This window comes from Monodon monoceros, unplaced genomic scaffold (assembly GCF_005190385.1).
Source record: "Monodon monoceros isolate NGI ecotype Baffin Bay Population unplaced genomic scaffold, NGI_Narwhal_1 Super_Scaffold_12, whole genome shotgun sequence".
NCBI classification, from domain to species: Eukaryota; Metazoa; Chordata; class Mammalia; order Artiodactyla; family Monodontidae; genus Monodon; species Monodon monoceros.
Window position 1 is genome coordinate 74,867,433 of NW_021703768.1, and position 72,089 is coordinate 74,939,521.

The 72,089-nt window shown below is 37.3% G+C and overlaps 1 protein-coding gene across 1 annotated transcript; it reads left to right on the forward strand.

Moving 5' to 3' along the window:
- Nucleotides 1–25,568: 25,568 nt before the first annotated feature.
- Nucleotides 25,569–26,261, forward strand: LOC114892588 (ubiquitin carboxyl-terminal hydrolase isozyme L3-like). Its single transcript, XM_029217708.1, has one exon. It carries the CDS (start codon nucleotides 25,569–25,571, stop codon nucleotides 26,259–26,261), a length of 693 nt encoding a protein of 230 aa, XP_029073541.1.
- The last annotated feature ends 45,828 nt before the right edge of the window (nucleotides 26,262–72,089 follow it).

Consider the following 72,089-nt stretch of genomic DNA (forward strand, 5'->3'; position numbering starts at 1 on the left):
CAGCTCACACTTAATTGTTATCTGCAAATAATATCACCTTCTACTTAAGTGAGATCAAGACTAATGACAATGAGCTTCCTTAATGCCCTTCCTGTTTCACTTCAAAACCCTCAGCTTCTCCTTCCAACTTCTCTTCTCTCCCTCCCATCACAGAAGAAGTCATTTCAGGGCTTATTCAATTGCGACCTCATTCCATTCTTTCCACATCCTCTGAGAGCTTGTCCCAGTAATCACATGCCTTTTCTCTTCTCTCACACATCTTTCTCTTTCTCACTCTCTCCCCTGGATCCTCCCCTTCAGGCTGTAAGACTACAAACATACCAACATTTGTGCTCCCATTCACACCCCTTTCTTGCCCATGTGCTCTCTTTTACTGCTAGTTTTCTCAAAGATCATTCTCAGAAGAAGAACCTCCATCTCTTCATTTTTTCTTTTCCCATTTGCACAATTGATCTAGTGAATCGCTCTCTCAGAGGTGTAATGATAATCTTCCAGATCTAAGATTTTTTTCTTCCATCCTCATCTTTAACTGCTATGTAGCATCTTCAGAGCTCTCTGCCAGTACCTTCTGCAAAGCTGCTCTCTCCAACTGCTCCTTCTAGGACTTCTTTTCAGACTGTTATTTCTTGTTCTGCTCCCTACACAAAAGTTTCCAAAGTTTCCATCCTTCATCCCTCCCTGACCTAACCTCTCTCTTTTTTTCCCTGAAAAACTACCTGTAGCAGCCTGGCTTTCACTATCATTTCTAAGCAAATATATATGTTGACTATAACACATCACAAACTTTGTCTCGCTTCAAAACTCCCTCCTGATCAACTCCACCTCAGACTGAACCCAACACCCTTCTCAGATCTTCCAGTTTCACAACTCTGGGCCTCTCTGATTATAAGATCTCCTCTTTTCCTCAAATTCAAATAGATGCTAAATCATATGGATTCAACATCACTAATATCTCAGTCACTTCTCTGTTTCTGTCAGTACTCTCTTCATCATCTTTCATCTGGTGGCAAACAACACCTTTTAAACAATACCTTTAAAAGTTGGAATGTAAATCTAAAAGTTTGGAATCTAACGAATAAATATGGCAAACAAATCTACAAAGCTGGGGTTTCCTCACTGCGGCGTCCACTTTGAACCCCTTTTCAGTCTCTCACTGTAGCCTGACATAAACATCACACTTTCAGAAATATTTCGAAAGAGAGAACATTCTTGAGATTCCTGGGACCTTTTATTCTTCACCCTTTTGTTCACATTCAGAGACTTTTAGATTTTAGGTTATGAGCTGACTTCCCAGAATCTCCCAGCCAGGCCGGCTCTCTCTTGACATCATCCCTTGCTGCTTCTCTAGTCCCTCATTAAAATTCATCCGTTTTTTGCATCATGGTCTTATGAAAGAAGTTTGAGATTTGGAGTCAGAATAGAAAAATATCAAATCCCACCTCTGCAACCTACTGACTCTGAGACTTTGGAGAAATATTATGTGATATTTATTTGTTTGATGTCTGGCAATGTTTGATGGTATCCGTTCAAGAGTAACAATACGGTTTTGTAGGCAATACCAGAGAGAAGGTGCATTTCTGGTGAACAGAGTGGCAGGTAAGAAGATTCTTCCTATCGCCCTTTAAAATAATTCCTACTTTGCTTCATTCTACATCATTCCCATGACAATGAGGACAGCTACTGTTAAGTTCTAATTTGTTTATTAAAATGCTTTAAAAAGTCATTTTTTTAGCCTGATGAAATCAGAAGTGGAAGAGGCTTTGAAAGAAAGGCCATGCTGGTGAGGTTGCCTGAAAGCTGGAGGGGGTGGGTATTGTGTGAGAGGTGGCAGTGTTGTCGGACAGATGGCAGGGGACAAACTGAGAGGCACAAAGGATGGGCTGGCAGCCTCAGGTACCCTTTTTGCTTAGCCAAGATTCAGAGAGATTTAGGGGTGTGAAGAGGAGGGAAAACCCAGGTGGACAGTCTTTCTTAACTAGCACTAATTAATTAATCTTTGCTGAGAGAAACCCCACTTCTACATAAAAGAACCCCGCAGTTCCTACAGTGTTGTTTGTTCATAGATTTTGGATTAAGTTTGGCCATTACAGACTGCAATGGGCATCCTATGTGCCACTTTTTCATCTCAAGATTTTTGTTTAGGGTGTGAGCATATGGTTCAAAATCTAGGAATTTACTGCCATCAATAAACTTCTCAGTCTAACGTTGATGTTATTGAAGTCAGGGTAGCTTACGTTTCTGTGATTCTATCTTCACCACTCAGTATTTTTTTCATCCTCAGGGTCATGTTCTAAATGTGATCTAAAATAGAGTCTTTGGCACAATGGTCAGGATCATAGTCTGTGAAGCCAGAGGGCCTAGTTTCTAATACTCACTCTACCACATACCAGCTACATAACCTCGGACACTTTATTTAACTTCTTTCTACTTCAGTTTTCTCATATGTAAAATGGGAATAATAATATCAACCTCATAGTACTATCAAGAGGAATAAATAAATTAATACATGTAGATCCTTAAATCATGCCTGGCAAGTGCTTTTAAGTTAGCTACTAGCCTGGCACGTAGTAAATGCTATATAAGTGTTAGCTGTTGCTGCTGCTAGAAGCTGTTCGACTGAATTCCACACGCTCTATTATTACTTTAAAAACAGTACACTGATCTATCATCTCAGAATTTATTCAAGTGTGCCAGATAAATGTCTGAATACACTTACTCATCAAACCAAACGTGAATTTACTCTGTAAGTTGAAGAGACGCACAGTGAAAACAACCATTTTATTTTTTTAACAGAATATTGTTTAAGTTTTAGTCACTCAATATAGAACTAAAATAGCTTATAAAAGCACTTGGCAGACGCTGGTGTTGATCAGTCTCAGAAGTAACGTGAGAACAAAATAATCATTCAATGGATTATTGATTCATTCAATAAACAATTACTATATACCTTGCCCTTACAGAAGTTTGAAGAAGACGCAATGAAAAATAAGACCAATTTCCTACCTTTTTGGAGTTATAATCCAGTAAAGAAAACTCAGATAAGTAAATAATTTTAAGTAATGGCGCTCAGCACAATGATAATCAAGTGTGAAATGATATGGGAACATACAGAAGGAAGTGATTTGCATAAAGGCCGAGGCGAAGGGGTTGGGGGATGTGATGATGGTTTGGGGATGGTTATTGGAAGGCAAGTATTCATCCCACCCTTAACTGGGATCTCTGTGTGTAGGGAGAAAAGAAATTCATGGTATCAGTATTCTTTTGCCCTCATACTTAAACTTTTTTTCAGCTAAGCCTGTAAAAAAATATAACAAGCATGTTGACTTGACCCCAAAACACAAAGCATTCAAAGTCTTCAAGCTTAGTAGGAAAACAATAATTACACAGAGCAATATCAGTGAATTATGTTAATGTAAAATTGCAGCTAATATTATATTTTGAATCCTAGGAGAAAAAGCGTCCCAAAATTTTACCTGCAAACAAACCATAGGTAGAACTTATGGAGAATCACAGGAGAAAGTTTCTCGTTGACTCTTATGTTCTCCCTGGACTAATGTGATCTGTCAGGGCTCCCCCTTGGTAATTAGTCCCATGGAAATACACAGGTTGACATTCAGCAAGATAGGAAGATAGATCATTCCTGAGAATTGTTCCCACCATAACAGTCACTCAACCCCCTTCATATAGTCATTCACAACCTCCCTGGTCAAGTGTGGAGTCAGAAAGCAGAGAGAGCATCCCAGTCTCATTCAACATTATCCAGTCATAATAGTCAACTTTCTCTTCTTCTTTAAATGAAAATCTGTAAGAAAATAACTTCAAAAACTGTAATGCAACTTGAGAAATATTAAATGGGCTTTTAGAATGTATAAATACTTTTTTAAAGTTTCTTAAACTTGACTACATGCAATACACAAAAATTAAGGTGTTTTTGATAAATAGCAAATTTCATAGTATAACTTAAAGACATAAACTACCAATAGACATAAATACTTTTTAAAAGGCTAAACTTTTTGGTCATCGTCAGGTTCTCTAACTCTGATACTTCTACACTGAGTGTGAGCTCAGGAAGTTAGGGGGAGAGAGTTTGAGGGGCTCAATCACAGGAAATTTTGAGTAGCATCTGCGGTAATTGGCTCACTCTGATGCTAACACTGGCACTGTAGTTCAAATTACAGACATCACAATTAAACTGTTAGTCACCTGCTATAGCCAGTTAGGAAACATTATGGATGGGATCTCTCTTTGCATTATAACAACAAAAATGTAAAATACAAAGGAAGAAATTTGGCAAGAAGTGGACAAGACCTAAATAAGGAAAACTATAAAGTGATATATGTTTTTAAAATAAAGATTTGAGAAACTGGAGGACCTTATCATGCTCTGAACAAATTAGCTAAGGCATCACTCTTCTCTAATCATGCTCTGAACACATTAGCTAAGGCATCACTCTTCTCTACTCCACCACCCCTATTGCTATCTAAAAGATCAGAGACAAAGAAATATCTTTGACTGAAACAAACAAATATCTTGTTTCCTTGTCTGCTTATTTATTTTCTGTCTTGGAGTGCTAAAATAAGCTTGTGAAAGTAAGTTCTTTGTTTTTCATCTTTAATCATGTCTGGCACACTCATTTTAAGAACTTTTAATATATAAAGAGTTATTATATCCCAATACATAAGATAAATTTTTGCTGTAGAAAAATAGTAAAGGACATTAAGATATAAATAATAAATACAAATTGATAATAAATTTTAAAAGTTAAATTTCAATAAATAGTCAAAAACATAAATTGAAAATACGTGGGATAGCATTTTGACGTCCAGTTTTTATAAATTTGGTAATAAGTGTCAAAGGAATTTTAATTGTGTATGCCCTTCGACCCAGTAATTCTACTACTTAAGAAGGAATAGGAGATACACAAAAAAGAGTATATGTATATACGGATCCTCAGTCCAGAGTTCTCTCTAATAGAAAAATGGACAAAAGCACCTAAATATCTACCAATGAACTAATAAGTAAATAAGGTATGCTACAGCCATGTGAAGTAATGCTATGAAGAAGCCACTAAAAATTGTTTTCTCAAAGATTATGAAAAGATTTGGAGAAATACACGGAAAATTGATGACAGAAATCCCCCAAAACAATGCAATACTGCCTACACAGTATTATCTTAATTTGGAAGTATATGTTTGTGTAAATATATATTTTAAAATATTAGGGCACAAATACACCCAAATTAGCAATGACTCTCCCTGGGTGTTGCAAACTGTTTCCCTTAATCTGCTTTTCTTTATACTTATAACGTTTACAGTGAAAATTACATTACTTTTATAATTTTCAAAGCCAGTTACACTTATTTTTAATTGCCAACAGATTTATTCAAAACTTAACCCAGAACTTAGCTGTTAAGTCTACTGAGGACATATTACAAAAGGGAATATTGTCTGATATGTGTAGTCTAATTGTTTCACTGGAGAAAATTCACCCTCATACGTATTTCTACTTAGTTTTAGGTTAAGCCGTGTAATTTTATATTGTTTTCTTTCTTGTTTTTCTTTCTTTTTTTGGCACATTTGGTAGTTGACTTAATTTTTTCATAGATTAAAATGCAAGCATTTTATTAGTGTGCTTGAATAGCGTTGGCCCAATTCTCACTTTAGAAAGAAACAGTAAACTATGATCCATGAGTATGGATGGAAACTGAATGGTCAGTTAGTCACATTAGAGCTGTTACATTTCCTTAGCATAGAACCCAGATATCATAATTGTTTTAGATCTTTCTGGATATCAAAATATATTTACTCTCAGATTCTTGATGATAACAAAAGGTAATCCTTGAGCATTTAGAACACAAGAAAGGCTCAGAAGAATTTATTCTCAATGTCATATATCTTTCACTATTATTAATAGTAGATGAACATGGATATTGTTTTAAATATGGATTCAATTAAGCCACACTTACATCAGTAGCAACGTTTACATATCCTTTCCATTTTAACACCTCATAGGCACTTTTACCCACCAAATTATAGACTTTCTTCCAAATCTCATGGTCAATGTCTATTCTCATTTCTGAATTTGGTATAAAAAGCAAAGTTCTTGCCACATTCACTTCACTCTACGTAGCCACACTTGAGTCACCATGGTCCTCTCAAATCCATCTATGACAGCTGCTGGGATGAATGCCAAGATTTTCTGACATAAAATAACCCAATCTAGTAGAATCCAGATTATACCCCTAATCACACGGGGCTTGGGTTGTTCACTGAGTTTCAGATAACATATGTAAGATCATCCACTGGGTTAGAAACAACGGTGATGCAATCTGGAATGTGCTACAAGATCTTAAACATTATGCATTGAAGCCAGTAGCTTTTCTCTGGACCAGACTGAGGTAACTCTCTCTCCTTGACAGAGTCTTGGGATTATCACCACAACCTTACACTAGGCTTTGACAGTCGTCTTTTCTATCACAATTTTAGGTGTCTGAATAAATAAGCTCCTAATCTGCAGATACATATATTTTTCCTTTAGTTTATCAAAACAATATCAAGGACAGATTCATTACCAAAATGTTGCCCAGAATGCTGATGGCCCAAGTCTACATATGCTGAAAGAAGTCATCCTAAATGGAAAGTGTCTTAACCGAGTCTCCTAGGAAGCAGAGGATGGGGCAAGGGTTAAGGTGTTAACATTTTTTAGGAGGTGTTAGCCCTGGCGGTGAAGGTGAGAGAAAAGGTGAAGCAAAGCAAAGAAATGTGAAACCAGTGTGCTACGATGTATTACCACACTGGTTTCTGCTTAACAAGGAGCCACAAAGACACATGGTTGGTTGCCTTGTCCTCGTGTTACCTGGCACTCAGAACTGCAAGTTTTGCAAAAAAAGGAAGCAAGCCTTGAGGAGTCCGTGGGGAAGAGAAAGAAAACAGAAGCAATTGATGTACCTGACTCCTTCCCTTTCCCACTGGTCAAGATTCACCTCACAGAGAGCCAGCTCCTCAAACTTCCAGGATTTTCATGTAAGTCAGAAAGTGGAGGGGAAAATAGCACAGGCAGCATGTTGATCAAGAAAGAAAATGAAAGAACATGTGCGAATCTGAAAAGCGATCTGAGATTTGTGTCTCCACAAAGACAGGGACACTGTCGTCTGTGTAGTTTTCTCATGTGCACAAACTGTAAGATTTCATGTTTAAGTATTTGCATTCCAAAACTCTGAATTATTCTTCATGTTAAGCATATTAGAAAGACAGGACTTTAAGGTTTGTGGGAAGTGGAATATGAATCAACTATCAATATGTAAAAATCTCACAAAGAAAAACTATAGATTATATCAGTAAAAATATTTTCTTTTTTCAATTAAAAAAGATTCAAAAATACTTTTTAAGAAACTACAGCAAATCCATCATTTTGTCTATTAAATCCTTCATCTAAAATTGTATTGTTCGTATCAAAGTATAGTTTTAAAATAAGATTTGGAACTTGTGGAATAAAATACATTGAATTTGAAATTTGATCTTCTCTGTTTGTTATACCACCATTATTAATATCATGAGTCATCATCAGGAACACTGAGGAATTGAACAACAGGCGAAAGCTTGCAGAACCGATTTGGCATGTGCTGCGGAGATAGTACAGCAACTTGCTTCCGGATATGAGGCACTTTGGTGCATATCAAATTGAGACTTCTGCTTAAATTCCAAGACAACAGGAAGGGTAACGTTTAACATCCCGATGCATGTGTAGTATTTATTTATAGATATATGATACCCCTGTACCTCTACATTTACATATGAATGTATTCAGAATTTGGTTTATCTATGTATCATAATATAGAGATATATTTGGAGAAAGAGAGGAAGAGCCCAGGACAGAGAAAAGTTATCTAAACTCAAACAATATTTAAAGCCTAGGATATGACTTGGGGGAGCATTAAACCATCAACAAGTGCTAACTTAATTTTAACTTTTACATATAGTCATCGTAAGGTTTTGAAAGTTTATCCTAATGTCTCTACCTGTAACTATTGTCTTTTTGGACCTAACTGAACATGTCAAAGTCCCCATGAATCTGTTCCTCTGCCCTCAGTTCTGATGGCATGCAAAATCACCCTCTAAGGATATTTCTTGAGATGTTGGTTAAAGCTTTGAAACTGGTATGAGATAGCTTGAGGAAGCATCATCCACTAAAATTCCCTCAAGCTCTCCGTAAATCCAGTTCAAATATTTAATGTTTACGAATCCATGTATCAAGAGAAGTATCTCCATGAGGGTCTAGTGCCTATAAGAAAATTTCAGTGCAGGGACATTCTGAAGGTTTGTATCTGACCTTTCTTCAGTTTTAATCACTGAAGTCCTCGACAGCTTAATAATTTGAAGATGCTGGGTCGCCATCTAACTTAATAAGGGCTGCCACAGAGACTTGGTCACCTCTGATTGCTCCCATAAGTCTTAGCACATCTGGTACACTGTCCCTGGGTGAGAAATGTTTTCCATAACACCCCTCTTGTTCACTACCCTGCATATAAATTGTTTTTATTAACCTGAGAATGATACAGCACTGTATATGTGTGTGAGCTTTTGCCATTTTCAGCTTTATCCTAAAGAAAGAGAGTTGATTGTTTTCTTCAAAATGGAATTAAACACTGTTTATCACCAATGTCTTCTTTTCTATTTTCTACCATTTTTTAATATGCGTCAAACTAGCCTTCAATTTGACATGAGATTAAAGAACTAAACATTGTAACAAGACTCTTCGAGACAATTTACAATATGCCAGAGTTGTGGGAAGAGAAGAGCCAGATAAAAACAATAGATCACTTTGAAAGATTTTCCCATTGGACAACATATCTAGATGTAAATATCTTAGGAGTATTCAATTGTATATGGAAATATATATAGTTGGATGATTGGCACATTTCTTTGCCCAGAACGATAAACAAAGTGATAGACAATCTATTCTGTTGTATATCAGTATATTTTACAAATCTAATGAAAGTCATATTTCTGCTTTCTTTGCAATTTCCCATATGGATAATAATAGCATGGAAGTTGATCCAGATGGATAAAACTACAGTTTTATAGTATGGCATTACATCTGTATCCTTCACCTTAACCTTAGTCAAGGAGGAATGTATCTCAGGGCCATTATAGTGAAGTAAAGAAAATTGAGCGTCTTGATAAAGAAAGTGGACCGACCCAAGACAACATGACTGCATTTTTATTAAGAAAAGTCTGCAGGTGGAAGCAGTTTGTGCTGGAATCCATCTTATCTTGATAAAAGCCAAAATATTTGCATACTGAAGTCATCTGCCAACCCATCACTGACATTTATCTTTTGAACAAAAACAGTGTTTAAATTCTCCTCTGATTTAATCCTATCTAACCTGAATTCATACACAAACACCATGTTGTTCACAAAAATATAAAAAAGGAAGAGGGAGTAGCTAGATAATGTGAGAGGAGTAACTATTACTCTTGTATTCTTCCTCTCTTCAATAACATACTATAGTTCCCTCAATCTCCCAAGAGCTTGCAGGTTTTGTTGCTGTATTTACATTTTACTACTCAGCCACCTTTCCAGAATTTCCTTTAACTTCACATCATACAATTCATCTGCAAGGGAAGTTTCATGTGACTCCAATTTAAGATACTTAGATTAAAACCTTAGTTTTATCTACTGACACGAATCTAGCTACCAGATACATCTACATGCAGATATCACCGAAATCTGCTATTCACTTTCCCTCTCTTTCCTGTCCAATGGAAGGTCTCACTGACATCCCTATCTAGACAATATTAAAATGTGACTTCTTATAGTTCTTCCCTATATCCCGTAAGATCATCTTCATCATATTTTTGCCAGCTGGTCATTTAGCTATACGATCATTTGCATGTCCAATCATTTTGTTTTACGTTTTTATACAGCACTGCCCACACCTCCACACCTTGTGAAGCTATCTTTTTGTCAGGCTTTGAGGATTCCTCCCTTGGATAGTCACAGAATCTTAGGGTTCTAATTTGCGATCATAATTGTATAATGTTCAAGCCTGAAAGAGGCTCAAAGACCTATTCCGTCTCTCACATTGCGGCTAAGGGAAAATGCCGTAGGTGGCAAAGACAGGATTAAAACACCAATCACTATATTTCAAGTTCACAGCTCATACTGCAACAGCTTGCGCTTACAACCCATAAGAACTGCTGCAAATTAGTCCTCTTCAAATTAGCAGTCTTAAAATTGTCAGTACTCTCTGCACTCCTGTATTAGTCAGGGTTCTCCAGAGAAACAGAATCAAGAGGGTATACATAAGATCCATGTAAGAGGGTATTTATTGTAGAAATTGGCTTACATGTTTATGGAGGCTGAGAAGCCCCACAATCTGCTGTCTGCGAGCTGGACAACTAGGAAAGCTGGTAGTGTAATACGGTCCAAGTTGGAAGCCCTGAGAACCAGGGGAGCTGATGATGTAACTCCTGGTGTAAAGGGGTTCCTTCACTATTCTAAGTTCCAGGGTCAAGAGGTCTGAGAACCAGGAGCTCCAATGTTCAAGGGCAGGAGAAAACAGACATTCCAGGTGAATTAAAGACAGAGAATTTGCCCCTCCTCTACCTTTTTGTTCTATTTGGTCCCTTAACCAATTGGATGACACCCACTCACATTGGGGAGGGGATCTTCCTTACTCAGGCTACTGATTCAAATGCTCATCTCTTCTGGAAACACTCTCACAGGCACACCCAGAAACAGTATTTTACTGGCTACCTGGGTATCCCTTAGCCTAGTCAATTTGACACATAAAATTACCCAGCCCAACTGCACACGTCTTCCAGAGCATCCCAGGCCAGGTAGATGTTTACACGGTGCTTTAAAACTTGTCAGTTCCCTGCCTCATCTTTTACTCCATTATCCCTCCTTATTCTCTCAGACATACTTGCTCACTCTTACTATATCTCTTAAGTCTGCTTTTGCCTAAAAACCATCCTTTAAGCATTGTCTTGTAAGCTACTACAGCTATTTTAATTCTATCTCCTTCCATTTAAAAGGTTTCTAAGATTCACCTCCCTTAACTTCTCAGAATAGTCACTTTCTTCATCAGTGTTGATGGTTTCATGATTCTGATGATAAATCCACAAATATTTTTAGTACATCCTATGAGTCAGTCACTGTGGAAACACTGAGGATATTTACCAGGCACCTCATATGCACCACTTCAGGTCCTCTCTGCCTCACCTCTGTCTTGTCCCAGTGCCCATTGCATTACTGGCTCTGAGAGGGCTCTGGCCAACTTTAAGCCTGAGCACTTTATTTCATGCTTGTGCCATCACTTCTCCCTCAACTATGGCCCGTTGGAGGGGAAAGGGGGGTCCCTACAACCACATAATGAAGAAAGGAACTTGAGCCTTTTAACATATGTTGGTGGTAGCCAAAAACGGACTACCATTCCATTGTACTCCCACTTAGAACTTGTCTAAAGGACTGTGTTAGGGAAAATCTTACCAGCAGGCAGAGATAAGAGCAGTACACTGCATCATTCACTTAATATGGAGGGAGAAGTGATCTGAAGGATGGTTATACATGAACTCATGGACAGTGGGAAATTCCTTGGCTACTCAGTCATGGGCAGAAGAATGAAGCTGGAGGGTTGTAGATAAGGAAGTCTTGAGTAGAGATCTACAGATGGACTTTTGGGGTAAGTGTAAAGCACATAACTCTTTGTGTCTCCAGTTAATCCTCACAAGAAAAAATGTTCCCCACAGAGTAAGCCCTCAATAACCACATGGATAGGATGACTTGTCTCATAGATATCAACTAGCTTGTTTCCTCTGCTACCCCAGGGCCTAAATGAGCTTGTGCAATGGGACTATGGAAAGAGTGGACATGGTGGAAGGAATGGAAACTATGTATGGGCTCCTTCTCACAAAGCCCAGTCTAGTTACTGCCACTTCTTAATGTCTACCAGCAGCAAGATGGAGCCTGTGTGGGGCACCATTCCTTGAAGCAACCAGCAACTTGAGGGCTGGTGGATTACATTGGAACTCATCTCCTTAAGGATGAACAGTGTCTCCTTACCAGAATCTAAGAGATGAATTAGTCAAAAGAAGATGAGAGAGATATTCCAGATGGTAGTACCAATATGAGAGAATGCCTAAAGGTAAGAGAGATGGTGGTCTGTTCCAGAAGCTGAAAATATTTTGGGTAAAAGTTCAGAAAGGTGGTAAAACATGCAGCTGAAGAGAGAAATGAGGCCAGGTGAAGAAGCCTTAAACACTCCTTCAAACCACAAAGGAATATTTGAGTCTATTATCACACTGGTAACCTGAAAGAGGTAAATCTCAGTTTGTAATGTGCCTTTAACAAAAGCCACATTAAATTTTAAAATAGCAAATGAGATTCCTGCATTTGAAGGCAGATCTGTTTCCAGCCCTCAAGGTATAAACCTCTTCTTTTGCTTGTCTTCTGTATGCCTCTCTCCATAAAAGCATTAGAGACCTGAGGAATGTACTAAATACTTGAGACTTTCATTATGAGTGTCTTCATAGAATCTCACTGTTGGAAGTTTTTTAACAGGCATCTAGTTCAAGTTTCTTCTTGGATCTCCTATTTTTTAATCTCAAAAGTGCATTTTGTTTCTTATGAGAAATATAAAAATAAAATAAGGAAAAATAAATATCAAATTGAAGCTTTCATATAAATTGAGAGTCTGTGAAGACTGAGTTACAAGAATCTATAATTCAGAGATTGGAAACTCAAATGTCTTCGGTTGTGAGACAGGTAGAGAAAATGAGTAAAATGAAATTAGCGTACAATGGTAGAGAGGGATACAGAAATTTTTGCTAACCAGATTGAGTGTGCCCCTTTTAAAGACATTCAAATTCTTTCTTTTAAATTGAATTCTGTGTCTATAGATAGGCTCACCTTGTGGTTTCTAATACATGGTACCCACCTGTATACAGTTGGTGGTTCCCAAAATTAAATGATCATCAAAATCACTGGGCAATCTACTAAAACATTCAAATTTCTGGGTTCAATCTTAAGATTCTTGTTTTTCTGTGATTTGTTTTAGTTTGTTTTGGTTTTACAGCTTTTCTCTTTGGTCAGCGAAATCACTGATTTAGGTGCATTTATTCAGCAAATAGTTTACCTAATGTTTAAAATTTGTCAGCAACTGCTGTAGGTACTAGGAATATAGTAGTAAATAAGCCTGTTTTCCTAATCTCATGAAGCTTATATTCTAAGTAACGTAATAGAAATGGACATGTCTCTCTTCTCAGTGACACCTTAATGAACTAAATTATGTTTACTTTATTAGCCAAGGATTAATTAAGGTTTAGTCATTTAAAGAAAAAACTACTTATTCATCCATGAGCAAAACAAAACCATATAATCACTCTATTCTTGCACCCTTTTATTACTTCTATTATTTAGAAATAGTAATTCTACTTGATAGTCTATTTATAAAGTCAGTTCTATAACTCCAGTTTTATAAAATTATTCAGATAGAATAGCTTACATAAGGTTTACTCAATTAATATTAAATTATTCATTGACTTTTTAGTATTATTCGAAACAGGATATAAAAAACAAATTAAAAATATCTAAGAGACTAGAGTCAACTATTTTCTTTATTCTATGAACTTGACTTTAATACATATCTTCTTCCTACAGCACCTCGGCACTGTCTTCTATTTTGTCTCAATTTTTAAGGGCTGCTCATAGGAGGTAGGTCTATAATCTAGAGTACAAAATAAGGTTAGTTGTTTAAAACAAGTATTTCATGGCCTCCTACCAGAACAGAATCTTCCTCAAGAATCTTGCATTTTCTTCTTTTGAGTCACATCAAATAGTTTCTCCACTTCCACCCACCCTGGTCTCATCCACTGGGTGGTCAGCATACAGTCTACTTAACAACAGCTGGGGGAAAACAACCACCCTGAATAACCTCCATTTTGATATAAAAATTACAACTCCCAAGAGCCATAAAGCACTGTGGTCCTGACTTGCTGACCTCGGCCAACTGTTGTGGCCACTCACAAATGAACTCAGTAAGGAAATTAGAAAAACTCTGGAATGTGTTTTTTGGGCCAGAATAAACTCAATCTAGAGAGAGGAAAAGAGACTCTCCATTTTATTTTTCAGGGTAATGTCTATCACAGGGAAGGCCTAATGAACTCTCAAACACACCAAGATTTTTTTTTTTTTTTTTGGCTACACATCCATTTCAGGTGGACCTTCCTTTACCCAGGGTCCTTTGTGGGCAAGCAGCTGCACTGTGAAATTACTTTGGTAGTTAAACAAAAATAAAATATTTTCCCTTTTGAAGTGGTTAAAACAAGATTCTTCAGCTATCACAGAAGGAACCATGTAGCATGAGCTAGAAATATTATCTTATTAGACTTGTTCTTTCTTCTCAACTATTTCATTCATTTGGACATTTTATTCAGTACTTACTAGGTGAAAGATACTAAGTAAAGGCTTCATTTGTTTGTCTGATGTAGAAAAACAAAATCCTTTGCTAGCTGAGTAATTTACAGTGATTGCATTATCATCAAGCTTCTTCTAGATGACTGAATTTTTATTTAGGGCAGAGGACTTGTTGGATACATTCAAATGCATAATATACTTAAAAACAGGGTACTGTATAATCACATATGGGAGGAAAAAAGGTCTAGTGTTGCCAGAGTTAATAGCTCATACATTTCATGGAACAAGTTTGCTTTTGGATATGGCTGAAGCATAATAATTCCTAATGATCTTTCTTTCAAATCTTTCTTGTAAGCATACATCTGCTCCTTTTGAGATTTAATTGTAGATGCTGCCTATGTTGGCCAAAGGGAAAATATCTGTGTTCCCTTCACAACACCTCTCAGTTTGCATTTAATCAAAGGCCTGACTTCATTTGATCTCAGTTGCTCATCGCTATTTTTCACACTTCACCTTAGAGGCAACGGGGTTACCAAAGAGAAGCATTGCTTTTGGAGTGATGGTGAGGGGCAAATTTCATTGCAAAGTTGAGCAAAGTGTTGGACTGGTGTGCTCATCATCCTTATTGAATTCTTTGCCAAGGAAATCCAACCCATGATAAATAGACAAATGTCTGAAATCATTGTGGCTCAGTCTCTGACGAGGCAGCTGCCTCCATGCTGTGTTCGTTGTTCCGGGATATCGTAAATACTAATATTTTATAAGCTCTGGAGCAGTTGAGAAATGAATCTCATAAACATAATTCAGTATTTCCAAGTTTTCAGAAACACACAGCCTGAAAGAATCTCACTCTTGGTCAGCCTGTGGGTTTGGACGTCAGCTCCGGGAGCTGTGATGGGCAGAGGAAATTTGGGATATGCAAAGTCTCAACTGCTGCCTCTCAGAAAGATAGGAAGTTTGAGTGTAATGACCATATATAATTTCTAGTGGTTTAAAATGATAGATTAGAAAAGAATACCTGCATTTAAAATTTATAAAAAGTGTTGTAGCATAAATTAATAAAACCAGTTTGAAAAGATAGGTTTAAAAAAGCCACAGTGTTGCTTACTAAAAAGGCACCATAATTATTTATTTTCTTTTCCAGCAGAAACAAAGGATGTTATATCATATCGCATGCAAAGCATCAACTGAGGGTATTCTGTTAACACACTAAACTAATTAAGTCACACTCTTTTTGAATTCTCACTCTCTGGCAAATTTCTGGATCTAACCTATATCTGCGGCCCCTTTCTTCCTTATGTGCTTATTTCTATATTCACAGAACCAAGCCTCCTTGCTCTTTCTCAATTCTTTTCTTCTCTCTCATAACTAACTGTGTCTTCTTTGAAGGTGGTGACTCTTCTGCCCACTAACCACTTAGGTTTGCTTTGCAGAGAAGTACCTCTCCATGTAGTATGTGTATCATTCTAGAAGTGCAACAAAAAATAAAGATAACGACTCCCTTTATATACTGGAGATAGACAGCTTAGTGGATAGGCAGACAAATGGATAAGGACTGAAATAACACCTACATCTTAAATCACTACAACCAATAAAAACATATTGATTAATACATGGCTAAAACACTGTGTAAGAGTAATAAAGTAGATGAAAATATTTTGTAAATTATATAGCACTATACACACATTACTGTGATTGTTTTCCCTTTAAGACACTGCACTGAGAGTGAATTAAATAAGATGCCAATTGCCTATCAAAAACGTAGCCTTAATTAGAGTTGGGAACCCCCCTCTTTGTATTAAAGGGCAATAATGATGGAAAGACCTGCTACATGTGGGATCTTTTCTTTATCCTAAGTCGGTGATGCTATTTGGGTAACAACTGATGAAAGGACTAGGGTGCCAACCAATTTGCAGTTAAGTGGCTAATTAAGACCCAAAGCAAAGCTGCCAGGAGGTTGGGTCTTCTAGCTTTAAAGTGACACATAAAACCAATTAGAATGGAGCTGGCTTTGCTAGGACATATTTAAATTTGGACACAAGTTTGGGCCAGTTATTACTTTATGTTAATATATTCTCTCGTAAGACAGCATCAGAGAGAAAAGGGAATCATTTAGGACATAAGAAATAAATTACTTGGATTCACTGAATTTCAGATGCGAATAAAAAGCAAAACTATAAAACCCATTTCTATGTTTGCAGTCCTAACAGGGGTAGTAGAGTAATTAGATTTCCTAGTCTCAGAGGAAAAGAGAATAGTACACGAAGCATACTGTTATCCAAGAGGAGAAAAATCTCTTAATTCTTGCACGTGTTGTCACCTGTCTGTCATATTGTCTGAGTGTGACACCTAGCCCAGAATGGCAAGATTTTTAGAATTGTTATATTTCAACTTGGGACAATCCAGTGTTCCATTTAAATATAGCTGCTCTAATAGCAGAGGGGGAAAGACAGATTCTTTCCGGGTGTAGAGAGAAGGTTTGAAGTTGAGGAAAAGTAAAGAGGATTGGAGAAGATGGAAATTATAACACAAATTATCCACGTGTAAGGGAATACTGGTTGGGGGAGAGTAGACAACTTTTAAAATCACAGCGCCAGAGGCATCTGAGAGTTGTGGGAAAGCACAGTCCATTTATACCTTGCTCTTGTGATTTATGATGTCACCATTAAACCCCTTGATGGCATTATATCCTTGTAATTTGCAGTTGCCTAGCATTTTTTCTATATACAACTCAATAACTCATTGTGTAGCTACTTCACACACACATAAACACACACATTAGTGTGAATGTGTGTGTGCTGAATCTGTCATCAGTGGAAACCATGATTTTTGATGTAATAATAAGTTAGGTTAATAAAAGGCAAGAAATCACAGGCTGGATGTGTAGTCACTGTAATACCAGCTTTGTCATGAGGCATCGCAAGGAGACAGCACTGCATGTTACTATAAACAGATATCATTTAGATGGTGTATATATTCTTTTTAAGAATTAAAGAAGCAAAATTGTTTGCAGGGTCAGCCAAAAGTCGTTATTAACGGAAATATGTGAGATTGCACGAAGATAAAGAAGGAAATATATTCAATTCACCTCAACATTGTAGTAATAGGATTAGAAAATAACAGGATTAGAAATATTAAACCTTCAGGGCTAAATTCTGCTGCCCCCGGAGATGTGTGGTTGGATCTCCTCCCTGCCCGGGGAATTTCTGTTTCCTTCCAGAGAGCCTGGTCCCGGCCAGTAATTGTGACACCGTAAATCTGGGAAAGAGAAGGTTTTGGAACCTTTGCTTTAAGACTATAATACAACTAGTCATTAGCATTTCTGCGGGGGTGAGAGGTTCAACATCTCTTAAGTTAGCTTTTAAACTGACTTCTGTAATTATTCTCCAATGGAAACATGAATGCCAGCGACTTTCCGGAGAGTTATTTTTATTTCTATTTGACTATTTTAGCTGCAATGCTGGATATACACTGCTGGATCTCTGAGAATGGTGTTCTAAAATGCTATATTTATAAAATGACCAAAGAGCACATGCTGCCTGGATTAAATTTATCCCAAGATGAGAGGTTTTATCTCTAATCGTCTGCTTGTTGACTAATCTGGGTGCTTCTTGTGCAGGTTTGATAGCTGAAATGTAACAGGCTAAAGTAATGCAGATCCTAAAGGGGTATCCCTTTGTCTCTGCCTCTGCCTTCCTGAAACCTGGAGATAATGAACGCTGCTGCTTTAAATTCATCATGCCACAGAGTAGCATCCTCATTGAATGAGACTGCTAGTTTGATACAAGAAAAAGTGGGGCGCTCTCTTTAAAGGCGTGTAATATATAAGATCACAAAATGATTTCACTTCTCAGGAAAATATTTTTAAAATACATAGGATGGCTTTTCCACAATGTGTTTAAAGCCCACATGAAGTATAATTCTGGAGTATTTGTTTCTATGGAATTGTATTCTCAGCTATTCCGTGGTCCATGTCACATTATAATGTTATTATTTTCACATGAGTCTCATATATTAGACTGTGAACTCCTTGACCAAAGGGACCTGTACTTGCCATGCTTACATTCTCACCAGAATTTCACACAATTCCAGGCACATTACAAGCATTCACTAAATATACCTTAAGAAAGATTGACTATTCTGTGTTTAAGACACTTAATGGTGAGCAATATACCCCTGTTACCTGCAGTAACTTCTTCCAGGGGCTGCCTTTCTTTGCTTTAGGGTTTAGTTAGAAAAGTCTAAATTGGGATTAGATCCTGTGTCTTACAGATCTGCCTTCCATGAACTGAGGAAATCAGTAAGAAGGATATTCATAACAAGTTCAATATCCCAGCCTCTCTCTTTGGAAGTTTTTAACGCCACCAAAGAAAAATTAATGAATGAGAAACTCTTAAGAAAGAGAGTTTTGGAGTGAGCACACAATCATTTGCCTTTCTGCTGTGCTATACTAGGGCCTATCAAAAATTGTAAGCAGCTTTACTGCTGGCTACATTTTCTCCCATGGGTTATTTCCTTTTCTATTAAGTAATTCCTTAATGCCCAGGGAGTTAAACGTTCTGTTGAAAAGAGACTTCTTAGCATCTTCTATGATTCAAAGCCTTACTGCAAAGTTTTTCTTGATCTTGTAATTTTAAAGTGCTACCGGTATAGTTAAATGTCTCTCTCATGATATATTTATTTTAGTGATATTTTTAAGGTTATGCACGTTTGAAGACAGATGTTGTGTAATAAGGATCTTACTCTGAAGCATTTTCTACCTCATTTTGCTGTTATCTAAAACCTTTTAGAAGCCAGCTACACATTCGGCCTTTTTTTCTTTTTTTTTTTAACTTTATTTTTGGCTGCATTGGGTCTTCGTTGCTGCACGCGGGCTTTCTCTAGCTGCGTCGAGCGGGGGCTGCTCTTCGTTGAGGTGCGCAGGCTTCTCCTTGCGGTGGCTTCTCTTGTTGCGGAGCACGGGCTCTTGGCGCGTCGGCTTCAGCAGTTGCAGCACACAGGCTCAGTAGTTGTGGCTCATGGGCTCTAGAGCACAGGCTCAGTAGTTGTGGCACACGGGGCTTAGCTGCTCCGCGGCATGTGGGATCTTCCGGGACCGGGGCTCGAACCCGTGTCCCCTGCATTGGCAGGCATAGTCTCAACCACTGCGCCACCAGGGAAGCCCTGGCCTTTTCTAATTCTTATCCCACTACAAAAATCAGAGTAGTAGCTAAAGAAAAAGGGAAAATCAAAGATATTTTGATTTCTATTTTGTTTTGTTTTCCCCTGGGGCTGATGAAAGCATCACCTCTGCAATTTCCAGCCAACATTTTAGAGGTGCATGAGAATGTCCACCAAAAAAGGAAATTCTTTTAAACACATTTTGTGAATGTATTTAGCGTTTCTTCCCTAATGAAAAGCATGCATTGCAATTATTGTCAAAGGTGGAAAATTTTATTTTCTTGATTTTTAAATGGAGATATGATTCAATCATAAATAGTCTTCTCTTGAAATTAGTACATCAGCAGAGAGAACTTATTTATTTGCCAATTTTCCCCTCTCCTGCTTTTGATAAAAATCGTAGACTACGGTCTTTGAATTTTTGTTGTTTCCAGTGGTCCAATGTCTTATTGGCCTTGCTCAGGGTAGGAGCAGTTTTGGAAATATGTTGCTCTTCAGTATCATAGTGATGTATTATCTAAGAGCTGACATGGTTTTAGCAGTTTGGCATTTTAAAGGGACTTGCCAGAATGGATACAGCATACTGAGGTGTGAGAGAGAGTGTGTGTGTGTGTGTGTGCATGCACACATGTGAGTGTAATCCTCAAGTGAAGAGACATCTATTCTGGTATTAGCCGTGTACTTGGGCCCATCTACAGTTTGATTGTACATCGGTTATGATGTGTTTCTTTCTAACAGGAAGGATACCGATCTTGATGAATAGCTAAAAGGTAAGATCATTCTTAAAGGTGTGAGTGATTAATAATGGCTATGCATAGATTTTTTCTAAGAGTGTAAATAAAATATATCATTCACTTGAAGGGCAGGAGTTTGGCACAGTGATTCACAGTGCATTTAAAAGCATAAAAAGTCAAACCCAGGGTCTCTTCTAAGCATGTCAAAGAGGAAGCTGGTTTAACCATTTGAAATATCTGAGTAAATGTTGAAATATTTGAGTGGATGTAGAGAAATCATATGCCTTATGGAATACTGAAGATGGAACTAATATTATTAATTGCCACCAATTAAACACAATCAAAATTTTCTCCTTTAGTAGCTAACAAGTAATAGTATGACAGAGATAAGTGGATAAAAAAATGGTATTTGTGTACTATGGCATTTGGACTATACATTTCAATCCAACTAAGATTTACTACATAACCTTTAGATTAGCGGTTCCTGTGGGAAGTTGCTGTATTAGCATAAATCGTGGCTTTGACATGGTCAGTATTCATACCAAAGTACATAGGGCCCTATTAAATTGTTAACTAGAGCAACAAGACTGACAAAACTTGAAGACAGAAGAATTATTCTAGTGGTGGTATCAAAGGACAGTGACAAGCAACCTATATAGCTGGTCTTTGTTAATTTCTTGCCAATGGTCTAGAGCTCATGACGTTTTCACAATGCATACGACAACAAACTTCTTGGTGATACACTACCTGTCATGCTCTCCTATGTTCTAGCATCACAGGGATTGTGCATGTCACAGAAAGAAAGAGTCTCAACCCTGGGGTCAGGGTGGGGTTCACCATTTCTTCCACAAGTCCCAGTTAAATGGAGGAGCATGAATTATGTCTTTCTAGTGAAGGTGGAAAAACAAGTGACTGTCATCATAAACTATGTAAAAAGAAACGTTGGTGACTGTCTAGGATCAAATGCCTATATCCACTGGAGACAAAAACAAGATTCATCATTTATACATATATATAATCTTAAGATATATATATATATATATAAAATCTTAAGAATAAAGATTTACAAGTCACTGGATTTTTAAAAGACTTTATTGACTTAATGTCTCATAAAAGATGCCATGAATATCATTTTCTTCATTTCATGACTCTCCGAGTGAGGACAGAGGGCATACATCCTGGGTATGAGAGAAGGCACAGTGGCATTCTCTCCCTGCTGTTATCATGGCCCTTTTCCCTGTGTTCTTTGGCTGCCCATGTTCCCTGCAAGTCAGGGCTCGTGTAAACAAGCCAAGAAGGAGGCCTACTGATGGATGGAGATCTGACAAATACACTGACACCATCTGAAGCACCACTTTTGAACGTGAAGGGCAAAAACGTAGGAAAGACCAAAGGATCATGTCACAGGTGAGACTTCACTCTACCAAAGTGTTCATAGGATTTTCGGAATCTAAACTCCCTTTGAGAAACTCTAAGGTAATGATACGCTTTTACTGACTTGAATACAGCATGGTATGCAGCCCTCCCCACTCCTCTATACTGTCTCTCTTGAAATACACAATTTGAGAATCTTCTGCCTCTGGGTGTATGGGCGCCAATATGTGTGGACATTATAGGTGTGTCGATCTTCTGAATACCTTGGGCTTCCTGGGGTAGTAGGATTTAAAATTGGTCCAGTTCTACGAAATAATACATGCCAGGATTTGGGAATCTTTGAATAAACATGGAACATGTTTCTCATAACACATATTCAAACACAGAAATCAAAGGTGTGTCTCCAGAATAGAAATATTTAAATGATTGTCTGCATGTGGTAAACATTCTAGTGAAACACTATCATGTGTTGTACTAAGTTCTAACTCCAAGTTGTATGTTTCAGGGTAAGTAAAAATGAAAGCATCAAGTGGCTCAGAGAAATCAGGACTGGGAGGGTGATGCTTGGCGGGTGGATAACTGTAGGTGTACTAAAAGATACGGTAGTATATCGCTCTCCTCCAAATTTCCTTTTTAGGATGTATCTATTTGGGGATTTCGTAAAGATACATTTATACTTTTGTTCACCTAATTTTAATGAGAACACCCTAATCTGAAAAACAAATACTATTTTAATATAATGTGAGTCATATGCAAATAATCACATTGTGGTCCATGGGTAAGTGAAATATACTAACCTACCATCAGGCAGACAATTAAACAACTATGTTTGTTTAACTGAACCTTTGAACCTTTCCCAACAAGTGTGGATTTTTTTTCTCTTGACTTTGCCTCTAGAAGGTGAGGGCGAACAAATCATTTCCACTGTCTCTCCTGTCTGCTACATGGCCATGGGAGTGAAGGAATCTATCTTAGTTTTCCTCCTCCTCTCCTGTTGCCTATCAGGATCCTTCCCAAGCTTCACTTTTCCCTGTCCTTTAAAGAAATCTTCAGGGAGCAAGTGGATGCCACTAACCACACAGTGAGTCCAGAGAAGGCCATGACTTCTTATTCTCACACTGGTTGTTGTCATGGCCAAATGGCAAAATGACACATAGAATAAGAGTGAGATGACAACCAGATCACATCCATATCTGAAACGTAAGGGAGATGAAATAACTGAAGTGCTAAGACACATGGCCATACTTACTTTGGATTTCCCCAAAGGGTACAGTCTCTAAAATCTATCCCTGATTTCATCCCTTCTGTGATGACACAGAGATTCTGTCATGTATTTTTATTTTCTGTTTTTATCTTTTTCTGACCATCATCACCTCTGTCCTCTCCAACTCCTCAACTCCTCAGGATCTGGAAAGACCCCAGGTTTGCTTGGGCAAAAAACTTTCTACGCAGAGGTCCCTGACTATGGAGTCACTAGTGATTTCAAGATTTAAAACATGATTATTATTTTCTTGTTTTATTTCCTTGTACTCTTCCATTCTTCCTTAATCATCATAGAACCATTTGCAGATTATCGCTCATTTAAGAGCCACCTAGCTCCATAACTTAGCAAATCAAGGAGTTGCTCACCAAATGACCAGCAAAGGGACAATCTGGTAGAACAGTAATATAAGGAATGAGTGTCTTTCCACTAGAATCTGCCCAGTTCTGGCCATCAGTACATTATATTGTACAAGGGGGGAAGCTATTCTTTATTGGAGTTGCAATTAGCTCTTCTATCCAGAATGTAGTCACACTTTAATTTTAATTGTTTGTTTTAAATGTGTTCTGCTTGATTCCTTTGACTAAAAATATACACCATCAAACCAAACAGGTGTTTTAGTGAGAAAGGTATTTACAGAACAATGCAGGTGAGGTATTCCCAGATTGATTGGATGCAGTTTTAATGACACAATCATCCACAAGTGTGTGCTAACCCCTACCACATTCCAATGACTTATGTATCAACACCACAGAGTATAGGAAGATTCTCCCCCATTTAAAATAATTTGCAGTGACTATTTGAAATCACTAAGAAGAAGGAAAAGGAGGAGGTGGAGAGAAAAAAGAGGGAGGAGAAGAAGAAGAGAACTACTCCAATGAAAAATAATAAAACCACAGGAATGCATTCTAATGATGCTAAACTCTGCATCAGTTATATTTAGTCCCTTCTACCTCCAACTCACAAGCCTCCTTTGGTGTTACCATGTTTAATAGACTTTTCAGTAAGTTCCAAAGAATCCATTAGGTATTAAAATTCCAGAAACATTATTTGCTGGAGACCAAGTGTACACAGATAATATGTTCAGCATCTGAATGTTACAGAAAACTTCTCCAAAATGGCCCGTATGTTCTTGGAGAAAAAGCAGCAGTCCTGACAGTGAACCATGAAATATTCTGGAGGCAAATGGCAGAGTGCCAGTGTCTTAAGGGACGGCATTTTCCACTTTAAATAACAGACAAAATAATGCTTTAAAATGTTCTTGGTGATGCATGATTCAGTAAACCCTTCAAGGCGTTGTAAGAAAAACCTCTTCTTCTTAAGACTGATGTTGGAAAGAATCAGACAAAAATTAAGAATTGCTCTGCCAGGCAGCATAAAGAATCAATGGGGGTCTTTCTGAAATTCAGGAAATTCAATGAATCGATAGACTGTTAGGAACCAGGCCACACATGCTGCAAGTGATTCTTTATAAGGACTAGATAGAGAGATAACACAAGGCTCTTCAGAAAACCCTGAGCACAAGCATGCATTAAAAGAAGCTAACTTGTGTACTAGCAGGAAATGAAAACAGCTTATTTTTTAACAGGCATCTGCAAATGGGGACATTTGGCAAGGGTAAACCAATGCTTAATTGAAAGATAAGCAATTTACAGGTAAACATCAAAATGTATTTTTTCATTTCTCATTTGATTTTTGTCATTTCTAGTTCACTTACCCTGTCTCTAAAAATGGCAAAATCTCTGTCATTAAATAATTTGGATTTAATTGACATTCCCCAAGGCAAGCAAGCTGGAAGTATAATAATTCCTTTGAAAGCAAACACTCTTTGATGACTACAAGCATCAAGTGTGATCAGAGAATTCTTCTTGGTCACTTTACAAGGGTCTATCCATCTTTATGTGGCCTATGACACCAAAATTAAAATGTATAAAGTGGTTCCTTAAAAATTATAAATAGTCGGTGGGGCAGCTGGGTACCTAAAAAAGATTCTTTTCATTATTATGGAAGAAACACTAGACTAAACCACTTACTCTATCCATGGTTTTATTTTAAATAATTTAATTTACCATTAAGACATGAAATTTACCCAACTGAAATCATCACAATTTCTTATCCTTTCTTTCAAAAAAGAAAAGTTTTTTTAAAAGGGAAGCGAAAGAAAACAAGGAAACTTTTAAAAATTTCATAAGCAAATTGAAAAATTAATTATAATAAGAAATTGATCTTAGAGCTATTACTACTAAGTTTTCAGTTTATTGGCATTATCATAGTGTTCATTCATTGACAATTAAGCCAGGATCAGCAAACATATAGTTTTTGAATCCATTAGGTAATAATACTGTAGACTATGATTTCTCCTTGTGGTGGGATTTTAACTGTGTCTAAATAATCTGGGGGAAAAGACTCTCTTAAAGTATTTAGGACACATAAAATTTAAAATCTAACACTTGCAGTAAAATTAAGTATTAGTTATGGTAATAATGTGACAATTACTCAAAAAATGTTGCACTTTCTATAGTGGATGCTGGCACAGGAACAAGATCAATGCATGTACTTCATTCATTTGAACAATTTTAAAATATGTCTAGAGAGCTGGAGAGGGGCCAGGCGGAGCGGCCATGGAGGGTCAGCGCTGGCTGCCGCTGGAGGCCAATCCCGAGGTCACCAACCAGTTTCTCAAACAATTAGGTCTACATCCTAACTGGCAGTTTGTTGATGTATATGGAATGGATCCTGAACTCCTTAGCATGGTACCAAGACCTGTGTGTGCAGTGTTGCTTCTCTTCCCTATTACAGAAAAGTATGAAGTATTCAGAACAGGAGAAGAGGAAAAAATAAAATCTCAGGGACAACATATTACATCATCAGTATATTTCATGAGGCAAACAATCAACAGGGCCTGTGGAACAACTGGACTAATCCATGCTATTGCCAACAATAAAGACAAGATGCACTTTGAATCTGGATCGACCTTGAAAAAATTCCTGGAGGAGTCTGCATCACTGAGCCCTGAAGAACAAGCCATATACCTGGGGAACTATGACTCCATTCGAGTTACTCATGAGACCAGTGACCATGAAGGTCAGACTGAGGCACAAAATATAGATGAAAAAGTAGATCTTCATTTTATTGCATTAGTTCATGTAGATGGGCATCTCTATGAATTAGATGGATGGAAACCATTTCCAATTAACCATGGGGAAACTAGTGATGAAACTTTATTAGAGGATGCCGTAGAAGTTTTCAAGAAGTTTATGGAATGTGACCCTGATGAACGGAGATTCAATGCCATTGCTATTTCTGCAGCATAGCTTGTCCAGAATGGAAACACCAAATACTGTATTATTTGCAACAAAATTAAATTTCTTCTGTCATACACTAATTCAAAAATTTTGATATTTTTCATTGACTGATTAAGCTTTATATGAACTAAAAAATAAATAAAATATGTAGCATGTAGCACGCAGTGGGTGATCAATTTAGAATGTCTGAATTATATCTCTATAAATAATTACACTTGAAATATATTACAAAATCCATGGGCCCATATGAGGTAGAAATGAAGACTTAGAACAATGGGTAGAGAAGAAGTAGTTACATATTTGTCTATTGTATAATCAGTGCATATGACGATTCTTCTTAGTATCCAGGCTCTATCTCTTCCTGTTCAGGTTCAAGAACAATCTCTCGATGTTATTTATGGTCTAATGTGTCATTTCCTAACTAATATCATACCTCACAATACATGAAAAAGACAGCAGTGTCATTACTATTCATAAAGCCATAGCTCTTCAGAATGCATTTGTATTGAAATAATATAGATCTTCTTGCTACTCCAGTTCCCTAATACCGTTTGTTTAGTTACATCATTACTCATGATGCTGCTCCACCCAATGGCTTCATTGTGCCATCAAAGGTAATAACTGCTTCACTGATGAGAACTACAAATAAATGCAAATCTTACCCAAAGTACGCAGGAAAGTGTGAGTTATTATTTTCTGTTATTTCAATTTTATCAAACAGAATTTTATAAACATAGAATAACATATCTTAATATGTCTTCCCTTGAAATCTTTAGCTAAAGTCACTGCATTCCTAGAATTTAATACCTTTCAATGTTGACCACATATGGCCACCAGTGAGGAAGATTGCTGAGGGTCCCACGAGCTGAGCAAGAAGAACAGTCCTATTCACACAAGGAATGTCCATCCATTTTCAGCAAGGCTTAAGACTACCCAGGAGAGTATGCCTCCACATCAATCATAGGCAAGAGAAAACTTGATCAGAAGGGCTGATGCGGGCTTCCCTGGTGGCGCAGTGGTTGAGGGTCCGCCTGCCGATGCAGGGGACGCGGGTTCGTGTCCCGGTCCGGGAAGATCCCACGTGCTGCGGAGCGGCTGGGCCCGTGAACCATGGCCGCTGAGCCTGCGCGTCCGGAGCCTGTGCTCCGCAACGGGAGAGGCCACAACAGTGAGAGGTGCACAAAAAAAAAAAAAAAAAGAAAAGAAGGGCTGATGGGCATCAAGGAGCAACATCCTGGAAAGCCCTCCAAGGAGACAGGCACAGCCTTTGCCAGAGATCTGCCTGACATGCAGTGCAAAGCCTGTGGAAGGAGCAGGGAAACTGTCCTAGGTTACAACTGGGGGCAGGGGTGGGGTGGGGATGGGCACAAAGTAAAGATCAGAGAAACCATATGACCTGGACACAGAGAGCTGAGAACTGTCCCTGTGGCCCAAGGGTTAGAGGCGGACTATCAGTAGCCTAGGGCCCTAATCTCCACCTGTGTTCAAAGTGAGTGAGATTCACCTGAAATCAACATGTCAGCACTATTCTGGAAGCTTAATCTCATGTGACCCCGTGAAAGAAATGCTTTGGTCTGAACTCAGGTGCCTGACCTGGATGGCCCTCTTGGACCCTGTAGGTCCTAGCCCCCAGAAGGAATCTTTAAAAATTTAGTGGAAGGCGTTCCAAAGTGCAGAGCTCCCTAAGATACAGTGCAGAGCTCCCTAAGATACAGGCCAGAAGCAGGGTCCCTGCTTGCTGGTATTGTGTTTTCCTCAAGTTTCTAAAAAGCCCATAGATACAAACCCTGTCTTCCTATAGCAGCAACACATGTCCCTTTCCATATTACCAGTAATTGCATGTTCAAGTGTATTGCCAGAGAGTAGGCCACTCAATAATATCAGAATACCCTTGCAGGAAAGGATCTTGTCTTGCATTTTTGCTCTGCTCTCTAAAACCTGGCCCAGGGCTGGTCACATAAAAGTCAACAAATACTTCTCGGTTCATAATAGCTAGTTACCAAATACAGTTAACAGGTAAACAATAAAACTGTTAAACAAGAGAAGTCAAGAGTCATTAATACTGTAAAGGTAACTGTTACTGGAAAAAAACTCATAGTAAGTTGTTCTTCATCATTAAGATTTCAACCTAAAGAAACAGTGCTGTACACCAATTCTTCGGCCAGAGTGAAAGGGCCGGGTGGATATTCCATTTACTGAAATTATTCACCACATTGAGTCCTCAATATTGTTTCTCTTCCTTTTTTTCATTTTCATTATGAGAAAATAGATGTCTTCTTTCTTTTCACTAAAATAAGTTTAGTACATCATTTTATGTCAAAGTTAATAATGACCTTTCTCTATGACTAACCCTCAACCTACAGTGACCTGTTACCTAGAATGAATGAAGTACCATTTTTTTATAGTCTCTACCACATTATATGTATGTGTACATGTATACGAATGTGCAAGAGCATTGTGCGTACATATGTATACTGTATATTATTTAGATACATATATATACATGTCTCATCTCCACAGGAAAATTATATCCTTTATGCCAATGAGCATATTTCTTATAGAGCATGAAGCACTTTCCCAGACAGAGAAGGAAGCTGAGAAAAGTTTCTTATATTTGATTAAAGTTTGATCCCACCGTTGGATGTCTACCCTTTGAAATTGTTTGAGAACCTTGATGCTCATTAAAATATAAATGAGATTTAAGAGTGATAGGCATCAGTAATTAAGAAATATCACATTTAGGGCTTCCCTGGTGGCACAGTGGTTGAGAATCTGCCTGCCAATGCAGGGGACACGGGTTCGAGCCCTGGTCCAAGAAGATCCCACATGCCGCGGAGCAACTAGGCCCATGAGCCACAACTACTGAGCCTGCGTGTCTGGAGCCTGTGCTCTGCAATGAGAGGCCGCGATAGTGAGAGGCCCGCACACGGCGATGAAGAGTGGCCCCCGCTCGCCGCAACTAGAGAAAAGCCCTCGCACAGAAATGAAGACCCAACACAGCCATAAATAAATAAGGTTTCATTAAAAAAAAAAAGAAATATCACATTTAAACAATTCTGTGGTAATAAAGGTAGCAGGTAAAAAAGTTAGTGTGGATTTCCCAGGGGATAGATGTACAAGTCCAGGTGATATATCTGCTTCCCAACAGTTCTTTCCCAATACAAACCAAAATCATCACCAGTCATCACCAGTATCTACCACTGCTACTAAGAGTACAACCAAGCATGCTAGGTTATTAAGTTCTTGGAAACTGAAGCCATACATTATTCATAATTCTATTCTCAAGTAAATAGGACATAGTAGTACTCAATAAATATTTATTGAGGGGATAAATGAAAATCAACACTGATTTGCCTTCTTAAACTGATCCAGTCATATCTGGGTCAACATGTGAAAGCTAATAATATAATTTCCTTTCTTTCACAGATTTTACCAGAAGTTGCATAGCAATAATAATTACCTTGCCCAAGTTGTGAACATTATACAGGAAATATGTTCCATGGTTACTAGGCTACACAGCTCGCTTTGCTCATTCTTCTCAAGGGAAACTAAGCAAGAAGATATAGGTGGCTTTTCTTTTCAATCATCACTGTGAGCAAAAAACCCCAATACAGTCATGTGTCATCTTCATTTATGAAGCCAAAACAGGAACAGATGATCTTATTATTTAGAAAAAAAAAAAAAAGAGAGAGAGAGAGAGATGAACATGGCACACTGGAAAATGTGTGGGTGAGGAGTAAAAAAGTCAAGGTGCAAAATTTATAGTTTGTGGTAAAACATTAAGTGGCAATGAAAAGTCCTCAGCATTTTATCAGTAAGGGCTTAGAAAATGGCTGCAAGATAGTCCAGATAATAAGAAATTGTCATATGCTTTTAAAATTTAGATTGTCTTTTGAAATCTGATAACGTATATCATCCTCAAGATTACGCCACATGAACTTGTGGAATATAGAATACTAGGGCTTACAAGCATGTTCTGATTATACTAAAATTGAGTTATTGAAATTAAAAGAGGTTTTTAGTCCTATTTCCAGTTCAAAACAAGATAATCTTCCATAGCATAACCATCAGGTGGATTCTGGAAGATAATTATTTTGCACGCTCAGTTGAGGTTCTTGATTCTATCGCAGGAGGTTACTACAGGTTTTAGAGCAGAAGAGAGCCAAGATACATAAACTTTATCGTTATTGTTGCCCATTTGACAAGGTAGTGTCCCAAATGAATGGACATTGTCCATTCATATGGAAAACAAAAGCCTGTTTATCAGCTGGTTAATTGCGCTCAAACATGAAATAAGATTCCCATCAGTGAAGCTTCCTCACATTTGTATTTCTCACCTAAATTATAAACTATCTGTGAACAGCACCATTTTCAGCATCCAAGTGTTTATCATAATGAAGCACATCTGCCACAGATGACTGCTGACCTTTCAACTTTTGTCAGCACTTTGGCAGCTTGCATACTCATAGGAAAGGGGGATGGATGTGTGTTTCCTGGCACTGTCATCTTCCTTTATTTGTGTGGCTTAACTCTGAAATGAGGAAATAACTAAGTAAAGCCAGAACACTGAAAATATTCCTTACACAAAATGAGTCTGGTGAATGCATTTATTTCCCATCAAATTTTCTGGACTTGGGAAAGGCTGAGTTTTTTGTTTTTGTTAACTCATTTTACTATTTTTTTTTTCAAACTTAGCAGCTGGAAAGAATTATTCATTGTATATATAATTTTTAAAAATTGGTTACTAACAATTAATTCAGCCTGTTTTATATCTGTTAGGTCACCCAGGAACCCCCATAGACTCTTATTTTACCGATGGGAGGAGATTTAAATACAGGGCTTCATCTTTCGTCTGTGTTTTTTGACAAGCTAGATGATCAGTCAAGAGCAAATTGAAAAAAGGCAAAAGTAGATCCCCCCTGCACAAATAGAGTAGAGAATCTTAACTCTGACAATAAATCATTACTAAACATAATCATAATTTATGGAATACCTTTAACAGGTACTGCACTAAGATCAGTATTATATACAATCTCCATTGACATATCCAGGTTGTGCACAACCTCAGCGCACACAAAATGCAAGTCTCACGAGGTAGCCTTCTGGATGGGTGCTGCTTACATGGTTTTGACTCATGTGAGCAACAGAGTAATGACTGCATTCATGAATATGTGTAGCCCTGTCACACAATTTCAATAAATATTATCTCTTTCCATGCCCCTTTTCCTTCCTAGCAGCACATGTCTGGCCATATACTTGTCCAAGGCACTAGTGGGTCCTTTTTACAGATGAAATAGTGTAAAGTCTATTCCCTGTACTTCAGGAGCTAATCATCTAATTTAATTCAGTAAATGGATGGCCTTGCCATTCATGCTCTTCCTAGTGACCCCCCCACCAATTTCCTTTTTGGAAATCCCCTCTTTCTCCTGGTGTGTGAATTTCTAGCCTGGTCCTTCCCTTCTAGAAAGGTGGGGGGGGGGCAAATTATTCTTTTTTCTAGACCATTAGCAGAGTAGGAAGTTCTATCTATGGCCTAAATATGACAATTGGATCTGTCACCATGATGGTATTCTGACCACTCTATTCCACCTGTTGGAAACTTACTGTGCTATTATTTCCTAAAACCTGTTGTTCCTGAATTTTCTTTTTTTTTTTTTTTAACATCTTTATTGGAGTATAATTGCTTTACAATGCTGTGTTAGTTTCTGCTGTATAACAAAGTGAATCAGCTATACATATACATATATCCCCATATCTCCTCCCTCTTGTATCCCCCTACCACCCTCTCTATCCCACCCCTCTAAGTGGTCACAAAGCACCAAGCTGATCTCCCTGTGTTATGCGGCTGCTTCCCACTAGCTATCTATTTTACAGTTGGTAGTGTATACACGTCCATGCCACTCTCTCACTTTGTCCCATCTTACCCTTCCCCCTCCCTGTGTCCTCAAGTCCATTCTTTATATCTGGGTCTTTATTCCTGTCCTTCCCCTAGGCTCTTCAGAACCATTTTTTTTCCCTCAGATTCCATATATGTGTGTTAGCATATGGTATTTGTTTTCCTCTTTCTGACTTACTTCACTCTGTATGATGGTCTCTAGGCCCATCCACCTCACTACAAATAACTCAATTTCATTTCTTTTTATTGCTGAGTAATATTGCATTGTATATATGTGCCACATCTTTATCCATTCATCTGTCGATGGACACTTAGGTTGCTTCCATGTCCTGGCTATTTTAAATAGTAATGCAATGAACATTGTGGTACATGACGCTTTTTGAATTATGGTTTTCTCAGGGCATATGCCCAGTACTGGGATTGCTGGGTCATATGTTAGTTCTATTTTTCGTTTTTTAAGGAACCTCCATACTGTTCTCCATAGTGGCTGTGTCAATTTACATTCCCACCAACAGTGCAAGAGGATTCCCTTTTCTCCACACCCTCTCCAGCATTTATTGTTTGTAGGTTTTTTGATGATGGCCATTCTGACCAGTGTGAGGTGATACTTCATTGTAGTTCTGATTTGCATTTTTCTAATGATTAATGATGTTGAGCATCCTTTCATGAATTCGTTGGCAATCTGTATATCTTCTTTGGAGAAATGTCTATTTAGGGCTTCTGCCCATTTTGGATTGGGTTGTTTGTGCTTTTTTGATATTGACCAGCATGAGCTGCTTGTATATTTTGGAGATTAATCCTTTATCAGTTGCTTCATTTGCAAATATTTTCTCCCATTCTGAGGATTGTCTTGTGGTCTTGTTTATGGTTTCCTTTGCTGTGCAAAAGCTTTTAAGTTTCATTCGGTCCCATTTGTTTATTTTTCTTTTTACTTCCATTTCTCTAGGAGATGGGTCAAAAAGGATCTTGCTGTGATTTATGTCATAGAGTGTTCTGCGTCTGTTTTCCTTTAAGAGTTTTATAGTGTCTGGCCTTATGTTTAGGTCTTTAATCCAGTTTGAGTTTCTTCTTGTGTATGCTGTTAGGGAATGTTCTAATTTCATTCTTTTACATGTAGCTGTCCAGTTTTCCCAGCACCAATGACTGAAGAGGCTGTCTTTTCTCCAGTGTATATTCTTGCCTCCTTTATCAAAGATTAAGTGACCACGTGTGCATGAGTTTATCTCTGGACTTTCTATCCTGTTCCATTGATCTATATTTCTGTTTTTGTGCCAGTACCATACTGTCTTAATTACTGTAGCTTTGTAGTATAGTCTGAAGTCAGGGACCCTGATTCCCACAGCTCTGTTTTTCTGTCTCAAGACTGCTTTGGCTATTCAGGGTCTTTTGTGTTTCCACGCAAATTGTGCAATTTTTTGTTCTAGTTCTGTGAAAAATGCCATTGGCAGTTTGATACGGATTGCACTGAATCTGTAGATTGCTTTGGGTAGTATAGTCATTTTCACAATGTTGATTCTTCCAATCCAAGAACATGGTTTGTCTCTCCGTTTGTATCTTTGATTTCTTTCATCAGTGTCTTATAGTTTTCTGCATACAGGTCTTTTGCCTCCTTAGGCAGGCTTATTCCTAGTATTTTATTCTTTTTGTTGCAATGGTAAATGGGAGTGTTTCCTTAATTTCACTTTCAGATTTTTCATCACTAGTGTATAGGAATGCAAGAGATTTCTGTGTATTAATTTTGTATCCTGCTACTTTACCAAATTCATTGATTAGCTCTAGTAGTTTTCTGGTGGCATCTTTAGGATTCTCTATGTATATTATCATGTCATCTGCAAACAGTGACAGTTTTATTTCTTCTTTTATGATTTGGATTCCTTTTATTTCTTTTTCTTCCCTGATTGCTGTGGATAAAACTTCTAAAACTATGTTGAATACTAGTGGTGAGAGTGGACAAGCTTGTCTTGTCCCTGATCTTAGAGGAAATGGTTTCAGTTTTTCACCATTGAGAATGGTGTTGGCTGTTAGTTAGTTTGTTACATATGGCCTTTATTATGTTGAGGCAGGTTCCCTCAATGCCTACTTTCTCTGGAGAGTTTTTTTTAATCATAAATCAGTATTGAATTTTGTTGAAAGTTTTTCTGCATCTATTGAGATTATCATATGGTTTTTCTCCTTCAATTTGTTAATATGGTGTATTGCATTGATTGATTTGCGTATATTGAAGAAGCCTTGCATTCCTGGGATAAACCCCACTTGATCACAGTGCATGATCCTTTTAATGTGCTGTTGGATTCTGTTTGCTAGTATTTTGTTGAGAATTTTTGCATCTATGTTCATCAGTGATATTGGCCTGTAGTTTTCTCTTTTTCTTGACATCTTTGTCTGGTTTTCGTCATCAGGGTGATGGGGGCCTCATAGAATCAGTTTGGGAGTGTTTCTCCCAAACTGAACCTCAGCTCCCAGCCCCTGCCTGCCCCGGCGGGTGAGCAGACAAGCCTCTCAGGCTGGTGAGTGCTGGTCAGTACCTATCCTCTGTGCGGGAATCTCTCCGCTTTGCCCTCTCTGCACCCTTGTTGCTGCGCTCTCCTCCATGGCTCCAAAGCTTCCCCCACCCCCGTCTCTGCCAGTGAAGGGGCTTCCTAGTATGGGGAAACTTTTTCTCCTTCACAGCTCCCTCCCAGAGGTGCAGGTTCCGTCCCTATTCTTTTGTCTCTGTTTTTTTCTTTTGCCCTACCCAGGTACGTGGGGGAGTTTCTTGCCTTTTGGGAAGTCTGAGGTCTTCTGCCAGCGTTCAGTAGGTGTTCTGTAGGAGTTGTTCCACTTGTAGATGTATTTTTGATGTATTTGTGGGGAGGAAGTGATCTCCACGTCTTACTCCTCTGCCATCTTGCCCTGAATTTTCTTGAATCATGGTCTGAAGCCTGGTCTGCCAGCTCCCTGTTAATTGTGTAAGCCCCCACCTGGATATTCTTCCAGTGAGTTCCCTTTTACTTTTGTTAACCAGAGTTGGTGTCTGTTGCTTACAAGGAAGAACCATTACTAATATATAATGCATGTAATTATGAAAGATCATTTATAATGCAAGATAACATATGCGATATTGGGAGAACAGATAAAAATCTAAATATTTAAAGAAAGGGGAAATGGTAGTAGCCTCAGTTAATCAGGAGAGGATAATAGGGAGAGTGACACTTAGGGAAGAGCAGAGTTTCAGTAGGTACGGTAGGATGGTTGACAAGCTTGTAGGCAGGAAGAAGGAGCAAAATGTACTCAGGAGACAATGTATAATTAACTTCGTTGGAGCGAGGATTGCCTCTAAGTGTTCTTCCTGCCACAAACATTTGTTTAGCATCTTCTACTGTCAGGCACTGCTGGAACACAGAGAGTGTTCATGTTGGGTACCTGCCCCTGCGGAGCACAGGTCAGTCATCTCCAGTAGAGAGGGAAACTCTTACTGTGGGTTAGCAAAAATTTTTGACTACTGCCCCAAACCTATTCTGTGAGAAAAATAGTATCTTTGCCAAAGTAAATTTTTGATGTTACCAATGCATTACTTACAGGTAGAAAAAGGAAAGTAAATGCTAGATTTAAATAAATGCATTTAAAATGGTAACGAGCAGACGTTTGAAGCCTTCAAGGGTAGCGCTCCATGAAAATTGTGAGAATTTCTAGCTTCAATTGATTCTCTTTAGCACTTGGAGTAAGTGTGAAAGCATTCATAAAAAAATATATATAACCTATATGTGAAGAAAAATTTAATTTCACAATTGTGATTGCTTTATATAATTCTCTGAAAAATCATTACTCATACATTTGCTTATTTCTGACAGATGTTAGCTAGTTTTTCATCTTTTTTTTTTTTTAATCTTTAGGGCACAGGTAAAGCAAAGATGATTTCTACAGGCCATCTTATTGTGAACACAGTTGATATCTTCCTTCTATGTCTTGATATACTATTGGTATTTAAAATTCCATTAAGTGTAAAGAGAAACTGCTTACTTGGTAACCAAATTGAACCTTCCCACTGGAGGAACATGGGTGGCAAACAGCCGTATGTAACATAGTGGAAGCATTTGCATATGTTTAAGCATCTCATCAAGCATAAAGTACAGACTGCCCACACAGATACCTGTGCACAGTCCCAAGGGTTGCTGATCCGGAATAACTGCTCCATTTCACCTGAACTTAGAACAATTGTCAATAGTGATGATTTCTCATGGTTGGAATTAAGCAATGATGGACATCTGGATATAACATAGTTTACTTAATCAATCTTTTACAGTTCACATTTAGGTGGATTCCATTTTAATTACCTGGATTATCTGAGTATTTATCTTGGATAAATTCCAAGCAGTAGAATTGTTAGTATATATATACATTTTCAAGGTTTTTGACCTATAAAGCATTTGTTTGTTTTTTTCTTCAGAAAAAAAAAACTGTACCAACTTATACTCAAACAGCACTGTGTAAGTCACTGCTACATAGGCTCTTGAACTTCAGTCCTGGTGCCCAGGGGGAGGAAGAACACGGGGTCGGGAGGTGGGGGTGGGTAGGGCAGGCTGTCAATCAAATTGTTACATGAATGTCTAATCTGAATTTCCATTCTCAGCCAGAAAAGGGATAAAATAGTTTAAGTTGCCAGGTTTTCACATCCCTCTTTCTCTGTTTCTCAGTATTTGTTATATTATTAAGATAAAACTTCTCCTTTATACATTTTAAATTACATTAATAGAAAGTAATAAACTTTCCTAAACTATTATCACAGAATTTCACTTCCCAACATGAGATATCCTCCTGTCGTATCTATCTATGCAAAGGAAAAGTCAGGATTTGGACATTTTCTACCTATCTTCATCATCACATCTGTGTCTTTGCTCATTTCATTCTTTGTCCAGCAAGGCTCTTTCTCCTCTTGCAGACCTCTCCTCAACCTCTCTTCCTTCCATTTAGAGTACAAGCCCCACCTCTGCCACACTGCCTCCCTGGCTACTGGCTCACAGTGGTCACTCGCTCCACTCCTCAGCCCTGGCACTGCAGACGTGCAACCTAGAGGATCGCCATATTGGGTAAACTACAGTTACTGATGTATTTTGGTTGAGCAGATTCCAGAATGAAAGCATTTATCGCCTACTCTTTAAAAATGACTGTCAGCTGGGTATTTCATGCCTTCTCTTGACCATCTCATTCTTTGTCATTAGGGAAAAAAAATTAAGTCTTCATAGAAATAAATAGCTCAAAAAATAATCATCTTATTTATAAAATATATGAAACTTTCTGTTATTTCATGATGATGATGACCACATAGATTTCTGTACTTTTAAGACCTTGAGTTTTTTCTTGAATTCTCACTAGGAATTATCAAGATATGATTGATCCAAAGGTCACTATTTTTAATAATTGGAATTCTTCAACTGTATATTAGGAATCTTGTTAAATATAATGAAATGAAGAATTAAACATCTTCATTTTGAAAGGCTCTAGTTGTTATTCCCAACATAATTCTTTCTACTTTCTCATCATACAGACACACAGGCACACTGACACATCATCCACAAATAAACCTTTGGTTTTAAAATAATAATTATCCTATTTTCATTAAGAAAAAATGTTCATGCAAGTACTGAGTAGTCATCTTTAATCCTGGTTCATTTGAGCCCTCCTCCCCCCTGCCCCCCGCTAAAAAGAGAAATCAGTTCATCAAACATGCATACGTTTAATTTCACTTGTTAAAAGTTGAAATTTGGTCTATTTCCTCTCAAATCTTTGTCTCATATCACTGTCCTATATAACTCCCATGCCCAGGTTTTCCTAATAACCAAAAGCAATATTAGACTAATCCTGAATTTTAAAACAATTTTATCTGTGACTTTTAAGTTTAATAGCTCTAAACTTGTCAATCTCAATTAGGACAAGAAAATTTTTAAAAAATATTCCTTTAATTAATTTATTTATGTATTTATTTATTTATTTGGCTGTGCCAGATCTTAGTTGCAGCATGTAGGATCTTTACTTGTGGCATGTGGGATCTAGTTCCCTGACCAGGGATCAAACCCGGGCCCCCTGCATTGGGAGCCAGGAGTCTTAGCCACTGGGCCACCAGGGAAGTCCCAGGACAAGAAGATTTTTAATCTTACTGTTTTCTTTAGGAGTTTTTTCATGAGGACCATCATAAAAATGTAGTAGAAATATTACTACAAATAAGGACTATATGAAAACATTTTCAAGTGTTGGATATAATCATTTCTATTTGGGCCTCTGAAATAAATACTCAAAAGTGGCAGCTTAAGTTACAGCCACTGTAAGTGAAAAACAAGAACAGAATCCAGCAATCTTGTTCACTTATCTGTGCAAAGACATATTTCATATGCAATTGAAGAAAATTCTCATCTGATCAGTTTGTTAAATATTCTACAAATTAACTTCTTGAAGACTGAGTTCAAGTCTGTATAAGGTGACTGTTTTATCTCAAGGACTTTCAACTTCCACACTTTAAAAGCAAAACAAATTATTGTCCATATTTAATAGTGAAATAAATACACAGCATTCAGTCATGCTCATCCTTTTAAGATTTTTCTCTTCCTTTATAGCAAGCAAAAGAAAAAAGTTGTAACCAGGAAAGTAACTTCCTCTTATTCGTCTCCTTTTATGTCATTCGAGTTCTTTCCTTCCTCCTTCATTTCTCTCAGAAGATTTAGACTATGTGGTAACACCTGCTGGGGTGGTAACTGCAGTGGAGCTTTGCCTTCATGGTGCCCTGTGAGTACTTAGAGTGACACAGATCACTGTCTCTAGACTCTTGCTCGTCACCTGGTTACACCTGGCATCAGCAACTTGGCCACAGTGAACCGTCTCCATGCCCACGTCTTCTAGGCAGGGACCTAGAAGCTTGGGGCTCTGGTCAATTTTGTCTCTTCCTCAGCCCAGTGGAACTGAGGCTAGGATCCCTGTCCTTCCACTACGGATGGTCAGCAGACTGGGGTGTGCCAGTATCTGAGAAGAGGCCAGGTTTCTTTTAATTACCAATTACTCTATCACTTCCGTTGTTTATCTCTCTGTACCTGGAGCTCATGCAACAGACAACTTAATACACATTATTTAAATAATCATCAAAACCTTTCCTGCTTCAGCACTTTCCACGTCTCTCTGGAAAGGCCTGCACATTTATCAGCATTTATAACTGCAAGTGCCCGAAGTCAAGTTTCAGTTCCAGCAAATGGGGAGGGGGAGGTGACTTTAAAACAAACTGACCAGACATTGGAACAAAAAAGACAGGAAGATTAAGGCCGTCTGTGAAGATGAAAGTGTAAAGAGATCTTGGGGGCAAATAGCTGGAGAGGAGACTTTTGAAAATCAAACTCATCAGTTGACTCTTATTCTTTTTTTTTTTTTTTTTAACATTTTAGCAACGTGTGCAAGGAGTTTTATTTATCAAGCCAGAACTCCCATTCTGTAAATACATTTCGAAAAAGAAGTAAGAGGAAAGTAGGTTCATAACCCTTCAGTAGTTTCCCCAAAGTTATTTAGCATTTTTGTCACTAGAAAAACACTTAATAATTTGAGAACATTTTCCAGCAACAATACATTGAGCTGAAAGGAAACCATTGGGTCGGTGTGGAAATGCTTAGTTGCTTCTCCTATACTGAACTTGTCTGTGCATACATAGAGAACTTATGACATATTCCCTTGTTATGTATACACTTTTTTTGTGCAACAATGCCAAAAAGTGATTACTTGGAGACTGAGAATTATGCTGACAGTCACCTGTCATTCACTGTCCTTTATTCCGACAACCTCAGGCATTCAGGCATGGATTTATGGGTTTTCCCCCCTTTTGCTTTATTTTTAAAGGGGTTGGGGGATGGGGGAGAATATCAGAGGATTCAGTCTTGAATAGACTTTTGTTTTGCTCTTTCTTTTACCTCTTGACTGTGTCAAATGCAGTGTGTCTCTCATGCAGTTTCTCTCTTTAGAGAGCCTCGGCTGGGCCAGCTAGTTAGTATTCAGAGACAAGGCAAAGAGGATAAAATTCTTCTCTCTGCTTGCTGAGACTGCAAATAAGCAATTAGACTAAAAGCAACGTATCGGAGAAAGAAGGCCATTGCAGGCATCATTGTTGACTGGAACCTGCCAATATAACTTTAAAATTGTAAAAACTTCCTAGCAGGGAGAAACAGTCATTTAGAGACACATCAGTTGGTTAAGACACTAAGTCAGTATTCGTTACAGACATTTCTGCTTGGTAATGTACTCTGAACTGTAAGATTTTGCATTTAATCTTGTTTACTTATTGTAATGAGAAACAAATGGGTGAAATCAGCAATGGTGATAGAAAATTCAACCTTTTATTGTATTGCATGTTATGAGAATGTTTTCTAGATGGGTATGTTACTCCCATTTTCATTTGAGCTCACTTTAAAGGACTGTACTGGAAAGCTGAAGGTTACAGACTGTTTTATGCCTGACCAAGCAATAACATATAGCTCTGCTGAATAGTTGTATGAGAGGTTTACACAATATATGCCAGCCATTTGCTGGGTATCAATGATGGTATGTGAAGTAATTCTTAAGACTCTTCTTCCTCCCTTTAACATAGAGATTTTATGCTGGGTGCTAGCAGTTGATGCACTTCCTATGCAATTACTGTGCAATCACACGCAGTTACTCTGTTACTAAACTGGGATTACCTAATTCCATTTTGTGCTAGACCAATCTCCAGTGAGCCTTCAAGATTGTCCAATTGCTGGGAAGTAGCAAGTAGACTTTCTCTTGATTTGATATATTTAATCCATCCCTTTTCCTCTTTCCACCCCCATCCTTCCAAACCACGTTTCCCAAAAGTTTAGAAATGCTAGCCTGATGAATTTATTTTTACATATTCTAAGGCAGGAAAAAGAAAGGAATCTGGATTATTGACATTCTTTACCGGAACTACAGTAGACTAGAGTTAGCAGAAAAAACTGCTAATCATCACAGTTTTCGTGTTGGAAGCAATTTGCCTATAATTAGTAAGTTGATAAATACCAACAAAATGGGTGCTAAAACGAACAACTCTTGTGCTGAGAGACATTTGACTCTACATTACACTTTGCATTTTTATATATGCAGCATTACATTTTGTTACAAAGAACGACAACTTTAGTGGCAGCTGAAGCACTCTAATCTGTCTTCTGAAGGAAAGCAGACATACATCTTAATATAACAACTTCTTTTATAAAACATATCTGTTTTTTCAAGGAGCAAGCAATGCAAGGATAAGAAAAGAAGTTGGTCTTTTATTTATTTTATATAAAGTGGTAACAAAAGATGGAAGATTTATTTTGCCAGATAATGAAATGCCATAGCATGTAACATTAAATGGTACCAGTTTCTTAGGGTATATTCTTCTTCATTGATAATATCAAATTCACATTTGTTTGTAGGTATGTTTTCTACATTTCATATGAAATGATTATTGTGTTAAATGTTTCAGTTCCATATAGAATCAAACTCATGGCCATTTTTGTTCAATTTAAACAATGAAATTAGTATGGTGTACTAAAACGTTAAGACAAACGTTTAATTCAAATAAACAAGATATGGTATACTGTATCTTTGAAATCAAATATGGTTATATGTCTGAAATGTTTTAATAAAAGCTTTTAGCTTTTGCAAGGGTCTAAATCACAATAGGTGCATTATACATAATAAAGGGATATGATAGCTTTATCAGTGGTATGCTGAAATTCTGACTTTCATAGTTATCAGAAAACATAATATCACAGTAAATTTAATCTATATGATCCGATAGAACAAAAGAGATTATCCTAAGAAAGAAATTGTAAGGGTATAAATAAATTTCTTTATGTGAATGTGGTTGGGAAAAAATACATCTTTCTAGTGCTTTTTAAAATGGTAACTGGTGTTTATAGACATAATTTTAGGAGCACCCTTATCTACAGCCACTTTATAGGTAGCTTGATTAGCACGTGGTTATCAGAGATCTTACAGTGCCTTCATACTAGAGACCATGTGGTCAGTGGATTGGTTGGTAATTATCAAATATCTTCTAAGATAGCCTTTAAAATACATTCTTGTATTTTAATACATTTGATTAGGCTTTCTTCTCCTTTCCCTTTTATCAGTATACCTTTGGTATTCCTAGACACTGAATGAGATGGTAAAAAATGACCACCAGCAAAATAAATGCATGTTTTTCTTCCCTTCTTCCGAATATTCTATAGCGGGTGGTAAAATACGTAAGCCATTTCAAAGTCATGTAAACCATCCCAAATATGTCAGGGAAAGAAGAAGAGACTGCAATTCATTAGTTGTCTGCAATGAATCAACATGAAAGAGAACATTTTCAAGGCCCAAGTAACTTTGTTTTCATTTACGGTTCATATCAATAATTTTATACCAGAAGCATCTTGCTTATTTGACATATAGTATATCTTTGATCAGTAACAGATTATTATGAAATAAAAAGGCAAAGATTTTGAGAAAGTATAAGTTGCAGTTATTTCTGAAGTAAATATTCCATCCCATTTATCATTTTTTTCTTTTTCTTCACATCAATCCTGGTTGAAACTTGGACTTCGATTCATTTGACATATGCTTTTAATGATGATTTATTTGTAAGATGGGATGAAAATTCATTTTGTACACGTAAATTTTTCATGGTATACTATTTGATGAAAAACACAGTAATATTGTGACATTGAAATTTAATCTTGTAACTTCTTTTGAAAAGCCTTTCTCTTACTTGCTTTCCAAAATCAAGAACAATACATTCAAAGAGTCTGAGATTAAAGAGTGAAGCTATGCAACTTGGATCTGGTCAAATTTGCTGCCATTTTTTCACTAATATTATTTAATTTATTGTCTTTTTCTTTCAACATGTAACTCCCTTTAAGAGATAGCAATATTTTGCAAGTGGCATATAACCTATCTTCATGGAATATTTATTCCTTTCTAAAGCAAAATTACATATAGTGAGCTGCGAGTGTCTTTCTTTGTGCTTGGTTTATTCCCAACCTTTTTTGCCATTCAAAAACAATGCTGACACATGCATGAAATGACAAATAGCATTAGTCTAATAAAGGAGTTAAACCTAACCCAAAGCACAGTCATATATTAAATTGTTTTTAAAAATACTGACCTAAGCACCTCTATGAGATGTTATTAGTAAAATATGAAGAAGAAGAAAAAAGACATTTGGAAGTGAGATGTGCTCTCCTTTGTAGCCTGTATAATTACTGATTCGCCATCATGTTTGCTTGTGATGCCTTTGTCAGATATTATTTCTTGTCTCTTTGGCAAAGGAGAGGTTTTGAAGCCTTTTTTTTCCTGCATCTGGTGACTGCCGTCAAGGCTCAGACCAAGCCTCCCAACATGTCCAAAAAGCTTTTGGTAAAAAAAATTAAAAAGCTTTTAAGCAGCCCCTCATATCCACTCACCAGGTCAACACATATGTTTTACCAAAAGAAAAAATTCTGACATTTCAACATCAGCTTCAAACACCAGAACTGTAACTTAGTGACAATTTTTCATTAGGACCTGGTGTTGAATAACTCTTGCCCACTCCCCTACAGAATGAAATCTAATACAACTGTTATGTCATCTTCCCTAGTAAGTGATGATTTTCTAGAATTTGATGATTTACAAGGCTTTTCTAAAAATGGTTGGCATTTCCAAGTAGAGCTTCGCAACACACAGTAAGTCCATCCAGAGTAAGATGGAGGAAAAAGTTTAGTTTTCATCGATTTACTTCTTCCTGAGAAGTTAAGTGAAAAGGTCATGGTAAAGCTTTTCATATCAGCAACAAAAAATGGGAAAAGAAATCATTGTAAAACATACAGTGATAGGACTATTTTCTATGTAGATCCAACTATGTGGAGAACTAGTCAATTAGGCCTCACAGTTACTTTTAATGAGGGTTGTTGAGGAATAAGTGGAAACATCTGTTAGCCATGAACCACCACAGTGGCTACACAAGAAAAAACAGTTCTCTCTTCTATTGATTGGGACTGGTCTTCACGGAACATTCTTATTAGTATGCTTAGAACAACCATGCAAATCTCTAAGCCAAATTAATTATTCTTGGCATTCCCAAGAGATAATCCCACAGTCATTTTTAACCAAAGGCAGGGAGCAGGGGAACCCTTTCTCTGTACATGTTTTATTATGGTTAGCAATGCCTAATTGTCCTACTGTACGTCGCCCTATTTTACCAGCTACAGTCTGAATTCATTCTCATCCTCTCCTTAAAAGTTTGAAACCCCCTAGTGACAGGAATATTAATGTGCCAACACTGTCATATCTATTTCAGCTCATACATATGCAATGTCTTTGTTTTCAAAGATTTATGTCAGACTTTGCTGAAGTGAGGTATTCTACCATTTTAGATAATAGCATGCCAAAGTGATGCTATCAGCCACATTCAGCACTCACTCAAGCAGACGGGAGGAGCACCCATTCCTTCATGGCTTAAACTCATAGAAACTGTTATTTATCCTTATTTGATGAGAAAATCTTTCAGGGGGAAATGGTGTATTTTTTGAAGAAGATTATGGCCATCCTGTGGATTATCTTTTAATTAAGAATGGATGATTTGTGCCCACTCTGCTGTAGCAAACATCTTGCTGCTAATGAAGTTTAAAAAGACTTACTTTATTTAATTACAGCTAATCACCAGGGTAAAATGTGGAATTTTCTTTGATCCTACATGTATTGTGGTAATCCCTTTGGCAGATAGCATCTCCTCAAAATATTTTGAGGTTTTCAGTCGGTCACATCTTAGCAAAGGTAGAACCATCTTACACTAAAAAATTTCTTTCATTCCTTCTGTAGTTGCCTATCCTGACATAAAAATTACATGAAATTTTCTTTTAAGTTTTAGGTGGTCCTTTAGACAAACAGTGTTGAAGTCTTCAAATATCTGAATCTTTCACTTCATCCAATATTCAGAATAGGGTTCTTTGTTCTTGTTCAATGATTCGATTAAATCAACATTATTGGACAATGTCAAAGTACCAGGCACTGTGCTGGGTACTAGGAAAACAAACATGAAGAGAACACAAGCCCACAATAAACCAACCTTTAGAGATGAATTGTGTTCACTTTCCATTACATTCAGTGCGTGTGGACATAAATAGGTAAATGTGCTTTAAACCCAGGGATTGCTTTGTCTTTGGTTTAAAACCAGGAATTGCTTTGTCTTTGATTTGGTTTGTTTCTAATGATCAGATTAGAATTTCTTTGCTTTTACTTGAGCCTTCTAGGATAAAGCAGGGCTCTCCTTTTGCTTTTGTTCCTCTCTTGTCTCTTCCCTTTAGAATCAAGTGCAGTATGTTATCCCCATTTTCTGGCTTTCTTCTTTCATGAATCTCAAAGAAAATTAATTTAAGCACTCATATATGTTAAGCCAGCCCTTATTCCAGGTGATATCTGCCTCTGATTTTTCATCTTTTTAAATACCAGATGTAATCATTTCTACAAATGTAATTACTAGAATGTAATTCTGTGGTATGCTTCCTAATATTTACTCTTTTGAATGTAAATTACATTTTTTTTCTGAAATACAAGCCCATCCCCCAAATTAGCGTGGTTTATGTCTTTATTCTCTAAGAGGTCATCTTGGTTTTTTTAATTACCTTTTTTTCCCTTTTCTATGATTTGTTCTATAACCTTCAGTCCATGTGATCCAGAAGATGTAGACTCATTAGATCTAAAGACACTGAAGGGAAGGTCCTACAGGCTCCCTGAGGGAGAGAAGAGCCACTGGGGGTGGAGAGCAGAGGGGACAGGACAGTAGAGACTTGCAGTGGGCAGAAGAGGGCACCAGCGTCTGAACAGAGCATAGATAGGCTGCTTTTATTTGAAAAACAAAACTTGCTTGGAAAATGACCACATCTAAACCAGGCAAAATGAATACAGGTTCACGAGTTTACAACTGGCTGATTTCAAGAACATAAAAATCAAAACCCAGACGTTCCCCAAAAATGAATTCTCACCAAGGCAAATAATTTCTTTTGAAGCTATATAAATAATTAAATCATTACTCTACCATTTTTCACTTAAAAAGAAGAAAAGAATCATCTGGGCAGAACTGTTGGCTTCACATCTCCAAATATTCTGTACTTTAACAAATTCGAGCTTCTGTGAGTTCTTTTGGTTTCTCAGGAATTGAGCAGATTTAAAGTAGATTTGTTGTCAAATCAGTACACAGGTCCACCTGGCACCTAGGGTTCCTATCACACAACAATGAGAACTCTCTTCCCATCACCTGCGTTGGAATGCTTAAACACATCCCACCCCTGCATACTCCACACTGTCCCACACCCAAGCAGTAATCGATCTGCCACTTTACCCAGAGCTCCCAGCATCCTGGTTGTAAGCAATTAGACTTACAAAGTGATTCAGGTTGCAGGAAGCTCTTCAAAAGTGCAATTCATGTCTTTAAAAAAAAAAATTAAACACTATAAAGTAGGAGAAGCAAAACAGAATTGGCGGTTAGTTCCTGTAATACACTATACATCTGCAGTTTTGTCTCTCCACTGGGACGTGGGGTTGTGCTGAAGTCACATCCTGATAACATCTGCACGTTACTGATGGCTTTTGCTTTATTCTTTATGGTCCGCTGATGAGAGATTCTTCAGCATCCCTTCAGTCATCAAGACCCCAGTTGGATTTCTTTGCTTGTGACAGCCTTAAAGGTGGTCTCATTTACATCTGAGAAAATGTCACACTATAGGAAGATATTTTCAGTTTGATGTTTCATCCCTTCCTTTTTTTATCCGGATGCTAGTTTTAGCTTTTCAAATGAATGTCGATCTCAAAATAGATTTTCCATGAAATATATTTTGTCTGATTTTTGAAACACCATGTCTACAGCAGAAGATTTTTTTCCCAGAAAGTTTTCAACAAGGAATGGCACCTCTGCTTCTACTTGCACAGCAACAACAGCTAAGATGCCACATTGGGGGCTAGCTGGTTTGACATCCAGGAACACAGAATGTACAACAATTTTAAAGGTCAAGTATCCACAGGATCTGAGCTGCTTTTATTTTGCTAATGACCCCAGTTACACTGGAGCTGAGTAAATAGTCAATAAACAATGGCGTTAACATATATAGAAAAAGTGTTTATTTTACATTTCCAAGACAACTGGCAAGTCTCCTTCCCGCTCCAGAAAGGCTTTGAGATCCTAGAAGTTTTAAAAGATGGGACCATTAAAAGTAATATAGTGGATTTTTGTAAATAATCTTAGGATACCTGAAAGGATTAGTTATATTGCTGAATACATCTTTATAAATGCAGCAAGCCAGTGATTAATGGCAATATATAAGATAACTTTAAAGAGCCCCATTACCCATAAATTTCAAAAGGATTATTTCATTCTGAGTTTTAATTTTCTTGACCAAAATTTTTCTTTGCCGACCAGGGATTCACAGAGTTGACTAAGCTGTTTAACTGACATCCTTTTTAAGAGCTGATATCATTAAGCAGCTCTTTTTTTTTTCTTATTTCAAAATATTTGGAGTGTCTTTTAATAAATCACTGATTTCTAATGTAATTCTGTTGCGGCTAGAGAATATATACTTCGTAAGATATACTTTTGCTTTTTATTCATTGAGACTTATTTTTTGGTCTATCCTATTGTCTACCTTGGAGAACTTCCTGAATAAACTTGAAAAGAATGTGTATTCTGTAGTGTTTGGTGGAGTGTTCTATAAATACTATTTAGCCCAAGAGTGTTTATAGTACTGTTCAAATTCTTTGTATTCTTATTGATATCTCTGTCTATATGTTCTATCAATTATTGAGAGTGGAGTAATAAAAAATGTCCAATTTTGATTGTGAATTTGACATCTTCGCTTCACGGATTTTAAGCCTCTTTTTATTAAGTGAATACACATTTAAGATATGTCTTCCTGATGAATTGACCCTTTTAGCATTGTGAAATGCCCTCTATTTCTGGCAGTACTCCTCCTCTTGAGGTCTACTTTGTCTGATATTAATATAACCACACAGCTAGGAAACACAGATTTTATTTTTAAGTGTCTGGCTACATTTGTGGGTCAAATATTTAGAAAGAGTGCATTCAGCTTATCTGTCATCTTGTGTTCCCATAAAGATCAACCACAGGGGCTAGCTTACCCTTTCTTATGGGTAAGCCACAGCCTTCCGAAACTAGAGCAACGAGGGAAGGAGACAATAAACCATGTGAAAAATGAGTGAGGATGTAATATGAAATAAACCAGGACATAATTTTATTACTTAGAAAACCCATATCTGTAATTTTAAAATTATTTTAGTATTTCCTGAAATTTTGAACTCAGTTATGAGCTGTTATGGGTTGAATAGTATCCCCCCAAAATTCATGTCCATCCAGAACCTCCGAATGTGACCTTATTTGGAAATATGTGTTTATATATATTTTTTGTTGTTAGAATTGATCAAAAATACAATACTTTCTGATTTTTCCTCACTCCCTTAGTTAACACTCTTCTTGCCTCTGAACTCACACAGAGAAATATATTTATGGATTCTTAAAAAATACTACTATGCAATGTGTACATACGCTTATAGTAATTCCACTTCAAGTTTGTCCAAAGACATATATTAAGGGACCTTGATAAATGTAAGGGAGAAAGCATAAAGTTATAATCTTAGCAAAAATATTAATAAATGCAAGTCAATTCTAATTTTGTAGGGGAAAGTCATGATTGTAGCATTTGCCAATTGCTGTAGTGTAAATACTCCCATCGTGACTGATGTCAAGCTACTGCATCATAACGTCACTAAACACAGCTGGGAAGAGATGTGGAGTAATACATAATTTTATCTTATTTGAACCATACAGATACGTGTGACCTCAAATGCATAGATAATAGTAAAATAAGTATGAAGTGAATAGTTCTGAGTATTTATTACCTTTATTTGCATAGAAATTATTTAATTCTAAGTTTACATAATTCCATTTTTAATTATGATTGTATATAAAAACTGACTTACAAAAATCCTGATACCTTAGCAACTGGCTCTCACAAGCCAATACAATCTGGCTACAGGACAGCACTACTTATTCACCTAGTTTGTACAGTGATTTTCTCCTTTTGGTTTCCTTTTTTTTTCCTCCTATGAAGCCATCTCACGTAGTTTTCAGACTACATGAAGATGCTTGACTCCAAACACTCAGAATATTTATCACTATTAATAGGATAAATTCTGAACTTTAGACAGTCTGCCATTCAGGAATTTCGATCTAGACCTTCTAAATATTTCTCACTACTCAACTTCATGTTATAATTTACCCTACCCGCACTTAAATTCTCAGTTTTCAGGACACTTTCTATATTCTTATGCTGTACTTTTTGCCTAAGATTTCTTTCTCCCCAAATCCAATACATACCACAAGATCAATTAAAAAATTAAATGCTGTGTGAATTTTCCCCTTTCTCTCTAGCTAGAAATCACTTATCTCTTTGCTTCCTCTCATATAACACTTTACCTGTGCCTCGTGCCTCATTACAGCATTTATTTTCTACCTTGTATGCAATATAATTTTATTGCATGTATATTATGTGTAAGGGAATATTTTTATTACTGGGAATATTGAAGGAAATACAGACTCTCTGTTCCAACGACACAGTTTAGAGAGGAAGATAGCAAGTCCACAATTGTAGTAGACTATGTTAAGTGCTATAGCAGAAGAATGCGCCTTATGCTGAGAAAGCCAAGCAGAGAAACGGGGGAAAATTATGAGGCTGAGAAAATATTTTCTGCTTCATGTCCTGAGGGAAGATAGTATATGTGATGCATAGATGTAGCAGAACTGAAGGGTACATGGAGGGAAGAGGCAAGAACTGAGGTGCAGAGGCTAGGCAGAAACGTTTTATGACAAGAAGCTTGAGCTTCATTCTGTAGGAAATTTTAAAAGTATTCTCCAAAATAAAACAATTGAATAGTTATAGATTTGCACCATGTAATAAATATCATATTATTGTAGCAAGAGTATTTAAATTACTCTCTGTGTCTTCCAGGGCAAGACTGCTCAGCCTTTATTACCTGCTTATGTTTCATGTACATCCAAGTTATCATTTCCCATGTTTCTCATTGACTCCACTGACTGATGACTTCATGCATCTCACAGAGCACTGTATGGACCCTGGCACAACTAATTAGTTTAACAATACCATCAGGGGCATCGGACTGTGATACCCCTCCCATTACCATACAGATACCACACGGAGTTAGCTGTCTTTGGATGAAATGGGGGTTTAGCCACAGTTGTGTTTGGAAAAAGCTATGAAAAGATAAATGGATTATCACTAGTTACTGTCACTAGTGATAGAGTAAGAATTCTGTTCACTGTACATACCTCTCACACATTACTAGATGAATTCATGGCAGAAACTAGAATAAAAAAGTGGAATTCTTTCTACTAAGCCCATCCAAGACTATTTTAATTCAACTATTAATAATACTTCATCAAAAATTAAACATTGGAAACAGATACAAAACTAGATAGGATGTTGGGCCAACAGGAATAAATTGGAACTGTTTCAGGGAAACTGGGAGGTAACATCACCCAACTACTAAGTCTTACTCCAGTGGCCAAATAAATGGATTTGGATTCCCAAATTACATATTGTTTTCAGACTATGTGTGGGCCCACATTTTATTAATGTGTGATATTGCTGGCAGTTTTTAGATTTTAATTTTCTGTTCCAAATTCCAAGATGTCCTCTTTGTATCTTTATATTTTTACCTCTAACGAGAGCGACTTGCCAACATTCACCACAGTCTTTACTATAGATTCAAAAACGGCTAAAGAATCCTAGAGAAGGTACAGATTTTGGAGGGAAGATGATCTCAGTCTTGAGCATATCAAAAGTGAGGTGCCTAATAGACATGCATGGGAAATTAAGTAAGAAATTGGATAGGTGGATCTGGAGCTCAGGAGAGAGCTCTATGCTGAAAATAGATTTGGAAATCATCAACTTATAAGAGGTTATCTGAAAACAGGGGTGTAAGTAGCGTGCTTGCAGGGAGAGTAAATAGAGTCAGAGGGCTCAAGTGCAGTACCCTGAGAAACAATGTATATTTATATACATATCTAAAGGCCCTGGGACTACAGGATCCATTTTTGCTTGATGTAAACACTTCTTGAGTTATGTGCCGAGGCTGTAATAAACATCGCCTTCAGAACTGCTCTCTCTAGGTGTGCCCCCAGCAGCCATATTTTTCCACATAATCTCACTCTTGGCCATGAGGGCCAAGCCAAGTCTTATGGCTGGGCATTCATTTTGAGCCAGATGGAATCACACATGGTGAGGAAGTACAACTGGACTATAATATCTAAACTCCAGGATGGTAGAGCAGCCATAGTCTCTCTCTAGTGAGTATGGGGAAACATGAACGCAAAGGCAAAGAGATAAGACATGGAAATTGACCACTTTCTGGGTTTCCTGGTACAAACATTTCTGCTCTTGATTCAGCCCTTAGTTTATGCTGCAATTGTTAATCAAGTACTTCCATGTGCCAAGCACTGGGTTAGTAGGCATGGCCACAGTGATAAGGGAATAAGTTCCATGACCCCTTGGAACATCCCTTGGTATACTCCCTTTCTTAGAATTCTGTATCTCCTTAAACTAAGTCTCCTCTTGATTCAATGGTAGCCTCAGCTGGTTTTTATTGATACAAACCAAAAAGCCTGAGCCTTTATATGGCTAGTATTTGTGTCCTCCACAGAGCAAACCATGGTATCTTAATATATCACCTGTCTCTGATGTGCAATAAATGTCTGCACAATTAATAATAGAATTAATCAATAAATTAATTGCTATCTAGTTTCAATAATCCTATTAATTCCCACCATAAGTCTAGCGTTAGCTTCTAGGAGCAAAGCATCTTGTGGCAAAAATGTTGCTTCCCTCAAACATTCTGCTATGAGTCTAACCTACTTTAATCAGAGCCTTCTAGCTTGTTTACTTCAAAAAGAACAAAATCCTTTAAGCAGAGAAGTTCTGAAAAGCAGACTGACATCAAACTTATTTGCATGTTTAAAGTAGGCATTTCGTGCATGTGGCTCTGCTTAGATTCCTATGAGAAAGCCATATTCCATTTCTTGCCATGTTAATTTATTGTTAGCCGTCTTTAAGGATAGCTTTATGCCACTTATTTTTATCTCACTTATTGAAAAGTTACATAGCTGAAAACATGTTATCCTGGGAACAGTTAAATCACAGGTGATTATGATGTTTAGTCATCCATTTACTGTTGCAAAACATCCCCTCTAACCCAAAGCCCTGAGGCAAAGAGTGACGTGAACACAAAATATACAGAAGAAACAATAAAGTGTAGCTCTTACTGTTACACTTAGCGCTGGACAACAAAATTTTCCATGAGCATCCATGGAATGAGATTAGAATCCTGGTACTATCAATCTCTGTCTCCGTAACTTTTGCAAGTTAGTAAAACTCCTAACCCTCCATCCTCAAACTTGTCTCCTAGGGTTGCTGTGAGGATTCAATAATGCAATCCAAGTAGCTTGTTTAGTCGAATACTTTGTTCAAAAAATGTTATCTAGTATTATTTTTATTGCTATGAAATTTGTTTGCCCTAAGAGGCAAAGTCAAGGTGAGAGCAGAAAATGATGTATGAAGGTAGCTATTCAAAGATCCTCGGTCATGGTAACCACAGGCCAGATCCCACGCTTCAACTTGCGACACCCTCAGACTCCACACAACGTGGAAGGCTGCTTCACATCTGTGCATTCAGGTTTCAAAATGTAAGTTGAACGTATCTATTGTCTCTCCTCCACAGAATATGTAGTGTGATATTATTCTTCCAACATAATCACACTGCTGGTTAATTTTCTAGAGATTATGTTCTTTGAACCCTAGGTCCTAAGAGTGGAATTGAATTGGACTGAGTTCTATCTTCAGTCTGGCAATGAGAAGATGAGGGAATCTGTGAAGTTTTGGGTGTTCTCTTCGAGGTTCCCAGCCTTCCATTTATGTTCCTCTTTCCTCGTCTCAATGGTAATTCCACCCACATATGCAGAAGCATTGATTTTTCAAAGTTTCTTTCTACTATCTTTCCCCCTACACATGCTCATCAAAAAAGGAAGAGATCTAATGTCTGCCATTTATAGTTGCTAACTGATTGATTGACTGATAACACTTTAGTGTGAATGAGTTTCTGCAAATGCCTAACCATAGTCAGGCCTGTGTATTTTAAGCCTTTTCTCTCAAATTATGGAATGAAAGACTGTATCCCCATTAAAGTAATTAAGGCATCTGTAGGAAGAAAGGCAAGAATGCTTCTGAGAGGTAAGGCCTACACTAAAGGTAAATCTGCTTGATTCCTTTTAGGATAATTGTACATATGTTCAGAAGGGACATGAGGCCTCTCCTTGAAATGGCCTCTTAATCATTTAAGGGTAATGGATTCAAAACGGTCTTTTAGAGGCCTGTTCCTGGGTGCCCTGTTGCTACTGCTTCTTGACTTCTCCGTAGGCCTGGAGTCGTCCTTTCCAGGACAAGTGTATTTGTCAGAATCTATTCTACAGAGGCTTCACTTGATTCCAGATCAGACCAGACAATGAGAGCAGAGGGCAAGCTCACTAGAGCATAGTAGGTGGTCAGAAGAAGGAGCCAGAGGTGGGCTATGGTGTGAGTTAAGACTAGCAGTCAGCATGAGCATCACGCTCAAAAGATGCTGAGTGGAGATTCTAGCTCTCTGGATTAATTAATAAGATGCTCAAGGAGCCTGGAGCAGACAGACAGAGATCCAAGTCATCAGCAGAAGAAAATGGAGACAAAATCTTTAAAATCAAGGTCTCAGGAAAAGCTGCGGTCTTTGGGAAGAACATGGCAGAATGAAAGTGCTGGTTTGGGAACCAAGACTAGATGAGTAACCAAGATTCCAGTCCCTGGAAATCATTACCACGTTGGATTGAGGCAAAAGGGTCCCAAGCTCTGTGTCTTAGACAACTCTTCTGGGCTCTTCCTGCAGCCTGCTACTCTCCATGCAGTGAGGAAGACATGTTGCTAAGAAGACACGCCCGCTTGGATCCTGAGCCCATCCCTCTACACTCTGCTCTAATGGCCCTGAGCTTGCTTCCGGGGCCTGAAGAGGCCCTTTCCTTGTCCATTCTTTCAGTAACTGACAGCACCGCCTGCGTGGGTACAGTTCCGAGCTGTGGCTATGAGGTGGCTGCTGGGGAAGATGGACAGAACTTGAATGTGGACATGTGGCTATAACATCCACCCACGTGCACACAAGATCCTTCAAAGTGCAGAATAAAGCTGGAACTGGGAAGAGAAGAGGGAATGGCCAGGGGGCTTCCAGTGGTGTTTCTGGCCTGGTGCTCCTTAAACTTCCCTGAGCAAAAAACGTGACCCCCAAAAGCCTGTGAGATCTTCTTGAACTCCAGGTAAGAATTAAGAGGTTACAGGTCACAAGGTTAGTAGACTCCAAAAGGTAAAGAGTTAATCATTTCACGACTCTTCCTTTCATACTTGAAGGATAAATCCCCTACTCACCTTCTCTTCTAATTATATCCTTTCTCAAAAAGAATAATCAGAATTCTCAAATGCGTAGGGTTTTACTTGTTTACTTAGTGCTTAATGTTTTAAAAAATTCCAATTTTGGAATTACAAAATCAAATACCTAAAGGCCCAGGAGTGGGAAGAACCTGTGGTAGCTTCAGGGTACAGGAACCGCCCACTGGCATTTACAGTGAAGAAAAAAAAGTGAATAGGAAGAAATTAGATGCACTACTTTACCATCTCTAAATAAAACTTCCTCCCCTTCTTGACTTCATAGAATATATCCCTATGCTCTTTTTGGTATTTCTGGAAATAAAGTTTCTGTCCAAAGAGTGTGTTATTGGAACACACACTTTTATTAATTAGCATAACATATTATTTGTGTTCTTAGCTTGTGCTTCTCATTACTAAATCTACTACAAGAAGAATCTATTTTTAATAAGAATATTGTTCATAATCCTATCTCTGTGAGATACTTTGCTACATATGTCCTAGAATTAATTAGTCTGGTTAAAACACACGCATGCACACGTCCTTGCTTTGATATAAATGCTTTTTCTCACAAGTACATGAACATTTTGAAATCACACAAGAGACGTTTAATACATAACGTTGGTCACTTAGAAAGCTGATTCTTAGAGAAAATATGGAGAGTACAATTGTTAAATAATGAAAACCAAAATTCAAACAACCAAATCAGAATGGATACAACAAAATTAGTGTTGCCAATTTCAAATTAGTCACTTTAGGAAGACAGACATTTATTCCACTACTCAGTATATTTTTGGAAGTCCTCTTTGGTGAATTTTTGGGTACCATTGGTCCAAATCCTTTGAAATATTCTTGGTGGTGGTGAATCTTCATCAATTGAGGTCAAATTGTATTTTTAGAGAGAGCATAAAGCCAATCAAAGCCAAGTCTACTGAATGAGGTAAGTGATCACGCTGAGTCGTTCCACTTCTGATCAGAATCAAAGCCATATATAAACCCCTGAGTGGTGTGTTTATGTGGCTTTATGAAGTTTCTACTGACAATGAAGACAATTTTAGATGAAAGTTATAAATATGCTGAGTATCGTTCGAATGTGTGGTTATGATTCCTAAGACAATGATTTTTGAACAAAAATTAAATTGGGGTATATAGCTTTTAATGTACTTTTTTTTAAAGTAGAACATTAGCTTTTGTTCTCACACTATACATCAAAATTATTTCTAGGTGAATTAAAATATCCTTTTAAAATTAAACAATAAAAATCTAGAAGAAATTACAGGCAATTAGCTAACATCATAACAACAAAGTGAGAACCTTTAAGGAATATATTGATATTGATACAATTGATGGTTTAAAAAATATATCAGAAAAAAATGCGTTTAGAAGATTAAAAAACAATATGTGGAATAAAGAGACTTAGTAAATTTGCACGTTTTTGAAATGAAAAAATTAAATTGTTATACTCAGTAAAAGGAAAGAACTACTCTCCTAGTCTATGGAAGTATAAATTGGCATGACTTTCCTCTAGGGCAAGCAAATTGGTGCTATGTAAGAAATGCCTGAAAAACATGTGCGCTCTTTGACATAGTAAGTTAATTTTTAAGAATGTATTAGAAGGAAGTTATGAATGTGCACAGACTTATATTCAAGTAAGTTCTTGATACTAGTGAAGGAAAAGAAAACCTGATGCCCAACTACAGAGGATTAAATTAGTAAATTTTGGTATTTCCATATAATAGAATAATTAAAGACAGGAAAATGTTTATAATATACAGTTTGTCACACAATAACACAACTGCAGCCATTTTACTTCTTTGGACAGACATTTAATCTATTTTCAAATACTCTTAATAATTTAATGAGGAACAGACCTTTGGCACTGCGTGTGTATGTGTCTCACATTGTTACTTTTGAAGCACTCCTTTGCTGGCTATGTTGTAAGAGCTATTCTTTCTGGATGAAGCGTTGTTTCCGTTCATGGACATTTTCTCACAGCAACGCCATACAATCTGGTCCACCTAAGAGATGAAGATGCATGGGAACCTCCTTTGCTGCCCGCACAGAGTTGCCTTCTTTGGTGGGCACATTGTACTGATTTACTTTTTCCTCCTGAGAGATGAGGTTTCTGCTTTCTGAGACATTCAGAGTAGGTGATTTAAAGCTTGTGATTATCACTTCAGGGTTGAGTCTGTTTTTAATGACAATTTAAATCAGAGAGAACAACACTGTTCAATCTCCTGATATCCTTTCTATACCAGATGACCACTTAAACCCTATCTTCCTGCATTTCTTTGCAACTTTTCACATGTGTTTTCTTTTAGTTAAAGCTAAGAATATGATTTGGATTATTCATTTATTTCAGTGTGTTAAAACTTGAGCTCCTTCATCATATTTCAGGTTTGTTTAATAGCTTATAGGGGTTAAAATACCATCAACGAAGTAACCAATCCTGCATTCAGCTACATAGCAGAGGGCATTTTCTCAGTACTTGCAAAGAAAATACCCAAAAGAAGATCTTTTAGAAATGTTGGTATGTCCCAATTAGAACAAAGGATTTTTTAATCTGAAAAGAGGCTATTGATAAAAGAGTGATACTGAAAAATAGGGGATTTTTTAAAGTTCTATTAAAAAGTCACATTTTAATGGCTTCTCACAAATATTGATAAAATAATTTTAATCACCAGATGTATATTGTGGACTCAAGACGAGATAAAACATATGCCATGTCTGATTTACTTACTAACGCCCTAGAAAATTAAAGAAATTATTTAGAATTTTATTCATATGAATAACGTTCTATCTAAGCTATAAGTATAATATGGTTATATTTCTCATTTGGTGAAAGGTGATTTCAGAAGAGCAGTATAGAAACGAGGGTTAAAATCATGGACTTCAGAGTCAGACATATCCCACTGAAGCCGTGGTCCCACCGCAGGCTACCTGTCACCTTGGGCAAACAGTTCTATTTCCTCCCACGTACCAAAGGCATAATAATGCATACCTTGAAAGTTATAAGATGTGCATTATAAATGAAATAAAATCATATATGAGGGACTCTGTGGAGTTCTTGGCTCATAGTAAGCACTAAATAAACAGTAGTTGCCATTATCATTGCTAACACCAGTTTTGACGCTCGTTAAATTTCATGTTGTTCTCTCCCTAATTGCCTCCTCACAAAGTTAGGTTGCCTCTTCCAGATCCATTTCAATTTTAACTTTTTTCCTAAGACTTCCTTGATTTTTCTGGCTTTTATTGATCTAATTGTTTCATGACCGATTCTTACCCCTTAACACAGATGCCTCCTATTTTCTGAATTCCTTAAAATTTTATTTATTATATCAATGTTCTCGTTATTTATTGCTATATAACAAACCCTCAAACTTAGTTTAAAACAACAACCATCTTATTATGTCTCCTGATTTTTGTGGGTCAGGAATTTGGACAGGTGTTGGCCAGGTGATTCTTCCATTTTGCACGGCATTGACAAAGTAACTGGTGGTATTCAGCTGGTAGCTGGACTGGTGTGGAGGGTCAAAGATGTCTTTCCTCACATTCTGGTGCCTTGGTGGGGGTTGGTGGGAAAATTGGGCTCAGTAGGTGTGCTAATCCCTACATGAGGTGTGTGCATCTTTATCCAGCATGGTGGGCTCATGGTAATTGCTGGACTTCTTACATGTCAGCTCAGGCCGCCAAGCTCATGGCTTTAAATGACTAAGAAGTCATGTAGCATCACCATTATTGGTTGAAGCAGTCACAAGCCTACCCAGATTCATGGGCAGGGGACATAGATCCCACCTTTTATGGCAGGAATGTCAAACAGTTTGCGACCATGGTTTAAAACTGCCAAAAACTCCTCTGACACAAAGAGTCTTTTGAGAGTAGAGACTATGTCCTGGTCATATTTACATCACCAGCAACGTCTTATAGATCAGGAGATATTCAATAAATAAAAATAACTATAAGCTGTAAACTTCTTTTAAAATTTGATTAAGAGCATGCCTTTTATGTCATATTCTGTATAAAGAAAATCAAACTAATTATTTTGATGTTTTTCATATCAGAATCTAGCCTTGCTGAATTTTACTACCATGAAACCATGACCACATTGAACATTTCCTTATTACTGTCACCTAATCCTTATCAATTTCTGCCTCAATCTCCCTTCTTTCTCTCTCTCTCTCCTGTGTGTGTGTGTGTGTGTGTGTGTGTGTGTAAGATTTGAAGTCAGATATATGGTGTTTTCTATCAATAATACTGTGTGAGTCACTTCTTCAGAGCTAAATTTCATATTTTTAATAATAATAATATTAACAATAATATTAAATTAGATAATATTTAAAGTTTCACACAACTCTAAAACTCTGCATCTGTGGGTTTACTCTTGTTATAATAACCATGGGAGAGCAGCATGGAGTGGGAGAAAGAGCACTGCTATGGGAGATAACAGGACGTGGAGTTTTGTTCCAGAGCTGCTGCCTGCTAGTGGTGTAATTCTGGAGGATAATAATTTCTCTACTAAGTTCCCAAGATTGGGGTGAATCCAGTGAGATAATGTATACAAAATATCTTGATCAACTATAAAGGACTGCATGTCATGATTGCAAAACATTTCTCTGCCTTCCTAAAGGGATGGAGGGGAAGGCCCTACAGGATTCTAGACAGGATCTGTCCTTATACTAAACACAACTTTGGAGCGCTGCTGTGAACAGGCATCTATGCTGGAATATCTACAGCTCCAGATCCTGCTACTAAGCCCAGCCCATTGTAAATATCACCCTCTTTCCTTACTTGGAGGCTGCACTTCTAATCATTGAAAACATGCATATCGTCAGAGAAAGGCGTTGAGAATTCAACCGCTGAGCCAGTATAGAGAAGTTATTCATTACCGGGTTCAACCCAAGGTCAAAAACATGAAACCTCAACCATTAAGCAAAATGGTGACAGGCATGGTAGTGATGACCCAGAGTGAATATATTGCTCTTGGGAAACAAGGACAGGAATACAGCAGGCCTGGAAAAGTTTGCCAAGTCAAAGTCAGAAACAAGCAGGCCATAGTCCCGAGGTGTATATGAAGCAGCACGTTCCAGATGGAGTAGAGGAGGACAGCAAAAGGGAGGCCAGCCACCAACAGGAGAGGCTATGGAAATCCTCAGTGTCTGACTGTGTCTTCAGGGTTCGTTTCTTTCCTCCAAAACTCCCTCTTCCCCATAGTCAAGACACCCTCACCTCGACAAATCCCATGAAGACATAGAAAGGGCTATATTCTCCTTCCTGCTGCAGAAGGCAGTTTGTCTTGGCCTCCCAGGCTCAGAGTCGACTGCGCTTACTTCTTGAAATCCATCTCTTCAGCCAGCTTCAGCCTCACTACTTTTTTAGACATATTACACTCTAACTTTTCCATTGGAAGGATGCTGAATTCAGTAGGACTGTAGAATTTGTTAGAAGTTAGTACTTGTGTTCCCTGCAACGATAATTGTTTCCTAACTTATTTCTTTAATTTGTCTAAGCTAAACAGAAGACATCACTATATCAACGCAATATTTAAAATGCATAGATCTATACCTAGTGCCTGGGTATAAATGGAACTGTAATGGTTCTGGTTGTGGAGCTATAATGCATGGTAACGTATGACAAGAGAGAAAGGAATGGCCGATTTCTGCTTTCTATTGTCCTTAGAGGTGGCTACAGAAACACACACCCAGATATGAAAGTCAAGAAGGGGTCATGCTCCGCTTTGCCTTTGTTTATGACACATTTTTGCAGCCCCATTTTTGGCCTGCCGCTGCCAAGGACTCTCACACAGCTCAGGGTGTCTGGGAAATGCCTGTTTCATTAAGGCTCCTGAACCCTATCATGTTACACTTCAGAAGTAGTGACCAGCTTACTTAAAACAAAGAAGCTTTGACCTTTCTCCCCTTCTGAAACCAAAAACAGATGAAGTTAAAGTGACTCATTTCCGGCTTTAAATATGCTCTAAGAAACATTTTCTCAAGTAGTTTTGGGCCTCAGGTTTTTTTGTTTTTTTGGTTGTGTTTTTGCTTTAGTTTTATTTCATATCTTTACATAAATATCTCCTTCCCTTTTTGTCAAGGACAACATATTTATTACTTATATTCATGGTGCAGCTCACTACCCTTTTTCCTTCTAGATTTCTTACTTTCTTCCCTTTTTTTTTTTTTTTTTAATCTGTGTTGTTTATAACCATGACCCTTGATCCTCCAAGTCTTAAAACAGCTTGGCTTTCAGCAGCTAAATCTGACAAGGTCAGCATTTTTCTGTTTATTCTGAGAATACTATTTACCCTCTGGGGTTTTTAAAAGCAATTCTGTAAAACATCACTTGGAAAAAGTTTGTAGCATTCATAGAGACTTCCATAAAGTCAGATCACAATAAACGACAACACTTCTGATTTTTGAACCCTGGGACAATCATCACTATCGGAGTATTTGGTGCCTAAGTGGCTGCTAACCAAAAATTTTTAAATAAAATTATAGGTTTAAAATAATCTAAATTATCTAAATATTTATTTCACTTCAGTAGGATGAGCTTGCCAAACTGAATCAAAAAACCAATCAGACAATTCTTCTGTCTTGTTCTTCAGAAAATATTTCCATTCGAAATTGCATAATACAGTATATTAGTTATTTTGTTATGAATTAGAATAAGGAGAGAAGGCAGACCTTTTCGGTAGTCAAGCCATAGAACAAATCTACTTTTGAACAGTATGTAAGTTGTGAGTCAGCTGGGGATCATAACTTGTGTTTAAGGAGACAAAAGCTGTTTCTGAACTGGTGAAATTGAGAATGTTATTTGAAAAGAGACTTACGTATTTGTCAAAGATTCAAAGATAATCCGCCAGGCCTGGATACAGTTCTCCATTCACTGGAGTGACTGCCAATGCCTCTGCTTCAGCATGAACACCTCAGAGCCCAACAGCCCTTGGGATCAAGCTGAAAACATTACTTCCTAGCTGTACAGTTTCATCACAGAACGTGTCTCCGCTACACACGGAATTCCCCTTGAAGAGGCTTGACAGTGAATCCAAAGTATGTAATGTGTTCAAATCTCATTAAGAAGTTCATTCACTACACTATGAGAAGAAAACATTTAACTCTAGCAAATGTGCTACTAGTCCAGAATGCACTACTTTAGCAAATAGACATCTTTTTGGTGGTGGATGAGGGTTGGAGAGGGGGTGAGGGGACACTTATGCCATTGGGAACACTTCGTGGTTTCTTCTGGAAGAGTAAGGATGCTCGATTCTCTGGATCAGAAGAATCAAGGAGCAGGTGCCTGGGAGGATATCCTGGGAGGATAAACACTGCTAAGTTTGCATTCATTCCTTTAGCTCTAACTGTACATTAATCTAATAAGATGGTCTAATAAAATAATGCATTTTTCAAAATGCTTAGCTAGCCCTTCAGGAGGGGTGGGCATTTTTATTATTAACATCATGAAAAAATTGGTGAATAAAGGAAGCTGGCGCTGTAGGCTACTCTGGCCTCCAGGGGTCGCCCTTCCCTTTAATGACTGTACAACAATAGTCTGAGACCCCACCCCGAGGGACTTGGGTCTTTTAGCAGTTTCTTGTGCCCTGGTAACTCTGAGAATCCCAGGCATTGCTTACATGTTACAGAATGTGTGCTCGTTTACACTTTCCCCCTCAGCCAGCCATCTGTCTCTGTCTGCTGCCACACCCTCCTGCCGGCGACCTCTTCCTGCCGGAGTCTGACTTCTCAAACGCTCTTTCTGCTCCCCTCGTGCCATTTTGTGCTAAGTATGGATGTGGGCCTGTCTCATTACTCCCCACAGCCTGCAGCGGGCTGAGGTATTTTACAGAACTTTCCGAGGCTTAGGGAGAGCAGAAAGAAACAGAAAAGAAATACAAGACAGGACACTAGATTTGTAGGACTCCTCTCAGAATGTGTACACCTTCCCAAGGGGTTTCCTGCTAAATGTCTTTCTCCTTTACACACACACACACACACACACACCCATCTTACACTATGTTGCACTGACCAGCTTCCTTCTCCCTCATCTGGAATCAAGACCCTGACCTCCTCTGTGACTGCCACATAGAGGAACATTAATTTTCCTAAGAGAAAATCTGATGTGATATGCAAAGAATATAACACTTTTTATTAGCATATATGCCAGCTTCTATCTGCAATGTCTCAAGCTTTCTCATCAGAATAAAATCTTTGCTTTACCTTATTTTAATCAAGATATGGAGGGGTAGGTGGGGGAAAGCTGTGCAATTTAAAAGGCAGCAAGATCCTTTTTGACCCACCTCCTAGAGAAATGGAAATGAAAACAAAAATAAACAAACGGGACCTAATGAAACTTAAAAGCTTTTGCACAGCAAAGGAAACCATAAACTAGACCAAAAGACAACCCTCAGAATGGGAGAAAATATTTGCAAATGTAGCAACTGACAAAGGATTAATCTCTAAAATTTACAAGCAGCTCATGCAGCTCAATAACAAAAAAACAAACAACCCAATCCAAAAATGGGCAGAACACCTAAATAGACATTCCTCCAAAGAAGATATATAGATTGCCAAAAATCACATGAAAGAATGCGCAACATCATTAATCATTAGAGAAATGCAAATCAAAACTACAATGAGATATCATCTCACACCAGTCAGAATTGCCATCATCAAAAAATCTAGAAACAATAAATGCTGGAGAGGGTGTGGAGAAAAGGGAACCCTCCTGCACTGTTGGTGGGAATGTAAATTGATACAGCCACTATGGAGAACAGTATGGAGTTTCCTTAAAAAACTACAAACAGAACTACCACATGACCCAGCAATCCCACTACTGGGTATATACCCTGAGAAAACCATAATTCAAAAAGAGTCATGTACCACAATGTTCATTGCAGCTCTATTTACAATAGCCAGGACATGGAAGCAACCTAAGTGTCCATCAACAGATGAATGGATAAAGAAGATGTGGCACATATATACAATGGAATATTACTCAGCCATAAAAAGAAATGAAATTGAGTTATTTGTAGTGAGGTGGATGGACCTAGAGTCTGTCATACAGAGTGAAGTAAGTCAGAAAGAGAAAAACAAATACCGTATGCTAACACATATATATGGAATTTAAGAAAAAAAATGTTATGAAGAACCTAGGGGTAAGACGGGAATAATGACACAGACCTACTAGATAATGGACTTGAGGATATGGGGAGGGTGAAGGGTAAGCTGTGACAAAGTAAGAGAATGGCATGGACATATATACACTACCAAACGTAAAATAGATAGCTAGTGGGAAGCAGCCGCATAGCACAGGGAGATCAGCTTGGTGGTTTGTGACCACCTAGAGGGGTGGGATAGGGAGGGTGGGAGGGAGGGAGACGCAAGAGGGAAGAGATATGGGAACATATGTATATGTATAACTGATTCACTTTGTTATAAAGCAGAAACTAACACACCATTGTAAAGCAATTATATTCCGATAAAGATGTTAAATAAATAAATAAATAAATAAAAAATAAAAGGCAAGATGAGAGTAGCATTAACATATATACACTACCAAATGTAAAACAGATAGCTAGTGGGAAGCAGCCGCATCGCACAGGGAGATCAGCTTGGTGCTGTGTGACCACCTAGAGGGGTGGGATAGGGAGGGTGGGAGGTAGACGCGAGAGGGAGGGGATATGGGGATATATGTATACGTATAGCTGATTCATTTTTTTACACATCAGAAACTAAGACAACAGTGTAAAGCAATTATACTCCAATAAAAATGTATTTAAAAATAAATAAAATAAAGGCAAGATGTTTCTGGATTCTAGGCATTCATTTTCATACAGATATTGACATCTACCTAAGTACCCTGTTCCACTGGGGAGTTCATGATTAAAATGAAGTACCCAGTGTGATTTAAGGAGAGGTCCTAATGTCTTGGGATCACTCAGAATAAGGGAAATAAGTGAATTACAGAGTCACCAGTATAAAAGGACAAGGTAAGAACTGGATTCTAGAAGCTGGCAGGTTAATCAGCTCAGATCTTAGGCTGTATAGACTGAGGAACTGTTAGGAGTTAGAAAAGATGACGACACTTCCAAGGCAAAAGCAAAGACTAGAGGGACTGTGTATGGAGAGGCAAGAGATGGAAAAGAAAACTGCAAAACTGATCTCAAACTTAATATACTGCATCTCCTCAATGAAATGGATTTGCCTGTTAAAGACCAGAGATTGATTTGAAAAAACCAGAATGACTCACTCTGGGTTAGCCAGGGGCAAAGACCAGAGACGTGAAATACAACTTTCACTAAGGACTGCCATTGTGCTTTCACTTGCCCTACTCTCCAGGGACTTATACCAGGCATTTGGGTAGGGCAATAATTTTGTGTCCCTGCAAACCAGTATAGTTTAAATATTTGTTCACATTTATTCAAAGCAGGACCTCATGAGGTAAAGAAGGAAGATGCCTGTTGGTGGCAGCTTTTACCTCTGACCCAAACTTGAATACTTCACTCAGTAAATCAAAGACATTTCTGAGAAGATATTTTGGTGACCAGCTATTGTTATTTGACCAGCTCATTCCCACTCCAAGTTAGCCTTTCAAAGTATTTCTCCCAACAAGGTGTATAACTTTCCTTGGAAATTTTCTAATAAATTCCATTCTTCCATCTTATTAATTTCCCAATGATGTCCTAGTGCCCCTTGCAGATGGGGGTCCTGGGCACCATCTAGCTGGTCTACCTCTCAATATGTCTTTGCCAGTCTTATGCCACTGTCACTTGGAGTTACTGGTGTCAGCACTACTGAACACACATCCCCCATTCCCTACTTACCCACATGATAGAAAACAAACAGTGCATTTCAGAGCACAAGATCTCTCCTCATGAGGACTCCCACTAAATGCTGTTGAATTGAAATGAATAGAAGTGGTGGGTCTAAGGGCACAAAAAACAGTACAGATGGAGGCCAAGATGCAGAAGATGTACATCTAAAATGTTCCTGAGCTTCAGTCATCTGGGTGTGATAAGTCAAATGAAGTTTGGGGCCACTTCTTTGTGCTGCTGTCTAAAGAAAAGATTTAAGAATTTTTCCTGAGAAATAAGGCTACATTCTAACTTATTTAGTAAATAGAACTTTGGACTTCTCAACACCACTATTTCATTAACGTGTTTTGCATGTAAACTTCTAATTGGTTTCTTTATACTCACTTTAAAAAGGAATATATTTTTCTGCATTAACATTTTATATAACATCATGGTCTAGGCATGTACATGTACTGCTAAAATTAAATCATCAATAATCACTATCTAAAATGAACTACATTCCAAAAGCTCTGGCTAATGATTTATCTCTTCTTCATGGAACTGATCTCTATCAGATTGATTTATGTAGCAGCCAATCATGTTTCAGTAAACTGCAGCATGCACGTGCATCTTTAAGTGATGATAAGGTGTGACTGTCCATTTATTTGTACAACACTGGCAACAAAAAAAAAAAAAAAGAAAGAAAGAAAGAGAAGATGGAAAAAGAAAGTCCCAACCTCTTTCAAAAGCTTCACACAATGACCAATTCCTCTAAGAAAAGATAATGGCCAATTCTATATCAAATTTCAGAATAACTGATACACTAGGATCAAGGATATGCAAAAACATACACAAAAATGGTGAACATTAAAATGGTGACATTTGCTACAGAGAATTCTTTGCCTTTGCATGGTTACATTATTTGCTTTGATAGCAAGGTACCTTTTTGCACATTTACATTATTTGCTTTGATAGTAGATGCTTTTGTTAGTTGTTGAAGTGACTGACAACCTCATGCTGTTCTATTTAATTGCCTTTTCTGCAATGCAAGGTTCTATGTTTAGAAGACGCTGTTTCATAAATAAATCCAAAGTGTGTGTGTTTGTGTGTTTGTGTGTGTGTGTGTGTGTGTGTGTGTGTGTGTGTACTACAGAGGTTTCACTTCTCAAGTCAATTCTGTAACTATTCAACTACAGCTGTTGCTATATTTATCTGTATTTACATTAGGGTTCATTCTCATCCTTCATGTTTTTTGCCTTTTCTGTGTTTAAGGAGATTAATGGATCTTCTTAAGAGAATGAGAGCTTTTTCTTACAGCTCTTCAATTTTGAAGGAAGGGTGGAGGTATTGGACATATAATGTTTTAGCAAAACATGTAAAACGTTCAAACTTTCAAGGCCTAAACAATTATTCCCCACAAGATTATCTCTAAGATTTAAAACGTGTAAGGATTGCATTCTCCCTGAATTTACATTCTAGCTTTTGGATTTGTTCTCTCAATAAAGTCCAAATAGTAATTTTTTCCCAGTTAACAAAATATAATATAGAAATACTACTGATAAACAGTCTTATCACATGATGATTTCAAAAATATTCTCTCATTGAGAGCTTGGTCAATCTTGTTATGATATAAAAAATATGCAGCTCGATACAAAGATCTTTAGTGATTTTATTTAACTTAACCTAAAAATTAAGTTCAAGTAATTCTTAAAATTAAGTTATTATTATTATGTTGTCTTATACTTATCTTCAGGATATATTTCAAGATGGTTATTACTGTTTTTTTTTTTAATTTTGTCACTCTTTGTTATTTTTCACAGGTCTAGATGATTTTGAGCACATTTGATAACACATTCCGTAGGAATTCTACAGGTCAACACACATGGTATCAATACTGTGGTGACTTTTCCTCCAACCCTCTATTGTGAGCTTAAGTCAAAGAGACAGTGATTTTAGAGGCAAAGAGGTAGAGAAATAAAGCTCAGACTAGTGTTTTCAACTGGTCTCAGAAATAAAAGTTGGATTAACTGTGACTGTTTCAATTGTCAAATGAGGCAGGGTGATTTAGAGAAAGTGCTTAAATTTAAATCTTGACACTACCAACTTGTAGCTGTGTAATTGTATATATCTCTTAACCATTCTGAGTTGTTTCTTCATCTATAAAATGGAAATATACACAATATCTACTTTCTAAGAAACAGCCAACATTGGATGACCTGGAAGGGAGGGAGCCAGAAGAATAAGTATTGGCACTCAGTCCTCACTTTCTAAATCTCCTCTCTCATTGGCTAAACCCAACTTGAATCCAGAGGGCAGGAGTTCACTGATGCAATTCATAGGGCAAGACTCCAGGGCAGAGGCAGGGTGGAGAATGGTGAAGAGTAGATCATGAAGATAAGAAAAATATCACTGTACATATGAAAGAAAGCAATAAGGTCCTAAAGTAGAGAACCCAGAGAGAATCAGATTTTGATAATAATGTCGGAGTAAGACTGTGGAGGAGGTAACACATAGATGGAGCTCTAAAGAATGAGAAGAAGCCAACCACATAAAGAGATAGGCAGAGAGAATTCTAGGCAACAAGAATAGTGTTGGCAATAGCCCTAAGGTAGGAAAGAGCCCTTTGTGCTATGTGATTTGAAAGAATACTCACATGGTTCTCATGTGGCTTTCATAAGTCAAGGTAGGAATACAGACCTAACTGGTTGTACAATGGGTTTTAAATAGGAGAGTGACATTTGGAAGAATACTGTGGATGCTGTGCGAAGAATGAATTGAACAAGAAAAATGAGGGGGAAAAAGGAAAAAGAACAATTTTTTAAAAAGCTAAACATGCAATAGAGTAGATGTCACAAGGCAAAACCAAATGACTAAATGGCAAATGAGTCATACAGACCACAAAGTTCATAAGTGTTCAGAGAAAGGACAATGCCTTTCTACTTGAGTTAATAATGAAGGATTTATCAAAAGACAGTTTAAACTGGACCTTAGAGGCCGATACAGAATTAAAACAAGTGGAGAGAAAGGGGGAGCCAGTTACAGAATAAGAAGAAATTAAAGTCAGGTAATTACAGAAATATTTGGCAAAGAATGAAGAAGGCTTTTTTTCTGAGAGAGGAGCAAAGGAAAATGGAGTTGGGTTCCCGAAGAGAAGAACATACATGTTTCTGGGCATTAGTTAATTAATTTTCTGGTCTTCCCAGGTAAGGTTTTAATTCTTAACCAGGTCTTTCGATAAGTTTGGTGAGATTTTCAGGTACTTTGGACACTAGAGAGATACTTTAGGATTTGCCCACTCAAATCATATCACATAACCAAGCTATCAGCTACTGATACAACTTATGCAAAGCTGGTTCTCAAAGATCAGAAACACCCAAATTAAAACATACTCAAAACAATGTTTGTCAAGCCAGTAACATAAGCATTGATTACATTACCTGCTATTTTAGAGTATGTACATCATTGCTTCTTTGGTACAGAAAATTGAGAAAGAACTATATTTGTTCTGTTTTTTTAAACTAGGAAATCTGATTTTATTGACGATAGAAAATGAGTTGTCTTTTTATTGGCCTACAAAACGCTGGGAAAAGTAGAGAGAGCGTTTATACATATTTCTAAGAATATAATTTTAATTTTAAAAGATGACTATATAAAGCTATTTTTTGAGACATTGAAGTTTCAACCTCATTCTTGTACTGTGCATGTATATCTCATATTGAACTGTTTGGTTATATTTTCCCTAGAAAATGGCATCAAATATTTAAATTGTTAGGTTTTTTAATTTCAGAATGCATTTAGTTCTCTTAATGTAAGAGATGTAATTGGCAATATACTTAATTCTATAAACAATTTTTAATCTATTATATTCAATAAGTATATCAAACAATCGATATAAATATTATATATTCATGTGTGGAATTGAAGTCAGAGCACTTAAGACATTTGCTCAAGGTTACATAACAAGTAAAGGGCACAGCTAAGACTTGAACTGAGAAATGATTGGGGAAAATAATTTTCTCACATCCCTTATTTGCAATATTTTGAACCTCCCTCTGAGGGCATCAGAGTCAATAATAAAACTCACAGTAGTGTCAGTTCCCCTGTGAAGATGAAAAGTTGTACATGTATTAGTATTTCACAATAAGGCTACCAATGACCAAGTGAAATTCAGGTAAAAATAAACTAGAAACTTTTACCAAGACTCATGTTACAAAGTGGCTTTACTTATGGGACCCAAACACACCTCCTAGTTTGTAATGCTATTGTCTCTGTGATTGATTGTTTAATTCATCAGTACCACTCTCATGAGATTATAAGAAAATGAACAACTGAATATTAGTAATTCAAATCGATCCATTCTTGGAATGATTTTGATTCCCTTTCTATGCCCATCTGGAACTCACACTTTGTTCAAGGCTATGCTAAATTTCCACCCACTCCATGTAGGCTTCCTGACTACAGAGACCATTATCTCTCCCCCTTTGCTTTCCATAGGCCACGTTACTTTGGGGCATTATTTTTCCCCTAATGAGTGCAGTCTTAGGGGGTTAAATCCATGTGCCTGTCTCACCTGTAAAATATAGAAGGAGTTTTGGCTCCTTCTTTCAAAACTTTCCTTTTACCACCTCATTACAGCTCTTCACTTAAGTTTAGCCAACTGGATCCTCTTTACTGGGAATTTGAATCTTGGACAAAGTAACACAGAAACAGAATACAAGAACAAAAGAGAAAAAGTCATTTTAAAGGACCACCTTAGAAGCATATATAGGAATTCAATTCATACTGCTGAATTAATTTTCAATGAGAAGAGTACATAAGAAAATAAGTAATCACCAAGTAAGAAAACTATCCATTGAGTTACATATTCCCAGTAAGATCTGAAAACATCATAATGCAAACTATTCACTAACCACAATGTCTTCTATAAAATAAAGCTGCATTCATGTCGAAATTCTACAACTTTTTGCTAAACACTAGACAAAGACTTTTATCTCATCATTAAAACCCATTAATAAGAACAACAGAAGAGAGAGGAATGTAGAGTTAATAGTCAAAGTCAAGTTAAGTAATAAAATGGAGTTCATCATGACCCATGGCCTTTTCGGCAGTATTTTAGTGCACTCCTTTGATAAGCAAATACCAAGATCACATTGCATTCATAACACCCTAGGAACTTGCACAAATAGAGAATGATTTCATTTTTTATTATTCAAAAATTCTAAATGATTCTCTCAGAGTGTTTGTGAACAGAATCATTTTTGGTATTTGGAAAGTTCATTGTGTTGACAATGATTTTCACAAATAAAAGAATACATAAAATGTAGAATGCAGTGTATAGGGTATAAATAAACCATAGAAGTAATAATAATACTGACTACTGGTATAGAACTTTACTGTTCAAAAGCACTTTAATGATTGTGGTTTGAATGATTTATATTGTACGAAAGGAATTTCTATGGAGAAATTTAAAAAATGATCTTTAAATACCACTCAGACATACATTTAGAGAAAATATTTTCAGACAAAAAATTTTATCCACTACATATAGTATATAATACACATATACGTTATCTCATATATATATAATTTTATCAATAACTGGCACAAGAATGTATTTTATTTTTACCCAGAATAAGTAAATGTTGGCTTTTTATACACAAATGATAAGGATGTTATTTTTCACAGTAATGCTTAAAGCACTTGGCTTTCCTAAATAATTCATGTAATTTTTCCTCTGTTAATACCCATTTGTATAACTATGTATGATGAAAGTTAAAAAGTGCCCCATCAGGAAAGGATGAAAGGCTGGCAACACTTGAAAAATTATAAACTAAACAGAAGTGATGGTTATGGTCCCCCTTTCACATAAAAAAATCATAAGTTATTTCCTGTTTGGTCCCATTTCTCAGTTGGAACATACTCTCATAGAGAGAACATGAATAGATTAAAATCTATCTTTTTTCTTCTTTAAGAAAACATAAGCATAATCACTTTTTATTTCTTTTAAGTAGTTCAATAAACAATGAGAACTATTTTAAAACTACAGGCATTCCATGGGAATCTCTCTGGAAAGAAATAACTTACACTGAATGTCATTTTATGAGTTAAGTTTATGGAGAGCTATAATCTTTTTGCAATGTAGAGTGCAGTAAAAACTAATTCATACATGTCCCTTTTCATCCAATGCATACAGGAGACCCAAATTTTATCTGCCTGAAATGACCTAAGGTGATTTCTTTTTCCTTTGAGAAGCAGAGGAATATTACAATTGCAGGTACTTGTCAAGAGTTTCCTTAATTTATAAATGATCTGCTTGATGCTGAGTGCTCTGGGATGTCATAGTGCTGTCCTCATAGGTTTTTCAGATCATCGTCCATAAAGAGAAGGTTCTACCCAATAGATGGAAAGGGTGTGGGGACAGGGAGAGGATGACAGCAGGAGGTTCCTTAAACCAAGTTCTGCTGTACAAGAACTGGAGAACTCTTATCAAGATCTTAGGCAGCGGAGACCTTCAAAATGGCGGAGGAGTAAGACGTGGAGATCACCTTCCTCCCCACAAATACATCAGAAATACATCTACACGTGGAACAACTCCTACAGAACACCTACTGAACGCTGGCAGAAGA

Coding starts and splice junctions, on each gene's coding strand:
- LOC114892588 (XM_029217708.1), top strand. CDS start 25,569: ATGGAGGGTCAGCGCTGGCTGCCGCTGGAGGCCAATCCCGAGGTCACC.